The 72089-nt window shown below is 40.8% G+C and overlaps 1 protein-coding gene across 1 annotated transcript; it reads right to left on the bottom strand.

Moving 5' to 3' along the window:
- TXNRD3 (thioredoxin reductase 3) lies at nucleotides 29238-48783 on the bottom strand. The gene is made up of 16 exons (XM_021409819.1): nucleotides 48541-48783; nucleotides 42399-42459; nucleotides 40560-40669; nucleotides 39907-40020; nucleotides 38478-38550; nucleotides 37530-37649; nucleotides 36975-37117; nucleotides 35467-35582; nucleotides 35147-35372; nucleotides 34934-35026; nucleotides 34428-34504; nucleotides 33006-33162; nucleotides 32713-32820; nucleotides 31768-31863; nucleotides 30787-30921; nucleotides 29238-30528 (listed from the first exon to the last, which is right to left on the bottom strand). The coding sequence occupies exons 1-16, from the start codon at nucleotides 48661-48663 to the stop codon at nucleotides 30466-30468; spliced, it is 1815 nt and encodes a 604-aa protein (XP_021265494.1). The 5' UTR covers nucleotides 48664-48783; the 3' UTR covers nucleotides 29238-30465.

Raw genomic sequence — 72089 nt, 5'->3', positions numbered from 1 at the left:
AAAATGCGGTGTTTGCATTAAGTTTCCATGTCACATGGAAATTGAACATTTTTTTTTCTGTAAACACTATTGCTGAGAGATATAATAGTAGCCATGTACTTTTGCAGAAATAAAAGATGCTTTACAAAAGTGTAAAAATCTAATTAGCTGTTTCCCAAGGGATTCAGATTTCTCCTGTTGAATTTGACCCAAATTTATTTAGTACTTTAGGGAATACAGACCTAATATTGCAGTTCCTTGCTATTTTCATGCCAGGAGATGCAGATTCTAAGATTCATTTTGTTTTGATGAAAGGAAATTCTGCGTACGCAGAATTTTACAGGTATATTACATCAACTGATGTAACCTGTGTTATTCTCCTAGTTGACTGATGTTCAGCTCTGGACAGCTCTGCAGTAGCACAGAGAGAGAGAGAAAAAAAAAAAGTACAGCCTAGAAAGAAAAATAAGGAAAAAGACTGAAGCATACTATTATAGAGGTGAGAAGCACTAAGCCTGAAGCCACAGAACAGTTGAGGTTGGCAGGGACTTCTGGGTCAACTGCTCCAAGCCCTGCTCAGCAGGGATACCCAGAGCAGAGCCCAGACCACGTCCACATGGTTTCTGAAGATCTCCAAAGAGGAGATCCCACCACCTCTCTGGGCAGCCTGTGCCAGAGTGCTCCAGTAACCTCACAGTAAAAAAAAAAAATTTTGAAAAAAATAATAAAATAAAAAAATAAAAAAAAGTTTCCTGATATTCCGGAAGAACTTCTTGTGTATCAGCTTATGCCCATTGCCTTGTCCTGTCTAAAAATTTGGTAATTCATTGCGCAATTAAGCAATTTCCTTCCCATGCTCTTAATTCTGCTGGGTGACAATTTTCATTTCTCTGATTGCTTCATCATGACAAATGCTGCTTTTAGCTTCCATTGTGATAAAGCCATGTTTGGTGGAAAGAAACAATCTTACACTTCATTTGAAATATATAGGAAAAGTTGAAAATATTAATTAGCAAATCCTAATGTGAATCTTTTCTGTAAAATGGAAATACCGTAACTAGGAAAAACAACTCAGTAGGAGAATACGATGCATATTCTATGCAAAAAAGACCAAATTCTGAGATAAAATTACAGACATTTTGTGAGTATGGACAAAACAAACCTATAGAAACAACTAAACTTTTGGTGATCTCAGTCAGGTAAAAGCTACTGAAGTAACTAAGGATAGAAATTAAGTAATTAAGAAAGAAAATTCCAAACCTTAATTTGACACTTTACTTCCAATGATTCATTTAATAACACGTACATAATAATATCGAATATCTGATTTGGAAAAGCAACATCCCCGTCATACCATGACTCTCTCAGCAGTAAATCACTGCCCACCACTTTCAGTCTGTGGGGGCAGAGGACAATCATTCCCTTGTCTGTTGACAAGTACTGTGTTTTTGTTCTCACCTTTCTCCAGTGACTTCACTTAGTTTTCTTTAGCTCAGATAAAAACAATATTTACAGCTCCTGTCTCCAGGCCAAGCAATTGTTTGCAAGGCACCGAAGCCATTTGACCGCTGGTGTTGACAGGAAGCAAGACATTTCTGCACTGACCAGGGCTTTGTTTTAAGGTGCCTCAGTCCCTCTGACTGCCTAGAAAGATTGCCAGTGGCTATGCTTACAAGACTTGCTGTGTTAAGCTCACGGTAGCATTTGGCAGGAAGGCTCCTGGGCAGTTCTGAGCTTGTCCCACATTAGAGAGACCCAATCTACAACATTGCAATCAGCTCTAGAAGAGGCAGTCTCAGCTTCTCCCTGCATAATTCTCCCTAAGATCACAGTGTTTTCTGTGCTCTCAAAGTCAAGTGTTAAGATAAATTATATGAAAAAGAAACCCAGTCCTGCCTCAAAGTGCACTCATATTCCACATGAGCTTCAAGTACAGTCCTGGTGGATGCCACCATCTTATACCAGATATTGATCTGGTGGAGCAAGAAGGCGGCATGTCAACTTCTGGTCTGTATTAATATGCATCATAATTCTTGGCACAGTATCAGCTGACAATGCTCAGTGCTATGTTTTAAATCAATTACCTGAAGTGATAATCGTTTGTTATCAGTAAGGGGAATTTCGTAAATGAGACACTTGACAAATCAGTGCACAGACAAACGCAGACATTGAAGTAATTTGCATGAATTTACTAAAAAGAGGCTACTGGAATTACACTATTTTGATACACCAAACCAACATTACCAATTCTTGCAGCTCAGTATGGTGAATACATCTCTGTCCATTCTGATCATTAGACCTTTGCTTCTGGTGAGATGATCAGATATTATGAGGAAACTAGGCTCTAAAACCTTGATTGTTACCTTTTTTCCAGTTTTATCATGGTCAGTGAAACCAGAAGAGGAATTATGCTGTTATATCAGCTGAACAGCTTACCTCTGTTCCTGCATACTTGAAATTGGGTATTTAATAATGGACATTACCCCTCTGCTCACTTGTAAATGAGAGCTACTGAAGAAGCACTGAGCCCAGTTCTGCTTTCTCACCAGCTGCATCTCTTTTCTTTTCTGTGTTCATTGCTGGTTTCCACCTTTGTAAATCAGGTCAGGAACACTACCAGTAATGCTCACGTGAGCTGATGAAACACTTTGTGGCAATGACAGACAGATCCACAATAGTGCTTCTCAGCTTTAGTCAACTAAACTGACTACGGTTGGACTTGTTGATCGTTATGGGTCCCTTCCAACTCGGCATGAAACTTAGTCCACACAGAACTACAAGGAGGACACAGTGGAAAAATTTTGAACAGTGACTGGCAAGCCTAAACTCCTTCACACTCATCTTTCCTGTGAATTATAGACCAGTGATATAAAAAACCCAACTATAAAAACCCAAACAATAAGGACCTTTTACACAGACACTTCCCGTTACCTCACAATGACTTGCAGAAAATCTGGCTAATCAATGTAAGGCATTCATCCCAGGTTGCAATCATAACTCACCGCACTGGAAAACAAGAAGCAGAGTGATGTCTGTGTTTGCTAAGCCTGTGTACCAAAGGCAGATACTAGAGGAAGCCAAACATGTTTTTATGAGTTACAAAAGAGGACAATTATTTCTACCGGAGGGGATAGGAGCTTTTGGAATGTGCTTTTGGACATAGGAGTGCCTTTTGAGAACTATGGAATATATCTTCAAATGAAAACCATAAATTAAGTGTAATTACTATTTCTGGCAGCTTGCAAGAGAAAAATAAAGCATTTATCCTGTCACCTTGGCTCATATCTCAGCACGGTCTCAAGACTTCTGATTCGTGCTTCTGGTATGTCTGCACTGCTGCTGATACACACCTCCACCAACATTTCTAAAATGTACCTAATTTTCCTTCAAAAATTTGTGCCTAAATTGTTTGCCTGTCCTTTGGCTGTTTCATTTTTTTTGCCAGCTACCTCACCAAACCCACAGAGGCCACTCTGCAAAGAGTACAGTGCACCCACTTGCTCTCTGCCCAAACACCAGCTCTACAGCAATCATTTTCTCCCTTTTTCCCATTTTCAAAAGCAAATCCAGACCTTTATGTCTCTGCCCTACCTGTGTACTAGGTATCTTTCATTACTTTTATCCATATGCCATTTCAGGTTGGATATTAGGAAAAATTTCTCCACAGAAAGAGTGGTGAGGCACTGACATGGGCTGCCCAGAGAGTGGTGGAGTCACCATCCCTGGAGATGTTGAAGAACTGTAGAGGTGTGGCACTGAGGGATGTGGTTATGGGCATGGTGGGGGTGGGTTGGGGTTGGACTTTGTGATCTTAGAGGTCTTTTCCAACCTTAATGATTCTATGATTTTATTTATTTGCATCATTATATACCCCCATGCCCTTTGCCTTTAATTCCATCAGCCCTACAAATCCTGATCATTTCTGGAAAAGCCACAAATTACTCCCCCACAAATCTCAATGGTTATATATGCAACCTACATTTATCTCTTAATGCAAGACATTCCAGAGGCAAAGGACTTTTCTTTTGCACTTTGTTTGGAGTTTTATTACTTAAAATGCTGCCACTATCAGCCACTTGGCAACACAACTTTGCTGTAATTAGGAGGGACACAAGACAGCAGGGAATGGGGTTTAAACTCTCATTGATGAAGAAAAAGCAGTGAAATGTTTAGTTGAGCCTGTTTACAGAACCCAAATGAGCTTCTAGAACCCCCAGTTCCAGTATGGATCATCTGTACATGAGACATGTCACGTAAAGGATGGTTTTGCTTGGCAAACGACCTGAGAAGTAAACGTGCTTGTACTGAGGCATGACATTTTTCCCCCATTTTTTTTGTTTTGATTTTTTTTAAGTATGTGTTTTTGGAGTCCTCTGCATGAAAGGCTGTGACATATGTTACCAGTTTCTCCTTAGAAAAATAAATATAAAAACAAACACTCAAAAAGACATCAAAAGCTGACAACAAAACTACCAACCCAGTTTCCTTCAGTGTTTCTACAATGAAATCATTACGTAAGGCAGCATAGGATCAAAGTTAACATGCATTTAATCTAGTAAACACTTTTTCATGAGCAAATTTTCACAAAATGGCAAGCAGACTTACCCATGGCCACCAACCAGCTCATTCTAGCAGATGCTCAGTGGGAAACAGCAGTGAGGAGGAGGAAGGGCACTGCATTCAAAGCAGAAGTTCCTGCAGTGTCCTTGGTCAGCGGAAAAGCTTTCTGGGTTTTAATGTCTGAAAATAAACAAAGAAATAAATAAAACACAAAGGCTATGCCCAGAAGAAACATTTCATTTTAGAGCAATAGCTGTTGTTTCTCCGAAGGCAGTCAAGTTGCTCTGCACACTGAAATAGATTAAGACTACTCAGAGTAGAGAAGAAGAGATTCATTTAACATTCTTGGTTTTGACTCTATCTTAGATGAAACAGGCAGAAGAAAACCACCTTATGCTGATTTTATTTTCGTGGTCGCTGACAGAACTTCACGTGCATTACTTGGCATTTACCCCTCAGGGTTTTTACAGACCGGTTTCCTGCAGTAATTCCAGGAGAGGAGGATGCTCAAGATGCTCTGGAAACACAAACCAGGCACGTGCTCCCCAGCAAGCATAAGCAAACACACCTTGAATCCATATTTGAGACCTTAGATAGAAAAAGATTGTTTTCAGATCACCAGCAGATTCTGCCGATAACAGAACAATTTACTCTGTGTGTTGCTTTATGGTTCGACAACATAACACAGCATGTTATGGAAGTGTTAGTAACCATCTCTCCTTTGTGTAAGCCTACTTACGTTTGTTAGGCTGCTTGTTTCTGAGTACTTCCTACGAGCAAGAGAACTTGTAGGCAGGAGAACCCAGCAGGAAGCTTGAGACTCTTACCTGACCTGCTGTTAATGCTTTGAGAGAGCAGGCCAGAACCTAAGTCTTAAAACGAAGATAATTTTACCAGAATTTAGACAGCCAAATTTAAACATTTTAATCATTACGTTCATCTTTTCTATAAAGTTACATAGGGAGCTTTGTGTAGGACTTGCATCAATTTGTCTCCAACAGACATGATGAAAGAGTGCACGCAGCTCGAGATGACATCAGTAAATTGTTAATATGGACATCATTTCAATGATGAAAGAATGTATTCAGTTTCTTCTACCTCTAGAAGCACCACTTGAACAGTCGAGCTTTCAGCCCACGTGTTAATTACCTCTTCAGTACAAGCTGAAGCTATCTTCCTTTACATAAAGACTGTTTATATACTTCATAAAAAATAATCTCCTATAATATTTTTATCTGTCATTCCAGTGTTTTATGGGAAGCCTCTCTAACTGATTGCCTTCAGTTCATACATTATGAGCAAGCACATACGGAGAGTTGCCGTTATCTCCACAAGGACTGAAAATAGTCAACACCACAAAATATTTTGTAAAATAAGTATTGAAGATAATACTAAATATTATTCAAATATGCGGTAGTTAGGGACATGAGCCAGTGGGCAATATTGGTGGTAGGTGGACAGTTGGACTTGATGTTCTTACAAATCTTTTCCAACCTTAATGATTCCATGATAAATCAGACACTATTCATCACTGGAGCCTAATTCAGTAAAAAAGATAAAATACCTGAGCAATATTTAGAACTGGAAAGCACGGACTAAAGACACCACCTGTGGTTTATTTCCTATAAGTTGTATCTAGATGGATGGAAAAAAACTGCATTAACGTACAAGGAATTACCACTGCCAATATTGGTGAAGAAATAATGAAAAGATGATTGGCATAGATCGTTCAGAAGGCTTATTGCACAATCCTCAATATTACATTGAATGACATTCCAGAGCTGAGATGTACTAAGGTCAGGCTTGCAACGTGGAACGAAATACTGTGCTCCAGAGTATTGTAAATAAAAGTAGAATTCTCACCCCATGGGAAATTCCAACATGTTGACATTTTTCAGTGCAAACAAAAAAAATATACTGAGTTGGAATCACTGAAACTCTTATATGCAATAGTATAGGAATATCAAAATAATGTAAATATCATAAAAGTTAAAATGAAAGGAATAAAATGCCAATATAGAATATTTCAAGGAAGTCAGAAAGAAATAAGGTAAAATTATTCGTTTTGATATTTTCCCATCAAATTTAATCTAAATCAATGTATTCACTTAAGATGATTCATTACTGATGAAATTGCATTGTCTGAATATAAAATTGTATTTTTTTTTTCAGTTGGCTCTCATTATTAAAGATTGATCAGATTGTAAAAGTGTTGCGAAAAAATCCCTAAGAACTCAACTTTTGCAAATTGGTTATGCTGAAGGTCGTTTTGATTCAAGCTTCAAAACCCACAAGAACAAAAAGCAAATAGTCACCGTAATTGTCAATCACATCCAAAGAATGTACAGGCGGCTCGGGGTGACTTCATAATAGGCAGCCAGCCAAAGAGCAACCACGAGTGCCTCCATTTGCACACAGTTCTGTCTTCTGCAGCACCCATGGGGACACACTTCCCGTGCTTCAGTCCCTTCTTCTCTGTTGAAATACTGCACTGAGAACTTAGAGCCTCTTTTGCCCTTGTTTGTCAGTGCCAATTTATTGTCCTGTCAAGGAGAAAGGATGTTTGTGTGTCTAACTTTCTTCCCATTGATTTTCTGCTTCCCACTCTTTCAAACTGAGCTCCTGCAACTCCTTTCTATGGCCTTATGTATCCCCTTGCTTTTCCCTTTCCACTCTTATTGCGATCCCTTCGTTCTCTTCCCTTTTTTTATCTTCCCTTCCCATCCTCTTTAGGTCTTCTTACAAAACACGCTGCAGAGTTTGTGTTGTCACAGACCATAAACATTTTCTCCTCTCCACGGGAATAATTTCCTAACTCATTGACCTGTCTCTTATCCTACATTAAGTTTAAGCACTTCACAGCTCTTTGGGGGAAACAAAACAAAACATTTATATAAATGGTGCGACTTCAGTAGTATTCTGAAAATAAAGAATAATGAGCAGAAAACTTTTTCTGCAGGGAAGGCAATTTAATTCTATGCCAAGCTAATTAAGGGAACTCAAGAAGAGAAGCCTTCTGTTCAGATGGTGGTATTTTTCTTCTACAGCCCATACTACCTCTGTACATACACTGTACACCCGCTTACCAGGTGCAAAGGGAGATCAAACCTCAGTGTTTCAGTGTCTTTAGCTGATTAATTATAATGAAACTACCACTAATCCAGCAAAAATGACTGTAAAATCAGTTTGATGCACCATATTATCCTGGAATTGTTAATAAGGAAAATAAAGAGGACAAATGAAAGAAATTAGTGTAATGTACTTCCTTGTTAACAGACCTTAGATGCTAATGAGCATGGAGAAAGTCTGGCTTGGAAACCCAGCTGGCCCTGTTCACAGCTGGCCCTGTTCACACACACTGAACCTTCCTGCTTCTGATGTGCTGCTAAACTTCTTGCAGATGCTTAAGTGCCTTACAGCAAGTACTGCAAAGAGCAAAAATATGAGAAACAGCCCGCATCTCTGATTTTGCAAGCAATGAGAAGCACTTCAGAATCTGGCCCTTGGATGCCACGGCTCTAAGAATGGTTTTGTATAGTTTCTGTACCAGACTTAGTAACTGTAGCCTACTTCAGGCTCATACCAGAGTCTTTCTTCCTATACAGCCAGTACTTCTATCCAACCCGTCTGTTTCAAAAGTTCTCTCTCAAGGAAGTTTTCTCTTAAGTCTATCTAATTACTCCCAGGTGGCCCTGCCTTGTTCCACCCTAAATAATTCCTGTTGGTATTTATATACTATAATTGTGGATATTTATCACTCGCAGTTCTCTAGGCAGTCTTCTGACTCGGACAGCAGAATGTACCTGGTGTTTAGCATTTGCTTTGGTCTGTACATTTGCAAAGCACTAAACAACTTTTCATTACCTGCACTTGGCAGCTGCCCATAAAGCTCGAGCTTTTCAAGCCCTTGTGAGGATGGGAATGCTGTTAAAGCAGCAGTCCCAGGGGCCTGGACGCACATTAACTCCTGCTGCAGTGGGAGTGTTTCCGAGTATTTTCAGACAGCTAAGAGTCTGAGAAAGTCAGCGGTGTAATTCCAATTCCTTCATGGTTGGTACCTTGAGGTGCTGGAGGACAAACTGGAGCTGAGCACAGCGCGATACCGAATCCGAATGGAGAAAGTGATCTTAGAGAGCAGAGATCATAGAATCATTCGAGCTGGAAGAGACCCTTAAAGGCCACCTGGTCCAACTCCCCAGCAATGCACAGGGACACCCACAGCTCCACCAGGTGCTCAGAGCCCATCCAGCCTGACCTTGGCTGTCTCCAGGGATGGGGCACCACCTCCTCTCTGGGCAGCCGGTGCCAGTGCCTCACCACACTTATTATAAAAAGTAAGTCTCAGCTCAGGCTCCACTGCAGGACTACAAGGCTCCAACCAGAGTAAGCTCCAATCTGCCTAGAAGAGATCAAACAGGAAAATACACTGGTTACCATTACCTCAGGCAAATGCTGATGTTGCTTTTCTGCTTTACTTTCCTCCAAACAGTCATACAACTAGAAGCCTTTGCAGCATGGTTGAAAAATGAGAAACGTACAGAAAAACCTTCAGAAGAATCCTTCAGGTAATCAGTTGTAGGGAATGAGTTTGTCTTTCAGCTTAAGATTTTCTGTTTTGCAGAATTCATGTATTTTTTGTTGCTGTTGTTGAGTGAAATAGGTGAATGTTCTCAGGGAAAAGTCATTCTTTCCCCCTCATTAAAGATCACAGATTCTGTGCATTTCAGGAGACACAAGATAAATCACAGATGAAGGGAATTCCATTTAGGTGTTGCTTTCCCATGAAAATCACCACCCAGCGCACCCTTGCTGGCTGGAACCCAAGAGATTCAAGAAGGGGCAAGCAGTGGGAAACCCCCAGCAGAGACCTCAGGGCAGAGCTATTGGTGTAGCAGGGAGGAATGGACTCAGAAGACAAACAGCACACACAACGCTTAGAAATTAAGCCAGTAAACAAAGACAAAGCAATGTGCAAGAAAGCGCAGAAGGAAAACAGAGGGCTGGTAAATGCCCGAAACACAATTTGGCTTGATGTGTTTTTCTGGTTTCACACTGCTGCCTTCTCATGTCTTCAATGAATTGTTGTTACGTATTATTACTGTTAATAACAACATACAACTTTGCCACGGTCACACCAGAAAGAAAAATATGAAAGAAAGTCTTTTCACAAGAACAAATGTATTTAATAAATTAGCAATGATTAAGTTTAGCCTTAATTACAGATGATTTTTAGCCATCAAAGCACAGGTATGTTTCTCCTAATACAAGTAGCAACATTCATTTAAAGGAGTGCATGTTGCTAACAAAAGGATCTATGAAACAAGGAGGATGTTCACCCATTTATACTATTTTATACTTAATAGTCCTTTGCGAAAGGAGAGTTGATGAGGGCAGTGCCCAGAAACAGCACAAGGCCAAGATGCCCAGATATTCAGGGACATGGCTTAGTGGGTTTGGTCATGACGGGTTGATGGTTGGACTGGATGACCTTAGAGGTCTTTTGGAGGGGAACTCAGATTCAAGCACTCGGTCTGAGTGAGAAAGAGCAGAAACAAGAACTTGCATTTCACATTGCCTCAATGAAACCTTGAGTACCAAAATGTTCCTGAGCACAAAATAAATTAAAAAAATCCACCGTGGACTTCAGAACTTTTTCTGACACAGATTTCAACATAGCTGGTATGCTTCCAGGGAACACTGATGTTGTGACAAGTCTGAGTCTCTCACTGACTTCTAATTTAGTTGAAAAAGTTCATCTCGCTCTAGTTAAAATATTCTTAGTTCCACCTCAGTGTGTTAATTTTATGCTCTGTCACAAACTTCAGAACAACTTTTGGGCAGTCACTTCATTTTCTGCATACCTATTTTCTCAGTATGGCGCAGTAATTTTCCCTCTCCATAAACTTTTCAGGGAAACAGCGGGTCTGTAATTGTGACAATAAATCATATTTTCCTTCTCACATCTCAGGTTGCTACTACAACGAAGTTTGTGAGTACTCAGCACAGGAAAGGAACTATTTGCTGATAGCTGGAGCAATCAGCGCTGTTCAGTCTGCGTTCCTGGTTTGAACACTACGAAAGCAGTTTCGGATATGCCGTGATCCCGCAGATTGCACAACATGACTGACAGTAGCTTCAGGATCACGGCAGTCACACCCATTCCTCCAGAGCTTAGGGTAAGACAGCAAAGCAATAACCTTCCCAGCCCCTATCGTGAGCGTGTACTGACTTACGTGAACTTCAGCAGAGCACACAGCCACACATGTGAGAACAACACGCACGGCACAAATATCTGTTCGTCCACTGAATCATAAACTGCTGGTCTTCGATAGCTCCACAGTGCTGCAAACTATTGCATTATTCATTCAGAGCTACGATGCAACTTGCTTTATTGATTCTGGATTTAATACTGGCTCCAGCACAGGGAAGGGTCAGATAACAATTACTTAGGGCTCCGCAGAGACCCCACAAAGCTAAGTTAAATAACACAATGAGTCATTCAGTGCACTTGCCCCTTAATCTCTGCCTGTGGCCACTGCTCCTCTCACACAAGCTCTGGCAACAAAGAGGGATTATTACACCTCTGGGCACACGGGTGCTGCCTATGTGAAAGCATGTGCATAAGGAGGAAGAATGATTCTGTTGCTTTTGTTTTCCTATTGCTACACAGGTAGCTTCTTCATTTTCTCTGAGAAAGTACTTAAATCAATGGTGTGTCTGAAGATGAAATTCATAGGCAGAGGCTGTGCAGTACATTTTAAAATAAGCCATTACTAAAAAGAGATGATAAAAAATGAAATAGATCCGCCTCGTACTTGCAATCTACTTCTACCATCTTTTTAGTGAAAACAGATGATTTAATAACCATTTTGTATAAGCAGCAAGACAGCTCCTACAGAATTCAGCTTGTATTTGGTAATTCCTCACATCCCATCACCACGGTCCTTAAGCAGCTTCCAGACGCAGTACCAAACACCACTGCCCTCTGAAACACCCTTACGTACCCTTGGAGACTGCTTGCATTGCAGTTATTGCTGAGGGCAAAGGGTGAAGTGGAGAGAGAACCACCTTGATAAAAGTACTGCATGGGATTTGTTCAGCAGGATTTCAATAGCGCCCGATGCGAGCCGTGCCGGTCAGCCTCAGCAATGCATGGCAAACTGCAGGGATTACTTCCTATTATTAATAAAGCTATCAGTTAAAATAGTTACTGACAACTAAGCACAGATCTCACATATCATAACTAATAACACTTTGTAACGTATTTTACCTAAGAAGGCAGAACAAAGCTTCAAACACGCAGCTCCAAGCTGAGTCTCAGCTGCTTGGTGCCACCTCGCTCCTAAGGCAATATTACTATTAAAATGTTAGCCAAGAACTCCGTGCTCAGCAAGCATTTGGGTCAGCCACCTACATCTGCCTCATTGCTATAACTGAATTGAACTGATCTTGTATTACGGTTATCAGGTTTTTAAATGCAAATGAAAAAGCGATGTTACAAAGCCAGACAAGAGAAGAACTGAGTCAGACTTTCCAATTCCTAATGGTTAGTCTACACCTCATCTTACTGACCATCTTGGTCTAATAATTTTGTAAATATACCAGAAAGTGAGATAGCTATGCTTGGGAAGATTCAGAGAAATCCACTAAGTACAGTACTGATCAGTGAAGGTTTCTTTCCAGCAAGCTCCTGGTTCCATTCCCTGTTCTAAATCTCTGGAGAAGGGATTTGACAGGAATTCTGCCTCCCACGAGCCCATATCAGAACAAGAGAGTAGGTCTACCCATCCCTGTTTGCTTTGACAACAGCTTTAGGAAAAAATGTAGGTTTCTTTAAATCTGATGGTTAAAGAAAAGAAGTCGTGCATTCAATGGCTGCCTTTGGTTCCTTGGGAATGGAAGACACAGTATGAAGTGTCAGATCCTCCAAACGCCTACATCCGCCTGCTCTCCTCCTGCTCCTGAGCATGCCATGCCAACAGATAAGAACAACAGCTTTGTGAAGTGAAAACTGGGCTCTGAAAGACAGCCCTTGGCCTCTAGGTTTGATACCTTAAGCAGAGGAGGCATCATGCAGGGGTTCATGCGCAAGCAGAGAAGGTCACCCCGCGCTCCTCAGTCTTCCTGCCTGCTTCAAAGTGTTTGCATGCTAAGGTACCCAGTTACTGGTGACAAACACCAATGGAGTGCTAATCCAGCCTAATCCTTGGCCATGTGGATGAATGACATCTATCAACAGGTGGGCTGACGTGGCTAGTAGGAAATGGGAACACAAAGCTACAGCAGCACAGCTTCCTTTGTAACCAAGTCCCCGCTTTCCACAAAATAGCTGCTTCTATAACATAAGGCTCACGACATAGGGATGCTAAAGCTCTCAATTGATGATAATCTCAGCACTTCGTTCACAGTAAATAAACAGGTTTGGGTAGCAAGTACAAGGGCTTACAGAGAAAAGCTGGAAGCTGAGATTCTGCTACTCACTGAGTGCACCTGTAGAAGAAACACAGACCTAGAGCAGTGATGCAGTAAGCTTTTTTGTTGAAAAGAGATGAAATTTTAATGTAACAAAGAGAGAGCGGAACCAGTAGCCCATTGTGTGTGACTGCTGTAACAATTTGGTTTACCTTCTACGTCTTAAATGTAGCTCTTTTATATTTTTGCTTTCTGAGGTACAAGTGAGACGCTGGAATTGTCTGTATCGCTCGGTGATTCTCCAGAGACACATTAGAAAAGCCTTTGGTAATCAGCTCCACTGAAAAGCAAATGGAAGCATCTTGGAGTCACTATTATATTATACAGGAGCCACAGTTTAGTAAGACTGGAATTGCTTTATTAAACAGAAAAACATGGTCTATCTAGTAATTCTACCTGTTTTAAAATTCAGTCATTATCTGAAATAGTATTTCCTTTGTTAATTAGAAGAGAATATTTTAAGGAGTCTGGGGAGAATAAAGAATTGCATTTTCTGTTCTTCAGTTAACCTCAAACTATCCCATTTCCTTCGTGACTTGATTGTGGAGGATATGATAAACTTTATCTTGAAATAAAATGAAAATAAAACTAAGAAGTGTTCGCTCAAGTATTTGCACCAGGTAAGACTGCAGCCAGCCTGTGACTGCAGCTAATGCAAATACACTTCTGATCAGCGTGATTCCCTCACGTTATTTATTGCGATTTGGTGCATCTTGACACAACCATAAACAAATACAGAGGGACTCTGACCTGTTAGTGAGGCTTCTAAATCCCACAGCAACACATGTAAATAAACAAATACACAGCCAACCCTCTGCATATGCAAATCAACTATCAGGGTGCTACTGGGCGGATGGGGTACTTCCCAAGGCAAAGGACATACGCTTTCATGGAAAATACGTCCCTGCATACAGTGTGAGCTTTTTAAGTGCTGGATTTAAATTTGATGTGTATTCCAATGCAGCTAACAGCTGTTAAAATGGAAATGAATTATCCAACTCTTACTCTCAAGGAAACTTTTTTCAGTTCCTCCCATCTTCATAGAAGTTACAAGTGAGTATTTGTATCTTACTTAGCCTAGCTGAAGAAGCAGTGTTAGCAAGGCAGAAGCTTTTATCAACACAAAAGCCTATGTATGTTTATCAGTATTAGGAAGGGGAACAGCACAGGAAGGCCAATACATTAGGAAGGCCATGACAGCACAGTTTTCCTTACAGTGAAGTCACTGCTCTTAAAGAATAGCTTCTTCTACAACACGATGTTCATAACAAAGGGATGCTAATGCACTCAATTGATGCAACACTCAACACTTCATTCATAATAAGCAGGTTTGGGTAACAAGTACAAGGGCTTACACGAAAGGCAAACAGCAGCAGCACAGACCTAGCTACTCTGGTTTGCTTTTCAGGCATTCATTCACCTCCTTTAACTCTACATTTATAGTTACCTGTTCCAGGTAGGATAAAGTGGCTCTTGCCTCTTTGGTCTACGCCTCATAGGTAATTGCCAAAGAGCTGGGAAATTCCAGTTCTTCCTCAAGTTCTGCCACACGCTTACGTCTTCAAACGTCTCACTTCTTTCTTAGGAGAGGCTTTTCTAACCTCTTGATCATATCAAACACATAAAATCAATGGCAGAAGCAGGGACTGTTGAAGCACTGGAAGAGGAAAGCTGTGAATTTTCTGTCACCATCAGATGTCAAAACATGACTCACCATGCACCAAGCATGGCTGTTTTCAGGACAGTTGTGCCTACCTTAGTTGAAGTCAGCTAAATCTTATTCCCACATTCATATACATATGTTTACTCATCCCACACCATCACCTTGCCTGGTTTCAGCTAGCAATCAATCTTTCTAGTTTTCTTCTATGTTAAGAAATTAAGAAAAACACAGAATGGGACACATTATTTTCAATATTATTTCAGTGCTGCAATGCATGCTGCAAGCTTGCTCAACCATCACTCTCAAGCGGGTAGCAAAATACACTCTGCTCATTTTCAAATATTGGAAGCTTTCAAACCTTGATAGAAATGTTGCAGATGACAAATGAACAAACCTAGCTGGCCAATGGCCAAACCCAGCTCTGTTGGAATGCGTGCTTCCTACGAGCAGCAAGAGCTAGCTTTGTTGGCTGAGACCTTTCCAAGGCATTTCATTTCTTTGACAAGCCTAATACTCATCCAAAACTTCAGAGCTTAACCAAACCGCACCTGTGTTAGTCTCCTTTCTGGAAAAGGACGTTTCAGGGTTTTGCAATTCCCATTAAATCCACAAACATGTCATCGGCTCCTGGCGCTGCTACATTTATGCATTATGCAGCCTGGACCGCTGACAAACCCAGCACAGGGTCAAACTCTTCAAACACGTGGAGGCTGCAGCCAGAACAGCAGCGTGGCAAATTCTCCTTTATGGGGTACATTCAAAGGATTCTTTCACTGCACAGGAATAGAGCACAGAAGCAGTAAAAAAAAAATAATGAAGTAAGAACCAAAGCTAGCTAATATTAGTTATGACAGACTGCAGGTTAACATGCACCTGACATTTTTTCAAAGCAAAACACCTTCTCCTAGAAAGGAGTTCTTGGGTCATTTTTAAATTCTAATGATTTGCCTAGAACTCAAGATCAGTAAAAGAGGAAAAAAGAAAATCAATTATTTGCTACAGATGGCCACTGGAATCAGCAGCAGCTGTGATATGGATGGGGAGATTACAGCAGTACGCCATTTTCCCCATCTTGTTAGTTAGAGATTATACCGCATTAGATGATACTAAGAGGGTGGAGGGAACGAGGGCCCAGCTAAGACAGTGATGTATGGTGGAGTTGGATGAGCTAATTTTAGGCCATTTAAGCTCAGAAACTGGCAGCAATTTCTTCCTGAGAACTCAGTTAAAACTAATTTACCTTGAATCATGTGCTTCACTCATCCTGCAGATCACCAAAACGTAAAACTATCATGCACTTAGAGGATGAAAAAATACCATGCTAGTTCCTGCAGGTTACATAAAAATGCTTTTAGAAGCTGTAATGCCAAGAGGACATGACTTGCATTTTTAGACTTACGAACGCTCTTCCAAAGTAATTAAAAATGACATGCCCTATTAAATCACTTATAACAGACTATAACAAAGCATATGATGCAGAGTTTGCTTGAAGAAACCAATTATGCAGTACAGCTCTGTACAAGGCCAAAGCTTCAAAGCAATTTTCGGATTTCATGGATTACATATGCTTCAGAAAGGGATAATTTTTTTTTTTAAAGCACAAAGAAGATTCAGTGCAAATATGATACAATTCATTTTTTGTTGTTGCTCTCAATAAGAAGTCTACTACATATCTTATCTCTGGCACAAATATTCACAAATGAGAGGGGAGCACTTTGAAAGGGACAGGCCTTTCTTCGCACCCAACTTTTATGTAAGTAGTGATTAAATCATGGGTGGAATGCAGTTTTGGTGTTGCACACCTATTTCTGCCACAAATGTTACTGATAGAATTCAGGGTTAGGACAAACTTCAAGTCTTTGCAACACAGCTACTCTCGTATACTAGAAAGACCACAGGTTCTAACAGCATGTGCCATATGAAAAGTTAAAGGGTTTTTTTCCCCACTGTCTCTGCTAAGGAAAACATTTTGGATGTACATACACTTAATAACAGTAAGTCTTTCTTCTGAATTTTTTTTTAATAGGAAACTCTATATAGTAACATTGTCCTTAAGGAATCACATCCAGTTCCTTGAAATTCAACCAACTATTTAATCTCCACACTAATACTTGTAAAACGTCTGCACTGTGCCTACTGATGCCCCATCCAAGGATTCTAAGATGAACAAAAATGAAATATTTGGGTGGAAAAGGAGATGTGTGAGCCCTGGTAAGCCCGTGATGCATGCAAACAGATCTTTCTATTCTAAGATTTTGCTTTTTAAAATAAAAAAATCTAATCATATATTGTGAATAATTCACAAAAAAAGATAAAGAATACTTCCATCTCCAATTATTTTGCTGATAACACCAATAGAGAACAGACACATCGCAGGACAAAGAAGGAAGCGCTGTAACGACAAAAAGATTAGAAGGTGATGTTGGCTTTTAGCCAGGGGGGTTGTTAAACCTGTAAAGAAATTCCAAAATGCCTGAGACCATAGCAATTTATTTTTTCTTTAAATAATGAAAGATCTTGCCTTTTCCTGATAATAATTACAACAAAATCATACATTCTTGATATTCTTTCAGTGTTTAATGTTGGTTTTGACAGTAACAATCACATACTCATGCTATTAAGGGAGAGAAAGTCTGGGCTGCCCAAAGCACAAACCAGGAACACTTCCACTCAGACCTCTGAGAGGCACAAGTTTATGGGAGATGACAGGCAATTAAAAACACTGACACCTTATTATAAGGAGCTGAGATAATAATTGAAAAATACAAACATGTTTGAGTTGGGGCACACTGAGTTCAGTTGCTGAACAGCCAAACACCTTCATCAACTAAGCTTAGAAACCCGCTGTTTGTTCCAGAAAATCAATCCTGGACATTCTTTCATAAGAACGCTTTTAGAAGATCAAATGTTAATTTGTAAAGGTGAAGAATTTGACTTGCTTTGTAGCTGAAGATGTTCTAGCCCCATATTCACATTCAATTCATATTTGTAGAGAGTTAATAACAAACATCTTTTTGGTTTCAAGTATTTATAGACTCACAAGGAGCTTTATTTTCGAAAATGAAAAGATAAAATGGCTGAGGACCACCAACTCCAACAGCTGCTCCTCTACTCATACCATCTTGAAAAGACTGGAAGTTAATACTAGTGCTACAAGGCTAGTTCACCACTCAGTAAAAACTTTTGGATTACTGTGATTTTTAAAAATTTTATTTTCTAATATGCTGTGCAGGTTTTGATAAAGAGAAATGTCAGTTGATGGCTGTACTCCTACTGCATTACAATCAGCACATACACTACAGTGAAATACGTAAAGTGCATTATGAAAGTCTTATTGATCCCTTTTGCAATGGCAAGAGAACTTTCTTCTATCAGTGATTTATCCCATCTTCCCAAAGCCTAGCAAATGACTCAGAGCACACTGCTATGTGCTGAAACGACAACATGAAAAATAGCTGTGGTGCATAAAAATGTCTAAGAATTATCACTTGGCCTTTGAAATCAAATACCCTAATCATCTAGAGTCCAATCCATGATTCTCAGAATGCCATAAAGCTTTTAAACATTCATTCTATGCTTCAAAGAGTAACATCTCAGGAATTTCCAGGGCAAGTCTTTGAATGCCCTACATTAGTATATTCACATCTCAAAGATATAAAATTAACTTGGTTGCATTTTAATATATTTTAAACCTGGACATTTTTACATACCAAAAAAATAGCTTTGGATTGAGTATTATCTGCTTGATGTGTAAAGACTATTAGTGTAATACGGGGTGGATAAGGACAACTCCCCCATATCTGGCTGATCTGTAATCAGAACTAGATTACGGCTTTTAGGACTGACAGACAAAGCTGGAAAGTGTGCGAAACTACAAAGCATCCCCACTCCTTTATTGATTCTAAAACTCTCACAGATTTGGCATAGACAGCCCAAGGAAACAGTCACCTTAAGATGCAAGGTGTTCTCTTACCTTTAAGACGAATTTCTCTCGTAACGAGATCATAACCAGGTTGAACACAATAAGCACCAATACAAGCAACTATAATTTTGAATGAGCACGTCTTCATACTCCAATGTTATGCAACTTTTTCAACTTGGCACAGCACTTAGTAGAAGCTTGTCTCTGTGAGTAGATGACACCTTTGTCATTTAAATAATGTTTTTTAACTACGTCATATTCTACCAAGAGTTCAAAATAGCCTAACACTGCAAACAGATTGTTTCCTATTTGCGATGTTGCAGTAGCAATTCTATTTACTTGCTACAATGAAATTTTAGAGTTGTTTTCACCCCATGATCATACAGAGACAGTTACATGTGATTCCTAAACATATTCAGTGGATCAAATGCAGCTGGTCCAGATGAGCACACCAAGCAGAGTGGTGCAGAAAACAATTTCATCATGCTTCTCACACCCCCAGACTGGATAAGACAAGCAGACCTTCCCTTCATCTTGTGTTACCCTTACTTTTTTTTTCCTTCAACATGAGGACCTAAATGTGTTCCACCAAATTTTAAGGAACTTTTCTGTAAGAAACCTTAGATGTCTCATTTGACAAAATACACTGCTCTTCATTAGAGAAGTAAATCCACATTTGCCCTTCTTGCTCAGTTTATTGGCCTCTGCTTTGTCAGAGATGAAAATACAGAAAGGCTTTATCGTAAGATCAGAAACAGAACAGCAGCAAGACTAGTTAATTGCTTTGGTTCCCAAAACAATTATTAGTTCTTGCAACAAAATCAGCTGGAGGCTTTCATCAGAAAGGCTGCAGCTATTCTGTATCATTTTCCTGCTGCCTGATGTTGGGAGGATACAATCCAATCTACAGGATTCATAGGCTTCCCCACCACCTAGAAATTATTTTAACCTTCATAGTGCACAAGGCAGAAATGGAATCCCTGTCTACTCACTCACCTCAAACCAAGTAACAGTAAGAGACTCCAGTTCAGGCAAGTGATCTTGGTGTAAAATATCCATCCTGTTTTTCAACAGTTATGCATCTCACTGTTCATTTGGTGCTCACTGAAAACCATTTCCTTTTTTAACTAAACCAGAAGATTTGAAAGGTGATACTTTGTGAGTTTTGACATGCTTGTGTTCTGAGTATAGAAGATGATATAAGCTTTTTATAACGAGAGGAATGGTAAGTAAAATACAGCCTATCCTCTGCTTTAGAAAACTTGCCTCATTTTTCACAGGGATCCATTCAAAAAGCAGTAAAATATCTGAAGGTGAATTCGCCCCCCCCTTTTGTTTCAATTAAGGAGACTGAAGTTTTCCCATCATGGTATCTTCAGGGAGATAACAGATGTCTCAGATATGTTGAAGAAACCTTCACAGAAATGAAATGGAAAAACTGAACAAGTTTTATTCTCCATCGGGACTTTAATTCTTTACTCCATCAGGACTTTTCCTCATTTTTAGAAATGTTTTCACAAAGTCCTTTCTGCATCTGTTTGGGAGTACGGCATATGCTAATTTGTATGTATTACTGCTGGGGTAGCCACTGAAACAGACCCTTGTGAGATAAAGGTTTACTGATGCACTCTGGTTTTGTACATATGATTCACTTCGGTACATGCAGACATATGGTTTGACAAGGCATAATTTGGAAGCCGGGAAGATAGTAAACACCTGTTTTGCTTTGAGTAAAACTAAGATCTAAAAAACAATGCCCTGTTTATGATCTTAAAGTTAGACTTATTTATTAATGCTTTTTTTTGAGATATCCTGTGGCTTCATAAATCAGAACCATTGGTTATTTATTCAGCACAAATCCTATGAAGTTTTAAACACATGCTACGCACCGAACGAGAGCAGGATGTTCCTTCAGGATGTGCTCTGCAGTTCTCAGAGTTGAGCTGCAGACCTTTCAAACAGAATAATTCTGTCTGCACTGATTGCTGAACCTCTGAAGAGAAACACCTTGGGAAGAAAGACCCCTTTCAATGGCTACTTGATCTCATCTACGGAAACAAGAAAAAGAAGCAACAACTGAGGCTGAAGTAAGGCTCTGTGCATTAATCTGTATCTAGCCCACATTGGCATCCTGAATTCAGTGCAACACAGATTAGTGATAAAGAGCACTAGGCTATCATTTAGGTTTTTTCCCCCCGGTAGGTAAGAACTCCACAAATTAAAGATTATAATCTTCCATGTTGTAATATTTAATGAATACATTTAAAGTATCATTTCTCTAATAAAGGATGACTTTGGAAACCACAAGAATAAAAACACAATTTACTATAAGAATTATCTTGACATTTTAATATTTCACTTTGAAAGTCATTTAGTTTTAACTATACGTTGCTATTTTTAGGACTAGCTGGAAAAATGATTTTGGCCTTCAGAGCATTAACCATCTACTTACAGCACAGAAACAATTAAAAAGCAGCAAGGTGAGCACTCCATAGGTTAGCCCACCAAGTCACCTTCCCCAGAAGCTGTGGTGATGCACAAAAAATCCGTGATTCTGACTCCATTAATGCTGTGAAAAGAACCACAGTGCTGATCAGACATGAAGATGGTCGCTCTCTACTGCATCGTATGGCTCACTACCAGACACAAAGGGTTTTAGTGGACAACCGGACTTCAATCAGTTTTTTCCCTTATGGTCTACCTTCCCTACTTCTGCTTTCTTGAGCTACTAAACCTCAAAACCAACACATCAAACCCAAAAAACCAACGTAACATATTTATAAAGCAATGCACAAGTGTGAGCAACTAACCCGGTTTATTTATGTCAGGTTTAAAGATGACAGTGCTTTTTTTAATCTCATTTTGATGCATACAAAAATAACTAAAAATATGTTAGTGGTAACAAAATGTGCTGAAACCTGCTGTTTTTTTGCAGAACAGGAAAAATAACAACAAAGATAAGGAAAGCATGCTTGAACTACTCAAACTCATCTTTAGAGCTTCCTGAATTTGGAGCTACATTAAGTTCTCAAACCATCAGAAACAAAGCTTCCCATCCTAGTCTACTGAAACAAGGTAACACAAAAGCAATCCATGCTTGCTGACACATACCACTAGAATGAATTGCAAAGATAGGTAAATCCCCGATTACAAGTATCATTGTAATTTTCATATCTTGAAACACTGGGGTAATGCACAGAAGCTGCGGTACCTAATGCTCTGCACTACTGTTTTGTGGAAATAAGGGGACAACAGGAGAAGTGCCCATTTCTAACAGTTCAAAAACATTGACTACTTACTTACACCTGATATTAAAAAACAATTCAAGACCAAACTGCAAACCTAGGTGCCTGAGTATGCTCCCTCCCCCTTACTGCAACACCAATAAAAGAGCTATTTGTATTCAGTTTTTACATAATCAGGTGTCTCATTTCTTAAGTAGCTCCTCCCTCAGCTCCCTCTTTACTTAGGCCCTCAGATTTGCTTGTTATGGACATAGTGTTTTTCCATATAGAGAGTGCGCAAGAATTCAGGACTGTCTGGATGCTAAATCAAAACTTCTTAAAGCACTTCAGCACGTGGCCCATTTCCATTTTGCATGCGTCTTACTGAACCTTCCTTTAAATTGCCTACACGCAGTGATCTCTTTTCAGAGACTACAGCAAAAATCAGCAGCATGATGAATGAGAACCACATAGCTAAATCCCAAATCACAACTCTATAAATGAGCATGCAGCCTCCTCTATTTGCACAGCTAACCCTGTCTACACACTATTTCACATATTTTACTGTATTCTCCCTCAAATTGGATTTTTACTTCATTTATGCATTGCTATTAACCTCCTTCTTGAAGAAAGATTGCTGTTTTATTACCTTCTGCTATATGTCAGCTTTGCCTAGTAAACTTTTAACCAGAGTCCAAAGGCTAGAAAGTGAACAAAAACTGTTGTAGTTCAGCAATGAAAAGACTAATCACTTAATTTAGGGTTAAGACTTGCATAAAATCATAGAATACAAGAAAAATGTGCCAGTCAATAGCAGAGCAAATTTTTTTGAGCAGGATTATTATACAAAAAAGTGAAGTAGACATACCATTCTTTATTAGCTACACAAGCAAGTGCTACGAGACAAGTTGTCCTATTATATTTATCTCATTTTTATCTTGGATAGAAGTATATGCTAGCTGCATGAAAGAGCATCAGCATCTCCCTCATGTTCATCTGTATTCTTTCATACTGAGGGCAACAGAAGGAATCAGACAACTTTGGATCCCATCATTTGTTGCATCTAATTAGACCGCCTATCGAAGCCCTTTGAATTGGGCTTTCCATTCTTAAAAGCAGTCACAAAAACTATTTAGCATCCAAAACTTCACCAGAACACGAATGCTATCGTACTTTCTTGAAAATCCTGCTTCTTCTCTGCAAAGAAGTCATTACATTGTGCAAACAAATAGCTTGATTTAAATATTGTCTCCCCTGAAAAGGTCACATTTGTTCCTGTAAAACTGAATTAAGCAAAGCCAAAACATTTAACATTGATCTGATGCACTAGCAAAACTTCAAACACACCTCAGAAGATGATGTTCAGTTCAGAAGTTTATCTGCAAATATTTATGTAGAACAATTATTCTTTCAGTTCCTCTGTAGATAATGGACCCCCAAACAAGTAATTGTCCTTAGGGCTCCTCAATCACCTGTCGGAAGTACTACAATAGAATTATGCGGAAATAAAATACATTAGGCTCAGACCCCAGAACAGACGCAGAGATCAGAGACATCACATTTTGTCTTTTCTGAGGGAACTGAATCATGGGATCCATAAGAAGGTCAGAATACATAACCCAACTTCAGCTTGCATGCAGAGAGCAATTTGTTCCATGACAGGTTTAGCCAGTGTTCACATGCTAAAGTGATTGTTAAGTGCTATGTGTAAGAGATAATCATAATGAAATAGGTTAATGCATTGCTTGTTTCCTACAGCCTCAAACACACTGGATTTTTATCACACAACAAACACTCAGATACATTTGTAGCAGCCCAGAAAGAAAGTGGAAATCTATTATTGCCTCAAGTTATAAACCTTTTTTCTTTCTTTCATTAGTTTTACTTACAACTGAAGTATGGGGACACAGTTTTTGAAAGTTTCTTAAACCAATGTACTACCTCCAAATCTTTTTGCAAAAGAGGAAAAACCAGGACAAATGAGTATGTATAAAGTGAAGAAGTATCAGCTGGAGAAAAAGAAGTTTGTTCTTATCAGTTCCACATTTACTGGTTAATTGTTTTTAAGACAAAAGTCAGATCAGTTGCTAGTGAAGTTACTACAGGAACAAGAAGGAACACAGTCATGAAGAAAAGGGTTTGTAGCATAAGGCATGTGTTTTAAATTCTTAGTTTGTACAAACACGAAGAATATGGAAAGGTAAGTCCATGAATTTAGTTTCTTGCAGGGCCTCTAGAACGACCTAACGCAACTGCTGGTGATCAGCCAGAAAAAGACCTGCAAAAAGCTCCCTGCCAATGACATTGTTCTTAACACATCCCGTTTTATAACTTGAAAATGCTGTGCAAACAGTAATCAATCCTCTCAACGCTCTTGCAATATACGCTTATCCTCAGAGAGGTTAAGTAACTGACAGTCACATCACAGATGTAAGACAAAGCAGCTCTAACCTTTACTCTCACTGCCCCAAAACCAAAACCCAAGTAGAAGAAATCAATAGTTTAAAGATGTGCATTTCCTGTTGATTGACCTCTGGATCAGCCAGGTGAACTTCCTGAGAAGTCTGAACTAAACTGCATGCAATATCTCATCAGCAGAACTCTACGCTTCTTAATTTAGCAACTCAACTCCTTTACCAAAGAAGCTTGAAGGGAAGGGCGTGGTTCCATGATGCTTCATCCAATGTAGGAGGCAGTTGGCTTGTTTCCCAAAATTTCTTCTCCACTTCCCTGGCTCAGCAGAGACTTGGAATTTTACAGAGACATTGATCTGGCAATCAAGGAGCACTTCTAATCACCTTCCAGAAGAACAATACTTTTAAAACTCGTTCCACAGCCAAGAGGAGGGCAGGGATTATCAAAGATAAAAAAAATAAATGTTTCAAGAGCAATAGAAATACAGTAAGGAGATGACAGCTGTAACTGAAAACGTACAAAGTGACAGAGGAATGAAAAGAGAATTGGGGCAGTTTTGGAGGTGCTTGCTCCAGGGAAGGCATGGACATTTTGTGGATAGACACTACAAGGGTCTCACATTTTATACAGTAGAAAAATCTTTGTCAGGACAGACAGGTGAAAAGAAGTTCTGCCTACAGAAGAACAGAGTAACGCATAGCAAAAACTTTTGTTTCCCAGTCCACTTACTTGCTGACTTTACTACCTACAGCCAAAAGAGAGATGGGATGGATGGAGCAGATGCACTAACTGGCAACAAACTTGGTCAACTTAGCCTCAGCATAGGGTTTTACCACAGCTTGATGGAGGCTCTACCCATGACTTCCCCTCCTGCTTAAGATAGGGGAGAAGAGGAAGGATGAGAGGCCGGTGAAAAATCCCACAGAAAACCAAACTTTCCTTGCACCCCCCTCACCTATCCTCAATTTCTTTCTCTTCTGCCCAACCTTTACCAGCACAGACTCCTTCCTGCCAATGCATGACATGGGCACACGACTTCCACTCAGTTACCATCTGCAATAGTTCAGACTCCATCAGTGCCCTAAATCACCCTCCACCCCCAAGCTAAGCAAGTCCAAGTCAGAGCAAGTCAGAAGGAAGATTACATAAAGAAGCCTGTGCCAGGTATCCAGGAGTCACTTTTTTTTTTTTTAAAAGGCAAGAAGGTGGTGCAACATGCCAGCTTCTACCCACAACTCTCAGCCTTAGTTAAAAGCAAACAGCAACAACGCTAAGTACTACTTGAATGGAGTTTCTTACCAAAACCTTGGCCTCACAAACTGAGAACATAACTTTTACATTTCATTCACACATTAGCAGGCACACTACTCCAATCAGCAGAAACAAATGACTCATATCACATCTGGGAACTGTTAGTATGGTATAGTGGGGAAAAGAAAAACAACTTTGTCTCCTATTCCTTATTGAACATGACAACCTCCTACTTTCTCCCATTTCTGAAAAAAAATAACAATATTAATTCATTTTTATAAAGTTTGCACAGTAATAGCATTTTTATCTTTTTGGTGGACAAAGGCACAAAAATGCTAAACTGATTGCAAACCTGCTTTGTTAAAAATGAAATCTTCCCAAAGTTCATTCCACCTTTACCTTACCAAAGACATCTTTTTTTCTGTTTAAAAACTGAAGATAAACTTGTAAGCTTTTTCCCCAAAATTTTTACAGTCATGTTTAGACTGTAAGCAGAGTGGGAAGCTAAAGAAAAGCTATTTGAAAATTCTACAGCTCATAGAAAAATTATCCCTGCTAGAGTTGAATCTCTAGATAGAATCATTCTTTCCTTCCCTATCCAAATACCTCTGCTCCAGGCACATCTGCAGCTTTTTTTTGGTGATCTGATCTTTTCTCCTCTTGCAGAGGATCACAATGCACACACAAATACGGTTGTCATATTTGATGGTTCAAAAGGAAGCACAAGTAACCAACAGAGCAGTCACATAGGCTCTGTAAAATAAACAGTATTTTTCATCTTGCCTTCCAGTTAATAAGCAATTGGTGGTGCCTCCCAAACATCTTGTCATTATAACACTTCTGAGCACAGGATTGCTCCTGTTTTTCCATGCAAAGAAATTATCTTAAAAGATGGCTGCTATTTTTAGATGCAGCACTGGAAATTGAGCAAGTCGTCTCCGAACCGTGAGCTCATATACCTTAATGGAGGTGAAGATGTCTGGGATTAGACTCTATATTCAGTGTACTGCCAATTAAAAAAGGTCATTTAAGGAGTCCTTAAACTGCCTCTTCATTTACTTGAATTACAACCTTGAGAATAGATTATATAGTACCACATACCCACAAAAAAGTTGTTTGCTTCATTAGATGCACTGTTTATTTTTAATTAAAATACTTGACCTTTACTTCCTCTGCCATTCCTAACTCCTAAGGCTCATTCAGGAATTTTTCCCCTGCCAGTATTCCAGGGAGATTTGATAAGTGCAAGATTTAACACACAGGAACTCCAGTATGTGGCAAAAAAAAATGTTACGTTCCATGTTTCCATTTTTTTCCCCCTGTGATATTTGAGATACGTTGAATAAATGCAAACATGAAGTATTTGTCCAAAGGTACTCCAAAAGGGAGTGATGAGAATCTGAAGCCTTAAATAGTAGTTGGGGAAAAAAAATACTTCTTTCCTTACTCTGGCTTTTCAAGGCTTATTGCAAAATATTCAGCTCCCTCTTTTGTCTCTGAGAACTTGCCCTCACAATTTTTGCACAGGCCAACTAGCTGCTTGTGTTACTTAAGACCAATTACAGGGCTTAAAATATAATTAAAATTCATGCTGTGTGGAAAGCCATCCACCAACTTGATGATTAAGTGTTTTCCATGTTTTCATAACTATAATCATAACCACTCCTAGCCCTGGAAAGGATAAATGTCACGAATAAGTTAAAAAGCACATTGCTCTGCTGTTTGTTCACTGTTTCAAGAGCTAGAGTCCAGATACAGAATACCATAATTATCAGTGACCCAGACAAACCATTACTTCAGCTAAGAGCAGATGCATTAAGCAATTGAATACTCTCAACTGCAGTCTATAAAACGTTATCAGTGTTTTAAGGACACAGAACACCCCTTTAGAATTTGGTGAACATTTATGACAACAGAAATGTAAACACCATTTTGCCCCTGATATCACTGTCTAAATGCCTCCACTAGTGAAACTTGCAAACCATTTGGAGCAAATGAGTTTCAGAACAATGCATCTGCTTCCTCATTAGCTAGAGGGAAGACAGTTTCAAAGCACTGTAAACCCATTTAGAACTGCAACTGCTAAGTATCCATCAAGGCAGATTTGAATACTGAATACAAACATAGGCAGACATTCATTTAAACGCTACCTGTAACATCAAAGGCTCTCCCGTAGTTTTCAGTGGCTACTGTTGTCACTAAAGCAAACACATACAAAGTGCTAGTGCTTGCTACCTGCAGTTACTTGGCCTACTGAGAACCATTTAATCAGCTTGTGTAAACTGATGTCAGATTCTCACAATTATTTTACCGAGCTAACAACCCGGCTGTTACACTTCATTGCACTAGAATGTACATAATTCCCCTTAAGCCTCTTGTCAGAGGGCAGACCAGCAGAAACTATAGAAATTGCAACATAATGAAAGAGGTGTAAGTTGTCTCACAGGCTGTTCAGAACCATACCAGGGAATTCTCTTCACACTTGGCCATTAATACCAGGCCCACAATTTATTTATGTTTTTAAGTAATGCATTCACAAGGCACAAGAGGTTTGAATAGTGCCAGACAAAGGAGTGTTTTGAGAACGTAATGTAACAAAGCTCTAACACTTGAGAAAACTGACACTTGAGCATCTAGGATGGAGTTCCTTTCCAGGAGTAGAATACTTGAAGAGATACTTTAGAAAAGACCAAAGCAGGAAGCTGTTCTACTTATTTAACTCAGCTACAACCAAACCAAAACAATAGGGAAAACAACCTCTACATTCAAGACTGTTTAGTTTGGTTAGATTTTTACTTCTCAGATTCTTCTCTTCTAACATCTGCCATCAAGCATAACATTTTGGCTTTTAACCATGTACTCTTGTCACAGCACCTTTGACTTTACATGCCAGCCTACTGAAACATGAGCACGTTCACAGTGTACAAGTTTGCATCACTTAAAATACTGCTTCTGCTGTTAGATAAACATTTGTATAATATAACAGGAGATTTTTAAGCTTAAAAGACTAACTGTCCAGAGGTCTCAATGCGTGTAAAGTATCATTTAGAAAGAGCTGACAGTGCAGGCAAGTTTGACAGAAGGAACATCCACAATTAGTATAATGCTACAGATCTGCAAGTGGTAATTATCAATCAATTAATCTGAACCTGTTAATCAAATCCAAGCATGAAAGCAAACTCAATTAGTGCTTGCTTACCTAATAATAAATCCAGGCAGACACTATTCTTTGGCTTAAGATTTGCTTCCTTTTCCAATCTCCTCTATAATATGGCTACACAAGTCAAACTTCATCATTGCAAGTCAGTTCTGCAGCACAGCAACAGTGGAAGTTCAGCAAATGTCCCCAGTGCCCAGTGAAAGTACTTTGGAGAACTGCTAGACATCCACAGCAGAACTCCAGAGCCTTAAAGTTACTAAACACTAAAATACCCGCAAGATTTGGTGGTAAAAGACTAACCAGATTCCAGCAATAGTCTTTGAACTACGCCTTAGTTAGATACTCATGTATATATGTAAGACATTCTAGATTATACAGAACTGAAATAAAGTTGTCCTCTCCATTTAAACAGCAAAATCTGCATACAGAAATAGAAGCATGCTAGATTTCTGAAGCAAGCCCCCAGACCTCAAAGACAGTTTGCTTCTCCATATAAGAGATTACAGCATGCACAAGACTATGGAAGCATTGGCACTGCATATGAAACAATATAATTGAAGCACAATAAGATTTCTTACATATACATTCATGTAAATCACAAGGTCAGACAACAAAATGCTGTGTTATTTATTGAACTTCAAATGCCATATTACATCAGATTAAATAGTTAAAAACTATTTAATATAATACAGTGTTCAAAACAGTCTTTCAAAAACATCTCTTTGAACAAAACTAAAAGCCAAATTCAAGCATAATTCCCCCACAGTGGAAGGCTAGGGGTGGAAGAAAGCCTCAGAGTAACAACTGTACACAACACTACACAAAGTATGACAGCATACCAAGTCACTGTTCTCTGCTGCAACACATGCTCCAAAGAGACATTCTATGCAATACATGTTACCATCATGGGCAGGCACCTAGTGTATTAACAGGGCAAATTATTCCACGATTCTTCTCTTCTGAACTCCACATGAAAGTACAGACATAACATTTCTGAGTTCTGTGATGTTTTACACTAGAGCTGAAGCTAGATTTGAGACTATTAGCACTAATTACAGTCATAAACAGCAACAGCAAATCAACAAGGTCTTGCACTTATGCTCTTCAACCCTGACATACAGAATTCCTACAATCCAATTTCTCATCTTAAGGACACAATGTCACCTGAGGTCAAACAACTATGAATGTGACAGCAGCAATGTCTTAGAAGCTTTGAAGTTCTAGAGTGGTAGAAGGAAGATACTAGTATTTTAACTGCTCTATTCATCCACTGCACCTGATTTGTGCCCATTTTGCCTCAACTAGACATACAATTAAATAAAACAAAATGCACCAATGAAATTAGACAACTGTAAACTGCTGGCAAGATTCATTCAGTTATACATTTGTCTTCTACTTCCGGCATTTAGACAAGACTCTGGAGCTTAGAAGTGTCAGCTTTAATTTGTGCAACTTGAGGATTTCCTTCAGGAGAAGTTCAGTCAGATGACTGAACGAAGATATCTCCCAACCTTGCATGGCAGACATCAGTTATAGCTCACCTCACAGTAAGGTTCTGAGCCAGAACGTCAAAAAAGCACGTTAGTGCTGATTCCAAGCAAAGTCAGGATTTACTGTTCAAGATTTCCCTGCTGTATTACTGTTTCCATTTGCAACACTATTTACTGAGGAAGCCTTACTAAAGCACCACTCCCCACTGCACTACTTATAGTGGTACTGATGCAAACGTCTGTTTTATCCCACAACAGTTTGATGTATAAGGACATCCACAGAACTAAGCGTGCACACTATGGAAACAAGTAAGACAGCAAGTTTAACCTCAGCAGCCCCGTTGAGAGATGTCTTGTCCTGAAGATTTTGTAATATCCATTGTAGTGAACACCTGCAAGATACCAAAACAATTGCTTATTTACTACTGCTCTTCTTGTGAAATAACAGTACTAGAGTTCTTTAAATTGTTACAGTGGACAGAGTTGCAGCACACAGTTAACTTTTCCTATCACATCTCAATATCTTGTAGTTGGAAGTTAAGCGAATACTAAACAACTCTAAGTATAAAAAGCACTTCAGTATTTATTTCTTGCATCTAAGTAACCACCTCCACAAGTAGGTTTTCAAGTAAAGCTCGTTTGCCCCTTACCTCTGCACATGTCGGATGGATACCAATTGTTTCATCAAGGAGTTCTTTGGTGAGACCACATTTTATTGCAGCTGCAAAACCTTGGGTAACTTCACCAGCATTAGGACCAAGAACATGAAATCCTACCACACGGTTCTTTGAGGTGACAAGAAAACAAGAATTAGTAAGGTAGGTAAAATTTAACACAGCTCCAGCGCATAAGCTCCCACTACAATTAAATTTATACGCTATGCAAGCAGGTCAACAGCATAGTCTTGGGGAAAAAACCCACAAGCCACTCCAAAAAAGATAGTTCTATGGCTTACATCAGGCCATTATATCAGAACAAAACAAGCTTTAAGATGAGTTGAGTTTTATAATTCTTGAACAGCACTAACTCAAAAGATACTAAAACATTCCTTCTCTCCAAAATCATTTTAAACTGTCTTCCTTCATATCAGACAGTTTTTCAAACTGATACTAGACAGCACTGGCATTTATTTTTTTGGAAGAAAACCCACCAATCGCTAGAAATTCACATTTCTCATCACTGAGGTTGTAGGATGAAAACGTTTTACAGGTTTCTGCTCAACACACCAACACTTGAACACTGCAAAAAGCACACGGCAAAAGAAAAAAACGCCTCAAAGAAGTCCAGAAGCCTAAAACAAGACTGTAAATAGTATAGTAATTCAAAGCTTGGAAGAAAAACTCCGGAGAATTTCTTCAACAAATCCATCCTTGATTAGAAATTCAGGATGAAGTTTCATAATCCATAAGCTATCATTTGCTGAAACAGTTGTTACAAAAAAAACACCACACAATACACACCAAACAATCTGATCTTTCCAAAGTGATTAAAACTATTAAAACTACACTTACATTAACAGAACAGATAGAGTTGGCCTAAGTCAGGCCAGATAAAATACTGGGCTTTCAGCTGGTCCAAACAAATTTTCATGAATACACTGGACATTCTAACTTGCTACTTATGCTACTTACGCTGTCAAGTTTATTGCAGATAATCTTTGCATAACAAGTATTGTTATCTCTGCCTGGTACTGTCCATTCAAGTGGCCAGAACAAACTGTGATAAACCTGAGGATGACAAAACAGGAACGTATCTGTCTGATGGATTCAACTGGAAAATTTCTTATTTTTAATCTGTATTTGCAAATAGGTGATCTGACATTTAACCCACTACATTTTCATAACTTGTTAAACAATATTGTGTTTTATTCTCTCCCTCCACCACCCCCACTCCCACCCAGTCCACTTTCCAAAAGTTATTAGAGGAACACTTCACTAAAAACACACGCTCCAATTTAAATACTCAATTTAATACAGCTACAGCTTATGATTGTAATTGCAGCAAGAAAGGCCTTTAAGTTAGTATGAATTTAATATCTGGTTGCTATATGTTTAACTCTACTGTGCAAAACAATTGAAGCAGATGCTGAATACCACAAAGTGTATTTGAAGGCTGTAAGGAGTAAAACACAAAGCATGCAAACAGCTCTAACAGATCCGTCTTCTTCAGAGAACCATACAAAAGCCTGAAATTATGATAAAACAAATTATGGCTGATATTCCCATAGTCCTAAGAAAAAGATCAGGAAGATTCAGGTACAGAGAACACACAGAAAATGGGCAGTCCCGAGAGTCTGGTATACTTCAGCAGTAACAGTATTTACTTTGCTACAATAAAAAAAGCTACCCACAGCTTTGCAACCTGATTTTGGCCTCCTGAAATCAAACACTTCCCAGCAGCATGCAAATAGCTATGTACAACTCCAGTGTTATCAAATCCAGTTGTGGATTCCTGCAAGTCCAGTAATTTAGTCATCTTATGAAAACACTTTCATGATCAAAGGCCTGTTGAGGTAACCTTTACAAACCCACCAAAAACGTCAAGCTACAAGTTAATTAAATATTGAGTGCTCTCACCTCCAAGTTTTGCTCTCCATATTCTTGTATGGCTTTCTCTTCAGCTAGCCCGCAGCTGCCATACTCCAAAGGAGTAAACACTGTTGTTGGTACGTTGATATAGTCACACTGAAAAAAGAGAATATATATTTTGACTGTGCAAGTACTATCCAGTAAATCATAGGAAAAATTATATGAGCATTTCCTTCTGATTACCAAATGCTCACAATCCCCACAGTCACATGGAGAAATCATGTTACTGCAATTCTGAGGCAAAAAGTATCGAAATTAAAATTGTGTTCTTACAGATTTACCTTTGTGGAACTACCACCATAGAGCCTGCGGGCTAGGAGTTTCCCTGCCTGAATGGCAACAGGAGTAAGTTCAAGCTTTCCATCCAAGATATCCCCAATAGCATAAACATAAGGCACATTGGTTTGTTCTTCATCATTTACAGGTACTTTCCCATTCCTTTAAACGAAACAGAAAACAGAACAGAGATCAATATCACAACCTTCCTCAGAGCCCACCAAAAACTAAAGGGGAGATGTTCTGCCACAAATTTGTTAATAAAATGTACTTATTTTAAGTACTGAGCATATATCTTTTTCACTTCAGTTGCAAGCAAAGCACCAGTTACCTTTGTCTTTAATACATAGTTGAAGTCAGTTTTCAATGCAAATCTGATGACAATGAAGTCGGTCAGAGATCTTTGGACATTTGATCATTAGTTGAATGCTATACAGCTTGCAATTTACATTTTTCCCTATGGGGAAAAAGCCGCATCACTCACATGTTTAAAATCACAGAATCACGATGGAAGGGACCTCAAGAGAGGTCCAATCCCCCTGCTAAAGCAGGTTCCCTACAATAGGTTGCACAGGTAGGCATCCACCCAGGTCTTGAATATCTCCACTGAAGGAGACTCCACAACCTCTCTGGGCAACCTGTTCCAGTGTTCCACCATCCTTACTGTAAAGAAGTTCTTCCACATGTTAGTACAGAACTTCCTATGTTCAAGTTTTAGGCCATTACTCCTTGTCCTATCACTACGCACCACCAAGAAGAGCCCGAATAAGCTTGTTTAATAAATTTCTAGCTGCTGCAAGCTGATTCTAATTCTTCTATCTCCTGATCTACATAATCCTGCCTCTTCCTTTGTACCAGGTTTTGCGCTGACACTAGGGAGAAAACAAAATCTGTAAGGAAGCAAGAAGTTTACTGCTTCTTTAAATCCCCAGACTGACTTGCCAAATGACATCCAGGACTACAGCATTACTTGAAGACTTAAAAGCCTACTACAAAAAATGATAAAAAAAATCACGTAACAGGTATGCTGAGATTCTTATAGAACTACAGTTCAAGGTCACATAGGTAGAACAGCCATTAAGAAATGCTGAAACAAGAACACCAAAACCTTTAAAAATAAAGGTGTTTTTTTTTTTTACAGGCCACCCCTCATAAATTAACAGAGTACTAGACTGTGGTTTCTGAACAAATTAAGTAAATATTGAGGTATTTCAGGAGTACAGTGGCCAACAAGTAGGTACTAGAATAGTTCTTTTATGGAAATGACGTCTGAGAAATTGTACACAAACCCAGGAAAGATAACATGTCGAAGACTCACATAATTGCCTGGTTTAAAAAATGAGGATTAAAAAAGTTTCAGTATCATTAGATATTATTTTAAAAAGTTAAAATAAATCAGTGGCTTAGAGGAGCTGAGCAATACTTACTTCTCATTGATTTTGACACCAATTGTCTGTAAGCCAATATTTCTGGTACATGCATCCCGACCAATGGCTATCAAAACCTAAAAAAAATTACATGCCGTAACTTTACACAAGTGTAATGCTGATTAGGTTTTACTTTTCTCTGAAACAGCTTTAAAGTGTACATAATTTAAGTGACTTCTCAAAAAAATTTTAGGAAGAGGAGTCACCAGCTCAATCTCTCTCATGTGCAACCTATTTCTGAAATGCAATATCAGCTACAGAACAAAATAGAACAACACTGCACACAAAAACTAAATGCCACTCATTAATGTTTCACCTCTTCTCCTGACAAGGTGCAACTGCAGATGATTATTAAATTCCCACTTTTTTTTCCCCTGCCTGGAAGTTACTTGAATTATTTGCCAAGAAAGACTTCCCTTTCCTCTATCCTGAACAGCTTTTAAAGTGTTTTAATACATTTTCATGGCACTGCAATATTCAGTTATTTCAAATCTAGAAATGCTTACAGTGTTATATTCTCCTTCAAAAATTTCTGGACCCTCAGTAGACTTTGCTGTCACTTTTAGTCTTCCCGGTGTGCCATCCTCCAGCTTTTCTACCTGCATAAACATTTGCAAGGTTAAAATGATCTTAAGCAGTAGAGCTCCTAGAAAGCATATGCATTTCACCCATGTTAAGGTAATTTTGTGCAAAGAGAAGGTAGCTAAGAAAGCACTTGCCTGAGTAGGTACAAACTTTCTTATGAATGTTACACCGTGTGTTTCCATGTGGGCACCTATTCTTTCTGCCATCTCCTGGTCAAAGCCTCGAAGGAGAATGGAACGCACCATTACTGTGACATCTAGACCTAAACCAGCAAGAAATCCTGCGCACTCCAGTGCCACATAGGAAGCACCCACAACTAGTGTTTTGCCAGGGCAGTAAGGCAGGGAGAAGAGGTCATCACTAAAAAGAAAAGAAGTTACAAGGCTCTTTTAATACACGTCTTTGCAAGCATTAGAGCAGAGAAAATTCAGTCCATTATGCTTTTTAATCTCACCTCGTAATACAGTATTCTTTATCTCCAGGAATACCCAGATATCTAGGCCTTTCTCCTGTTGCCAGCACAAAAGTCTTTGCTGTGTGATAGGTTACTTGTCCTTTTCTATTAGTTGCCTGTTTACATAGACACAAAAGTCTTTACCATAGGAACAGGTTTTACAATGAAGTAAAAAACAAAAACACAGTTTCCACCTAAACACCACAGATATGTTTAAGAACTAAGCGCAAGTAGTTTCAAACATTTAGGCAGGCCATACAGATCACTGATGAACTACATGTTTAAAACACAGACTATTAATCTGTTCTTTTAGGTTTGAGCACCTAAAATCATTTACTACTTGAGTTCTGCTCATATGTACAATTTAATCTACATGAGTAGTTGATAATTTTAAGTTATAAAAACCCACAACAAATGAAGGGTGCTCTTCCACCCCTTGCTCCCAAGGAAAGATCAACCAGTTACAGAATAGCATCAATCACTTCTTATGCTAATTTAGAAAAATACAAATGAAAAAAAATCTACTTAAATGCTTTAGGAGGGCCTAATACCATATTTTAAATGAATTAAACGTAATTTAATTGTTTTCTTGATCTCTAAAGGCCCTTGGGGAATTCTGTCCTGCCAGTGCGTCTCTTCTTAAATTCAATCTTCATTCTTGTTCTTTATTTACCAACACAGAAAGTGAAGCTTCCTCCCCAGCAAATCACATAGTTCAGGTTGGAAGGGATCTCAGAAGATCGAGTACAACCTATTACTGAAAGTTTCTGTTCTACTTTATTTGTAGGAAAAGTAGACTATTAAGCAGACAACCTGCATATGCAGACACTAGAACAGTTGGTAGACGAGGCAAGTAAAGCATACCATCTCCTCAGCACTAATCTCTTGGTTTGAAAGACAGACATTTCTGTCTTCAGAAGCTCATATTGAAAGCAGACAATGGCAGCCACTGATCCAGTGTTCTTCAAAATGCAATTCTTTTAAGTTAACCTAGCTACACTACCATCGCTCACAGAAGGATTGCCAGCACATACTCTGTTGCAAGATAATTTAAATCTTATGCTGACACAGCATAAGGTTCTATCTAGCACTATTATGCAAGTACTTAAACCAAATTTCATTTCTGCAGTCTGTCCTTTAGTATGAAGAGCTTCCAAGCAGCCTACTATTACAACTAAATGTTTTCTGTTTTTTTTTTTTTTGGCTCTGACAGCTGAACTCAAGCAAAGCTAGCCACTGAGACTACCTCACCATATACATGCAAGATTTCACTTTAACCGATATCTGCTTTGCTCCTATGCAAATTACTAGGTTGGCAAACACTGTGACACGTAATAATGCAAAACATTGATTTGAATTGGTAACCTATTTCAGGAATGACTTCTTTTAGGCTGACTGAAATAGGCAATATCAGAACGAAGGCTTTTCCATGATGGAATTTAAAAGGCAGCTCGAGAGCACAGGTTTTTCCTCCCAACCAAATAAAACCTTTTAAACATACCACATACCTTAATTTTGTGTGGTTCAACAAATTCTCCATAGGAATTTAGGTATGTCACAGATTTCTCTCTTAAGGACAATCGATAGCCCCAGTTTAAAGAGCCAATGTAGTTTTGAACTGCTTCTACCATGATCTCCCAGTTGTGTTTAACTGAAACAAGCCATTAATTTCATATTTTAGAAACCACAACAATGAACCATTAAAGAAAAGCTCAAATATTATTCATTGTACATCTTGTTAAGCAGCCATCATTGTCATTAGTAATGATGATAGCTATTAATAGACTTAAGTTACTGTGACATATTTACCTGACTTTAACTATCTGAAATAAGCCCATTCAAGAATCTCATCCATTCATTTGAGATAATACAGGGAACAAAGCACAATTAGCTTCTAATCTTAAAGGTTTTTATGTATGACTCAAGGAGGAAGAATCATTCTGACTCACTTCGTAAATAGAAGCAAAGTTCAACAGTTACCTAAGTGTGAAGTACAAGAACTGTCATAACTATCTCAGAGTCATCTCTACACAGTCTTGTCTGTCCTCTATGTTCTTACCAACCTTGTTCTTCATACTGCCAGCCATACGTCCTCGCATCTTTGAGTGCCTGCCCCAGAAGTGCTGCTTGATGCATTAGCTTCTTGGGAATACAACCTACATTGACACACGTACCGCCAAGTCCTAAGATGGAAAGAACCATGTTACTGCTTGCATGAACAAAATATTTATGCTTTACTACATGCTTTGTATAGTCACCCCTATATCAGTTCATGATGTTGCAACAAAAGTCACATGAAATTTCTGCTGTTAGAGACATTTTAAAATACAATGAATACACCAAGGTTGCAAATTTGTATTCAGTTTAAGAAGTCATTTGACTCATCCAGCCAAGAAGGGTTTAGCATGATGCCTTAAACATACATCCAGGATAGCTACTTACAGGGTGCTTTCTAAGTTAGTTGGATCAGCAAGAAAGCATGGCAAAAAGCCCTGAGTTCAGTATTATCTATTCTGTGGAATCTGAAATACAAATATGCTTTAAAGCTATGAAAGCACATTCACACTTTGACTCAGTCTGACCACTGAAATTCCTTACTCATTTTCAATTGCCAGTAGCATTAATAAGGTCAGACAGTAGCTGCTTAATTATAAAAAGGTGATGCATGCACAACCATACGGTCACGCTGTTACAGACGTAACCTAGATCAGTCATTCATGAAATAAAACTAGATGAACTAGAACGCATTAAAAAAAACAGGCAAAAGATTGTGAGTATGCACACATACGTTTGGCCACAGTTTGAAACTGAATTATAACATTTAACAAAGAACAGAGAGAAAGCAATATACAAAGCAGAAATAATCATCCAGAAAAGCAGGCATGTCAGGAAAGCAACTCCTTTGTTATATGTTCCAGAACTACAGGAATTCTGCCATAATTTCCAAGAATATAAATCCATAGTATCTTACAAATCAATACATATCACTGGTACTCAAACACTATATTTACCCCAGGAGGTCCCAAGGGGTGTTGGCACAACATAATCTAACACCATCACTTTCTTTCCCAAGGTAGCAGCTTCCTGTAAAAATAAAAAAAAGGGAGAGAATCCAGCATCAGTGAACTTTTCCTTGACCAAGAAATCTGTCTGCTCATTTGCATTCGTTATATACTTAGCACAAATACAAGGCTCTTTTGCTAGTCAGTCTCATTATCATACGTAGCTCTTCAACTTCCTCCACTATCAAACATTCATGTGACATTCATATGAGAACAATGAGAAAACTCAGGCTTGTTCAGCCTGAAGAAAAGAAGGTTATGGAGGTACATAACAGCAACCTTCCTGTGCCTAAGAGTCATGGTACTGCAGCCTTGCTTGCTGCACCAGCAAGTGGTGGTAGGACAAAAGACGAAGTCCATAAGTTGGAATACAAATATGAAGAACAAACTTAATTCCATGGAGACATACACACTGGTGCCTCAAGATTTGAAGATTTTTAAGACCCAAATAGATAAGGCCCTGCATAACCTCATCTCGCCCTGCTTGAAGCCAGAGCTTTGATTAGATATCTACCTAAGGTCCATTTCAAACTGAATAATCCTATAACGCAATAGCCAAGAAATGAGCAGGCACTTGAGTGCATCTACTCAATATTAGTTTGTTTTTTTTTTAAGGGCTTTGAAGCACCTAACTGAACTCTTTCACTGTGAACAAGTTGGTAGTTACCACCAAGTTTACAGTTCATGTCCCAGAAGGCAATGAGGAAAGATCTGTAGCATTCTGAAAATACCTCTTTAAGACTAACCAACTGAAGCACTTGTGGGGTGAAGTGGAGGGAGATTGCCCAAACCATAAACTGATGGTTAAGATGGTGAGCTGAGAAGTGGGAAGCATGGGTTCAAATCCCTCACATAGAAAACTGAACCCACATCTCAGGTCTAGCGGCACACTGAATAACAGCTAACTGTGAAAGAGGTGCACAATCTATTACTATTACTGAAAACATAGCTAGAAGGAACAATAAAGTGTGAGCCAGTTCCTTGAGATAACACCTGAAAACACTTCGTTTTAGATTACTGGTAGTCCTGGATCCTATATATACAGAAGTACTTCAAGAACAGCCTGCAAGTTCTCCAGATTACTGTTTGGAAACATTCAAGTGCCTGTACACTGCACATAAAGAGGAGATACTTAAGAAGTTCCACTCTCAGCTAGGAACCTAAAACCTATTATTAGATCAGGACCTGAGTAGTCATTGTCTAGGAATTGGTCCATACAGACCGTCATCCTTTGAATGAGCAAACTATTAGACCGCTACTGATTCATGAACAAGTCTAACACTACTAATCATTGTAATATATATTGTTTTATTCTACTGTGATTAATACAGAAACTTATTTTTGATCAAGTTTCATATACCACTTGTTCATGTCATACCTTGGAACAAGCGAGTCCACCTGAGCCGCCACCAATAATAATGAGATCATAATCATAGGTTTCTGCATCTTTGACATCCCCAAGAAGTTTTTGCAGTGTTCCATTCTCATAAGCCTGTAAAAATCAAGTTACCACACGTTTCTAAGCAAAGAATGAATTACAGTGCCTTTTCTGACCTAGATCACTCAAATTACTTCCCCTTCAATATTCTAACAGAAAACACAAGCTGTTCCTGAATTGCTACATCTGTATGGCCAAGGACTCCTCCAAGCAATTTGATCTAGCTGAGTCTGCTCTGAAATGGGGATCTCCCAAAATTTTGCAATTGTTAAGTTTATGATCCTGGAAAAGATTCAAACGTGTTCACGTTTTATTTGCGTAATAGACCTCAGGCCACAGAACATGCAAGTTAAAAATTACTGATGGTCTATTTCCTCAGTCCTACAGCTTGAGCTGAGTGCTGCACAAACTTTCTAAGAAAGAGTCTGTCTGCTGACAAATTCAAGAAAACACACACTTGCATATTTGTTACAGAAATGTAAAGGCTAGGTTAATTCGCCAACAAGCTAGGCAGCAGAAGCACAAGAAAAGTGGCTTGACCTAACATCGCTCCCCACTCTTGTCTACTCCTAGTTATTTTTAAAGAATGTTACCTTGTAAGTTGAGTCACAGCCACCTATATGTTTTCCATTGACAAACACATTAGGCACTGTCCTCTGATTAGTTAGCTCTGCTAATACTTGCTGAATACTGGGTCCATCATCTAAAAATCAATGAAAAAGGTACATTAAACAACTATTTTCAAGAAGGGACCTTTTAAGACAAGCTGACATTTTAAAGGTGTAGACCGTAATATACTACAGGCCTGTCAAGAAAACAGTTCTTCTACAGGCATCACATTTCTACATAAGTTGGACACAGACAATACTTCACAAAAAGGCTGGCTAAAATATGGAGAATAAATAGGTACTTCGAGTTAAAATCCTTCAGGGTGGAGTGGCTGAAGTAAACAAGTTCAGCCCCACATTTTCTGGATTCTTTCCAGAATCCCATCCCAACAGTATCACACTTGGTACCACACTTAAAAAAATAATACATTTCACTCTCTCTATATATTTTACACATACATACTATCTTCTGTATTAGTCTAAATATTACTAAAACCTCATAGTAATAGATACAAAGAAAAATACAATTAAGCAATGTATTTATATAATGTATACCTATGTCAGCATATTATATATTCCCTGATTTGATACCACAAGAGACCACATAGATAGCTCCTTTTTTTCAGTAGAATTGTTGCGTTTTGGAGTTCTGTTCTGCTCAAGTGCACACAGTTTTGCTCAGCAGCTTCATACTATGAGAATTTGGGGATCAAAAGAATAATCATGGTCATGAAGCTACCTTCATGCTATTTCTATCTGCCACACTGTTTTGAATCTTCCTGTTTTTAAGACCGTCATCTCTTGACCTAACATCTGAATCACCAGCACCAATACACAGGCTCAGTTTGGAGCTCTCAACAGTTGTACAGTAGCAAATGTGGGAAGATCTTACAGTAATCACTGATCAAAAAAATCATTTTACTTTAAGACAGTATTTATTTACCGATTATAACAACTGTGAGAGAAACATTCTAAATGACAAATAACTTCAAGAAACCAAAAGAATACTGAGAGCTGTACTGTGTATATCTTGGGCTATGACTAGTTTATAGTATCTCAACTTTCATTAATAAAAAGTAAGTCAGAAGAGGTACTTTGGATTACTAACATTTTCCCCCTCAAGCACTGCTTAAACACGCTTTAAAAAAAGGATTAGAAACTACGTTTTCTTCCTATGCACAGGAAAAATAAAATATAAAATCAAACGATGATACATAATCAACAACTTACTAATGGTGTGCAGAACTTAAAGAGAATTCTTTTAGAAACTTTGTTCTTAAAACCACACGCATTATATACACATGTATAACACACTACATGACTAGTGAAAGTAAAGCAGCTTAGGCTTTAGAAAAAAAGCTCAAACTGGCAACAGACAAGACTGTGGAATTCACATTCTTTCCAATGACTCAGCAACTTCCCCTACGAAGGTCAATGTCATACCACATCAAACGTTAACAATTCATCTAAAAGCCATAAAAGAGGTAAGAGAGAGAACTACCAAAGACTCTTTTTCCTGAAAGACAGGACTCCCAAAGGAGAAATCAGATCTCACATCCTCCGTACATACAATCAGTTGATGATGCGTACAGAAAGAGGCAGTCTTCAGTGATACTAAAAACGTACCCTCCCACTAAAATCCATACTGTAGCCTAACTACTTCAACTCTCCATACACTTAAAGTCAAGACTCAACGATCCTCATGAGTCCTTTCTGTGATTCCCTAAGTCTTACAGTTAGTTCAAAACAGCTTAAAGTCATGCACATTCACCCAGTTTTAGTTACATTAAGCAACACCTGATATGTTTTCTTTCTGCTACTTACCAGTTACATCAAGTTCCAAAGCATAGTACTGTACACCTAGCGAGCTGAAGAGTTCTTTTACCTATAACAGAAAAGAACACAGTGTTTTTGTACACAGGCAGACTGCCAAGGCAAAGCTTTCACAAGATCCAATACACAGTTCAGGGTAAACCTTATTGTTGATATGCCAACTTTTAATTCTCAATTAAACAAACGTACAAGGACTTAAGTCTCAATTATAATTCTCTGAGGGTGTAGCTATTGCTGTCTCTCATAAAGTTTGGCACCACTTCTACATCTTGCACAGTCCTCATTTAAAGTCAGGCTATTTAACAGCATTCAGATGAAGTATCCCCCATCAGAGCAATCTTCTATTACAAGTTTAACAGATCTTAAGAGACCATTTCTTTATACAATTGGCTTAGCAGCAGACCTCAACATCCCTTAAACAGGCAAAAGCAATGACAATAATTGCAATGTAGAAAAATATAATACAGAAAAATAATGCAGCAGTCAGATTTCCTAAGTACTAAGGAAAGAAAGAAGAACAGGGATTAGAAGATAGCTTGCAAAACCAAACACTGTTGAGCAAATGCTCAAAAAGCGTTATAAAAAGCTACAAGAAGAGTAATCTCTAAGAATACACAGCACTAGGGCAGCTCAAGCCTATCAGCCCCGCATTCAGTCATTCAGTATTCGTCGCTGTATTTCAGAAAAGATTTAGAACAAGTGGATAACAATTACTCTAAGCAGTCAATGAGCTGAGTTTAACTTAAAGAAAAGACGTGGAAAAACAGCTGTGTTTAAATAATTAACTGACAGCTGTAAGGAAGAAAAGTGGTGGTGGAAGCAAAGCAATAACTGATGGGACTGAACTGCTTCAAGAGATTATTATTAGACCGCAGGAAAAGGTTTTCCTGACAGCAAGACTCTGAAACATGCTGCCTAAGTGGAAGACAATCTGGATCAGTGAGTGACTTCAAAGTGCATGTCAAATGTGTTTGAACTATCGTGTCTCATTCTCTGAGGCTTGGGACAAAACTGGATTTTTTTTTCCTGACTCTGGGTTTCTGGTTTAACATCTGCCTCAGCCTCCAGGATCAGACAGGAGCAGTTCTAACTTACTTGCCTTTTTCTTTTCACATCTAAATCGTTAACATCTTAACAGTTTCAGGTATCCAGGAGCCAGCACGGAAACAATCAACCACCTCTGGATGTGAGCCTTCAAAAGGAAAAAGTCACCCTACATGACAACTTGAGTTATTTTTTTCTCTCTGGGTTCTGGATGCTCTTCTAATACTAGTTCAGAATGGACAGAGTGCTATTACCAGATTCAAATCAAATAGCCTTTTAGAAATGAGATTTTTTATGGCGACATTTATTTGTAAACCTGGCAAAATTGAAATTGTAAACTGTTCTTGCAGTTGGACAAGGACATACCTCATAACACAGGTAATATTACAGCTGGCAGTATTTGCTCCCAAAATATATCTTGGCAGACTTACCTGTGCTAACAGATGCTGTAAGGCATCAGGTAAAATATCTGCTTTTAATCATAACTGTCTTGATGTAAGAACAGCTCTAGCAAGAGGCTAGGGCTAAACTTCTGCATGCTCCTTTGACAGCCAGGATTCTGAACAGCAGCTTAGTGTGCCTTGTTGTTAATTCGAGAAGAAAACCCAATACTTTAACAACCAGCTTTCTGATGAACCTCATATCTATTGACAACACTTCACTAAGAGTAAGTTGAAACATACCTAGTAAGCTTAAAAATGTTAAACGTGATAAAACAAGTTTTTCATGTCACTGTGATCCATGCTTTACTGTGCCAAGGGGCCAAGTATTTCACTGCGCTCTGCTTCCTAATAGTTTCAACTTTACTAAGACAAATATAAAGCTTTTGCATTATGTATTAATAACATGAAGAGTTTCTTCATGTCACACAGAAACAGTAACATACTAAAATAACCCTGCTTGTATAGATAACAGCATTAATTTTACACCTACAAAATAAATGGGGTGGACTTTTTCAGAGGTTACAAACAGTGCCAAAGATGAAGTTTGAACACCTTGGGCAAAGCTCTGTCCAACTTTGTTCTGAATACCTACAAGGACAGACAACACAGCCTCTCTGGGTTGCTATTCTCATGTTTGAGCATCCTCGGTGAAGGACTTCCATTTCATCTCATTAGAATATCCCTCGTTTTAAAATGTACACATTATCCTTTGTTCTTTCACTCTAAAACTGAGAAGAGTATGGCTGTTTTCCCTGCCAGGTACCAAGCGGGCAAGTAAGATGCAACAAAATCTCTCCTTATCCTTCTCTTAAGGCTGAACAAACCAATCTCCTCCTAAGGCATCCCGTGCCTCAGACTTCTAAAACCATCTACACAACCCTAAACGCTTTTGTTCTAAACTCGTTATTACCCTAAGGCTTGCTTGCTTACTGGAGTGACTACAGCTATGGGCTGAGCGAGTGGGAAACAGCAGCGGAACTGCTTCAGCTCTGCAATTGCTTTTATGAAGCCCAAGCTGAATGCCATGAACTATCTGAAAAAGCAAAGCTCAGAAAGACTGCTGCTGTGAAGTGGCACACTACAACTCTGAAGGGAAGTCACAAAATTTGCTACATGGCTGCTGTTTTAGTTTGCAGCAGAGCAGCAGGGCGCAACAGGCAAGTTTTCATCAGTGGCTTCAAAAAAATACATATTAAAAAATGCAGCTCAAACACTGGAACAGCAGACAGCAGCAGGGAGGACAAGACAGAGAACATTTTTAGAACAAGAAAGGATTACACTCAAGAAAAGACAAATTTAAAGCAATGCCTTTAGGTGATGTTTATTCTCTACTGAAGATACAAAGTAGAGAAAAAGAACCAGGCAAATACCAGGATCGTAATTAGAAGCAGTTATTATAGATTATTTGAATAGATTACACATGTGTTAGTGGTGATGAAGCAGAAACAAGAGTGACAACTATGTGGTCAAAGTTATGAAACCTTCAATAAAGGCAAGACAGACTAGATCTTGTTTCAAGAAAGAATAAGAGGAAGAACAGAAAGGTAACAGCAATCATGAGCAATCTAGAGAAAGTAAACAGGAAATGGTTTCTGATAAATACTAAGAATTCTCCAGACCAAGCAGCACAACTGAAGTTACTAAACACAAAGCTTTTCAAAAGAAAAACTCTAGAAAAATTTTTTACATAGCACTAAACATAGAAACAGATTGCACAAAGCTTAGAAATTGGTCTAGCACTTGAGAGAACTCGTCCTGGAGATGCTTTTTATCACCAGGTCTAAGACTCATAGATAGTGAAGTTAAGTAACACGGCACGTTGTATGTCTGCCATTTCATCTATCAGCCAGTATGTAATAGCTACAGCCAAACTGACCCAATGCTCCTGTGGATATAGACCATTATTAGTAATAGCATAACACAACTGGAATAACAGACAGTTTTTATACAACTACAGTTGCTGCTCTTTAAATAATTTCAAATGTATCACAGTGTTCAGACCCAGCAATTTCTCATGCTAAAAAAACCCACCTTTTTTCTTTATGCATCTTATTTACCATTAGTCATTTCAGAGTGGTAAAAAGTTAAAGAACAGTCAAATTCAGTTATGATGAGGAAGTCATTCTAACATCACACCCCACCGCTGCCTGACTTAAGCAATTGAACAATAAATCACACATGCAGAAAGAACTGCACAATTGCCTAGTCACACTGCTAGCTAATCCAAACAAACACAGCTACCTAATTAATTCATTTAGAGATTTATTTGCAGTTAAGGAAAGCATAATCTTAAAGTTTCAGCATGGCTACATCCATTTTAAACAAATAATTATAGAATGGCTTGGGTTGGAAAGGACCTTACAGACCATCTACTCCCAACCCCCCCAGCCATAGGCAGGGTTGCCAACAACTAGATCAAGCTGCCCCATTCAGCCCGGCCTTTAAGGCCTGCAGGAATGGGGTGTTTGAAACAAAGAATTCTTCCCACACATCTTTTAGAACATGAATGTACTGTGAACTAGCAATAAACATCATCAGTTTTTCAATTAATCATACCAGAAGCACATTGCTAACAGCCATCCATGGTAAGACACATTGCATAGTATTAATATCTCTGTCTTTCAGAAGTTGAAACTATGTGATTATAGGCTAAATACCCAAGCCGTAACAACTCTTCCAAATTATATCCACTTCATTAATTGTACAGACTAGATTAGAACGCTGCATTATCCCTTGTTCTCTTGTTCCTTCCACTATTTTCTAAGTCTTCACAGGGAGGATATGATAATACTCATACTGTTGCAGATATTACTTTCTTTTACCAAATGATGTCTCATGTGGCTTCCCCCTCCACAAGCTTTCTTCTAATCATCCCTCTGCAATACAAACAATTTCTACTGGCTTTCTTCATCATATTATCTTTCTCTCCTGTTCCAAAAATGAACACAAACCAAGGAAACCCACAATCAGCTCTCTTCTGCTTCACATCTCGCCCCAAATTTACCGCCTGTTTCTTAACATTCATATAAGGTCTTCTAACTCTCCTGCCTAGGAAGGGCCACGAGAGAGGCCTCCCCCTACTCCAGGTACTTGTTCTCTGCTTTATGGCAATAAAGAGAGTATTTCCCAGATTTGACTGTTTCCTAGAAGCAATTGATGCTGTCTGATGGAGAAATTCTGAACAAATGCAGGCAAGAACATTAATCTGGAATTACTGGATGCAATGCCAAAAGGAGACGAATGAGTAGGCTGCAAGCTTTGAGAAGTTAATACACCATTTTATGACCACAAAACACACTGGACTGAGGACTATGCATGCCAACAGTTGGCGGGTCAGGATCACTGAAAGCACATAGAACAATACAAGACGGGACAACTTTAAGTATTTCTCAAGGGACAGCACTGAAGTCATCAACAAGCAGTTCCCCTCAAAAGACACTATTTCTGCCAGATGGACTGCACTTGAGCAAGATGACAGCCTACCACTAGTGCATTTCCTCAACCTTCCATTGATAAGATAAACAAATTTTATCAGGAGATAGCTGCTTACTATGCGAACTTCCTGCCAAAACATTCTTGGAGAGAAGGAATTGATTAGTTTGTCCTGTAGCTTTATACGCAGACGCTTCCCTTCCCAAAACCATAACCAAGCTGCAAGTTGAGACAGAATATACTCAATAAGTTTCTTACAGCGGGCTCGCAGCACCTCCTCCCTCACAAGAACTGCTGTGACTAAGTCCAAACTACACATGAGAGTGCACCTTCTGAGTCCTTTTCCTGGTTGTCAGCTCCACTAAATACTATTAGAACTCAATCCCACAGCTCCTGTCACGTTTTTTCCCTCACTATGTCCACATCAGGCACGGTACTATTAGGTTAACACATTTCATAACATACTGTTTGCAAACATTCTGATTCAGAATGCCTACGAACACCTAGATTCTTGGAGCCTGGATAAATCAAGCCTGATGGTATTGTAAGATTTTAAGGAAGATCCTGCTTTTCTTTAACAGCTTTTACTCACCAGTTACAGCTAGACTATGTGATTCACACATAACAGGGCTAGAAATATTTCTGCTCCCTCCAGTCATCACAACTCATCACTAGTAACTTTTTTTTCCCTGGTAAAACATACATTAAAGCTAGAGTTCAGAACTTTTTCTGTTGCAATACAGTCAGCTTTCTCCCTCCAAATTCAAAACCAGCAGAAAGCTCAGCCTATCCTCTGAGCACGCAGCTTCGCTCAATTTGGGCTCAAACCCTCAACGCAGCCAGCACATCGACCTCCAGCTAACAGATCCCAGAGCAGCCCGGCAGAGGAAAAAGCACCACGCAGCGTTTCCCAAGCACTCATCCGCCTTGGAAAAGGAAAAAACCGCCGAGGACCCAGCTCGGAACTCGCCTCACTCCAACACAACGGGTTCCCAATGGGCAGGAAGGACACGGCCCCACAGATCGCGGCCCAGCCCCTCACAAGGCGCAGGGCCTCACAGGGCTAGCTCTCGTCCCCCTTCCACGTGCACTGCCCAGGCCGGAACCTCCCCGCCTCGCCCGGGGGCCGCGCCAGAGGCCTGCTGCGGCGCGGGAGGAGGGAAGCGGTTGCGTAGGGCCCAGGAGAGAAGCGAGGCACCGCGGTGCCTCCTCACCCGATTGCAGTAGGGGCAGTAGCTCTTGCTGAAGATCATAACGCGATGCGTGGCGATGAGGGTCCGCACGCGGAGCTTCAGGCCGTCCCAGTCCGGGAGCTGGGTCTGTCCGGGCGGCGGCATGGCGCGGCGTGGCGTGGCCGTGCTGAGGCGAGCGGCGCCGAGGTGAAACCGCCCGCGCGCGCCCCGCTCAGCCAACAGCCGCGGCGCGTGCCCGACGCCCTATCTGACCCCCAGCGCGGCCACGCCCCTTCCGGAGCAGGGAAGGTGACGGGGTGGACTGAACCATTCAAACGGGGGGGACGCAAAAAGCCAAAGAACGCTTTCCGCGTTTTATTTCAACGCAATAACTATAAAAAACATCGAATAATCTATATTAATATGAAATTAGAGGATATAGGAGTTATAATTTACCAAAGAGTGATATAGAGGGGGGGTAAACTTACGCTTTTTAAGACACACAACCCCGCTGGTAGTAGGAATGGAATAAGCCCGAAGGAGGGCGACTAGAGGGCGCATGCGCGGGCGGTGGCGGTCTGCCGCGGTGGCGGGAGGTGTTTGTGGGTATTACTGGTGGATGTCCGTCTCCCGAGAATCATGGTTATTCTCAGGACCGAAAGCTGGAGGGAATGTCCTGGCCTGAATGCTGGAAAAAAGCCTGAGATCTGGTGGGAAAGAACTGAATCCACTGGCTTAATTCCTTTTTGATCACATACATCAGTGGTGTTTGCTGCCCAGTGAGCTTAAAAACTGGTGCATTACATTTATTTTAATGTTGACCATGAAAGAGTTCTAGACTGTTTCTACGCCCCCACAGAGAAAAATAAATCCAAGTTTTGCAGCCTCTTACTTCAGCATCAGCATGTAAGGAAAGGGTTCCAAGCTGCAGCCGCTGAGTTTTGACATGACACACAGAGTCTGGAACTATCCACTGTATTTGTTTCGTAGTTCAACCAGTACTGCTTGTTTAGTTCCCAGCTGATTCCTGGCTAATTGTTCTCCCTCCTCTTCAGATTCTTTTTAGCTGAGGAGAAAGATCGTTACCTTTAGTATTCTTGAAGTAATATCACAAGCTCAAGATTTTGTGCAAGTGTCTGAAGGTTAGTGGGCTTTCATCTTGAACTTGGGATCCATCACCACTAGAAGGGTCACAGAACAGAAAAAAATATTCAAAATGCTCAGTTTTTCACCACAGGCTGACCATTGTTCAGCTAGTCCCTGAGCAATGGCAGCCCCCATAGCCAGCTCCCCTCAAGTTTTATTTTTCTGCGTGGTACCGTAAGGTGTGGAATTTCTCTTTGGACAGTTTGAGTCAGCTGTCCTGGGTCTGTCCTCTCCCAGCTCCTTGTGCACACCCAGCCTCCTTGCTGGCAGGCAACATGAGAAATTCTTGACTTGGTGTAAGCACTGCTCAGCAACAACTAAAGCTTGAAGTGTTACAAATGCTATTTTCATCAAAAATCCAAAACACAGCACCATACCAGCTCTTATTAATAAAATTAACTCTAACCCAGACAAAATCAGGATATTTCTCCTCAAAGCTGGAGTGGAGGAGTGAGCAGGAAGGTCTGGCCTTTCCCTGCTGGTAGTTTCTGTTGGCAGTTGAAAGAAAAAGAAAGGAATGATACCCAGAGAAAGAAGGATGAAGTCTTCACAGTAATGGAGAGTAAAGAATCACCACACTGGTATCCCGTCCATGCAACTCAGTGGCTTTTGGTAGTTCTGATTACTGTTAGCAGCTTAGGCCCTAAACCGAACTTTTGTGCTCTGCTTTGTTTCTTAGAATACCAGATAAAATTCAGCCCTCAAGATTTTACCCTTCAGATGGATCCCTCTACATGTAAGGAGTTGACTAGAGCTCTGGCATGTAATCTTTGGACACACATTAAACTCACTAGCAGACAATGTTGAAATGTTTGAAGCAATGGGAAGGTAAACATTTCTAAATGAAGTGGTTAGGCAGAGGAGATTCTGAGGAAGGGGAATGTGGCTTGTGGAAAGAACCAGGAAATTGTTTTACATGGGAGCATGAACGATTCTATTCAACAAGAACTGTGGATCTCTGCTGACCTGTCATCAACTACAGAAAGAGCCTAAAAGGTAAGAGTAAACTTCCCCACCTTCCACATGAAAGGCCTTGGTCTACCTTCTCTAGTATAAATAAATAGAGTAAAAAGAACTGGTTTCTCTAAGACAGTACTCTCTTATGGAATTACTCATCTTAGTCTGAGGATTAGTAAAAGCTAAGCCATGTAAAATAGTCCTTAATGATGTAGCATAATGTGCCATGGTAAGACAGTGAGGCAAAATACACATAGGAGAGATTTAAGAAGGGAAGGGAAGAGAAGAGACGTAATTTCCACAACTCTTGCACAGGACTAGACAGCTCTTGGCATCCTAAGGGTTTGATCTCATATTTAGAAGTGTAAAGCTACATGCCATTCTTGAAAACATGGAGTAAGAGTCTCCGCCATAAAAAGGCTCCAAAGGACAAACTGATGAAGACAGCAGATGTTGAAAGCATTTCTAAATGAACTTGTTTGCAAGTAGAGATTTAGAAAAGAAATCAATGGCTGGTAGGAAAGAACCAGGGAACTATTTGAAACATAACAATGTGATAGGCTTTACCCATCCTGTAGTCTGAAATCAAATTCATGTGTCACCTGGGCTTGCTCCTGTTCCTCGGGGACATTCAGATAGTTAGGAGACTTTATGCTGCTGAAGGGAGTGAAGAATAGACAGAGAGCTTCCAGTCACATCCCTTTGTTCTCCAATTCAGTCCTCATGTCTCAGCACAGAAAAGGGAAGATCATGGCCTCTTTCCAGCTTCATATTCCACTGAGAATCTGTCCATGAGATGATATTTACTGAGGTCGCTGCCTCTCTAATATATCCAGAATGCTCCAACAGAACTAAGGAAGAATAAAAACTGTGCCTTAAAATCAAGAAGGTGACAAAAGCCCTAAACCATGGCCTAATATTTTCTCACATTATGCCAGTGCCTTCCCTGACCTCCTGGGAATTTACCCTCTGCACTAGGAGAAGAATAAGTGTACCATATTTTAGAACCACATTTCCTGGTTTGCACAAGGAGCTCCAAATCTGCCCCGAGCTTCAAGCATTACTAAAGAAATCAGTCTTAAGCCAGGAGACAGCCAAAATCCTTGGCCGTGAGCGTGGTTCCACCCTTTGTCAACATTAACAATGGAGACACTGAGCCATGCTGGAGGCTGAAAACATGATTTGATAGCCAGTCATTTGGGTGAGATGCAGATAGCCTGCAGCTCAGGATTTATGAATTAGTGTTGATGGCAAATGATGTCAAAAGCCTTCTGGTGTATTCATGGATTTTGGCACCATTAAGTGCATTACCGTCAGCCTGCTGGAGAGCTGGTGGTGCACAAAATACAGGCTGTGTAATAACCCTGTTCTTCAAGTCTGAGGTGGGAGAGCCTTTGGATCAGAAGGGACTTCTGCCAGGGAGGGAGAGGGAATGGTTGTTCTTCCTTCATGAAAGAAAGAGGAAAATAAGCTCTTCAGCCGAGAAGCAGCACCCTCCAGGACGGGCTGGGCATAGCAGTAACTTCTGTGAGCAGCGGCAGTACTAAAATACAGAGAGTTACGCACAGCAGGGGGCAATCACGTCTTCATTGTTGTAGAGATTCAACATCCCACCCTGGAGACAGTGGTGGAGCATTGAAATGAGGCCTGGATATTAACTGCTATTGGCAGGTCAATGGGGGGAGCTCAAGACACACCAGGAATTTTTTTTTTCTTCAAGATCTTGAGCAGGCAGTGAGAAGCCTTTGTGCTCCTTTTCAAGGGGTGTCTGAAACAAGGCAGTTAAAATGAAATAATTGAGGTGGAAATGTTGGGACCTGCAGCCGTTAATGATGTACGCGTATTTTTTTCCACACAGTGCTCATGCTTGTGAAGTTGTAATAGACACAGTGGGTTCTGTAAGTTTGCTTTCCTCATTTTTCAAACTATCTGCTGGTTTGTGCCTGCAAATGAGAGGTGGCTGTGCTCCTGCTCTTCTGCAGATGTTATGTTGGTGGTCCTGTGTTTCAAAATTTGGCCCTGCTGAATGTATCGCATCTAATCTTATCTATCATGCTATCAGCTTAAAATATATGATGAGTATTCCTTGAACAACAATTAACTGTTCATTAATAATGATAATAATTAACATCATTATTATAATGTACTAAGGTAAGCATGAGGCCTTCTGAATCATCATAATTAGATTGCCAGCAGTTTGGCTCGGGGAATGTCTCCTCCCATAGGTGTAGGGCACAAGGGCACAGTTTATGAAGAGTTACATATTTTATAATAAACAGCTGTAGGGCAAGTGCCAGGTCTTCTTCCTCAGGTAGCTGCAGCAAGAGGGGAAGCTACGAGGCTGTCAGGTTCCAAGGATTTATGCAGACCAGGCTCTTCCTTTACCCAGCTGAAGCTTTAATGAAGTCAGAGAGACTCAGTCTGAATCTAAACCTGCACAATAATGGCTTCCACCATTCAATTGTGCTAAATGCTGCAAGCCAAAAGATTTTCTAGAGCTAACAGAAAGTGTTGGTGCTCAGCTGCTTTACAGAATGAGCCCTTTATTTGCCTGCTTTAATGAACAGCATGGTGTCCATCTCCTGTGCACCGAAGTCACCTTTCTGTGCTAAGTTTCTTACATGGTCTTCTTAAAAGAAAAAGGAAAAGAAAAGAAATGAAGAGAGAAGGGATAGAAAAGTCTTTAATCTTTTAGAAATATGGAAACTTGGCTGTATTTCTAAGCAGAACCAGTTCCTTTAAGAAGTTGCATTCTACATATTTCCCAGGAGACTATTTTAATGAAAGTGGTTTTTTTTTTTTTTTTTTTTTTTTTTTTAATTCTAGCCAGCCTTAGCAAGACAGCTCTTTCGCACTTGCAATGCAAAGATCTTGGCCTGGGGTCCACTCTGCTCTGCATTCCTCCAGTGCAATTTCTGGGATCTAGAGCTGCTCACTGTTACTGTGCCATTCTGCACTTGAGAGAGAGATGGTCAGAAACATCAGAGGTTAATATTTCAGAATAGAGAATATTCAGATATTTCCTGCAGCCTCTTTAGCTAGACCAATTTATTTTATCCTGCAGCTGCACAGGAATGCTCAGCAGGGAGGTCAGATAATAAATTCAAAAGCACAGATTTCTACATTGCCTTTTGTCATAGATTTATTATCAAGTGTGTCTCTTAAAGCCTATTTACATGGTTTTTTCCTTTAGGTAATTAAATACTGTGCTGAAGAGAGTAAGGATTCTTCCAGTTATTCACCCTTGGGGCAGTTGTATCAGAGAGAGATCTCTTTCTGGATCCAGATTCCCACCCAGTTTGTAGTTGCTCTCTAGTTGTTTTTTTCTTCCAATGTGTGGACGAGCTGGCTGGACATCTTGGATTCCTTAGTGTAAAGAGCTCTGCCCTTCGTGGCTTTTGGTTCACACATATAGTGCTGTCTGCTGATCAGAAGGTTGTTGTTGGTTGCCTTGTTGTTGATTACTGTTGACAGCCATCCTTTTAGGACTTCCACTGCTTCCGTGGAATCACAGAATCGTTTGAGTTGGAACTGACCCTTAAAGCCCATCTGGTCCAACCCCCCTGCAATGAACAGGGACACCTACAGCTTCATTGGGTGCTCAGAGCCCGTCCAGCCTGACCTTGGATGTCTCCAGGGGTGTGGCAACCACCACCATTCTGGGCAGCCTGTGCCAGTGCCACACCAGCCTAATTGTAGAAAGACTTTTTCCTTATATGCAATCAATTAGATGGTTCTAATGCTAATGAGGACAATCTGGTGGCTGAATTTTGATCCATTCAAGGTTTCACATTTGCTAAGGGCAGTTCTTTCAGTAAAAACAGGCCTGCCCAAGAGGCTCCTAATGTTTTCTGCTCCTGGGTGGTGATCTCAAACAGCGATCTTTCTTGTGGTTATTTGATGCTTCCAGGCCTGTCTGGGGCCCAGAAAGGTGCAGGCAGCACAAGAGAAGGTACTGTGGAAAGGAAAAGAGGTAGTAGAACCTGCATTTGCCAAAGATTTAGAGACTGATGAAGCTCAAATTTCAGAGAAGGATGAGATAAATCTGATTGCAGAAGTAGTTTTCATGGCTCTGCCAGATAACAGCAAAACCTAGACACAAACCCAGACTATTGTCTGCATTTTAAGACAGCTTTCTCAAATTTTGTTTTGCTTAAAACAGAGATGGGAAGGGAAAGTCAACCTTCCTTTTAGCTTTTGTTGCAAACAATGGCTTGGAAACATGGGTTTGATCTTCTCAAAGATCAGGCTGACTATGCAAAGAATTCTTAATGGCATGGTTTTAGAGCCAATCTGATGATTTTTATATGCTTCGGTGGCAAGACTCAACACTCAGCTCATTAGAGTCTATGATCTGATTGACTCTTGATCCCATTTGTGGGTTGTCCCTATTTTTCTAGCAGCTTAACACACAAACCAGAACAAAACATTCCCAAACTCTGGTGTGTGGCCAGATCTGAATATTATCTTTTGAAGTATCTAAAATCGTTTTGTGCTTCAGCTGTCAGCAGGGTGCTACTTTAAAATCCTAATGCCAGTACACTCATTGGACTCTCTGTATTCAGAGGAGCCTTACTTTGCTGAGACAATATTCACAGTTTGTCTAGCTAATTTTAAATTATTGACTTTATGATTGGTGAATCTGGGGAGGAAAGCCTTAGTGCTGTTCAGTGAAGGTCTAAAATCCAAATCAGAGCAAATGCGTTTATTGATTTTAATTAACTGAACCCAAAGTGATAGTAGCTCAAAGTAAGAATTGCTGAAGTGCTGCTGTTGGCCTTGGAGTTTCCCTAGGCTGCCTTGTGTTTGTCCTTCTCTCCTACAGTAATCCACAAATCCCTGTCCTCTTGAATGTCAACAGCTAGCACTGCAGTCAATGTGAAGAGTAAGGCAGCAGAAATTGTTTTGTCCAAGCCCATTGCTCTCCCTGTGCAGTGCCTGCTTGCCAGCTCCGGGTGCAGCATGGAATGCAGCATCAGGATGGTGTGGGTACCAATGCTTTTGGTCTTGCCAGTCTTCACAGAATCTTAGAATGGCTTGGGTTGGAAGGTCACCCAGTTCCAACTCCCTGCCACAGGCAGGGTTGCCAACCACTTAATTAGGCACTGAATCAGGCTGCCCAGGGTCCCATCCAACTGGCCTTGAACAGCTCCAGGAATGGGGCACCCACAGCTTCTCTGGACAGCCTGTGCCAGTGCCTCACCGCCCTCTCAGTGAAAAAATCTTGGATATCCTTGGCTCTATTTATGTAGTTCTTATAAGTGTTTTGTCACAGGAGGCTGTGGTGGGTTGGCTAAGGGCAGTGGTAAGGATGAAGCAAGTAGGCACAGTAGTAACCAGTTATTTAACTTAAAGAATTGCTTTTGAAGCTCTGCTTGGAGTGAAGGGACATCCAGGCAATGGCATGGAGCTGTGAGTGCTTCTGTACTCACTACTTGATTTTTCAATAGCTTTTGCTCTCCATCATACTGGATCCATTTTGTTATTTTGACTTCTCACTGGCTAGAGTGTTTTATGTAGTACCTTGGATGTTACTGAGCCATTGGTAAGTGCTAACAAACCATCTGCTTATCTCAATTTGAGCCAGAGGATAGGCTGAAAAGCACAGCAGGGCTTTTTTCCCCCCTTTTAATACGTCAGAGAAAAATGCAGCAGAGGGCAGTGTGTTGTTAGGTTTCAGGGGAACATTTCCTGAACTAATCCCGGTGATTGGGAGTAGCCTCCGTCCGAATGCCTGCACAACTAAATAACAGAATATTAAAAGCAATTCCTCTGAACGTGAGGGCTTTAGGGCTTAGAAAGCAGTCTTTTCTGTGCTGTAAGGACCTGACTGTTTTGTTTTTTGGAATGCCTGGGAAGTGCCAACATCGGGATTTTTTCTATTACGTACGGTATCAGAAAGACAGCCTCATTAAAGAAGCAGTGTAGAACACAGATGACATCAAGTAGGCAGGCTACCTGTAATAATGTCGTGTTTTGTCATTTATAATAGACAGTTCTTCCAAACCTCTGGGATTCCCATGGCACTCAGCAAATTAAATATTTGAGATTTGTTAAAGGGAAGCTTGTTCAAGGAGACTGGGCAGCTGTGAACTGGGACACAGATGCTGTCATAGGAAGAGGTGGAGTGCTAATATTTCATCTGAGGAAAGTCCCCGCTTATGTAAAGCATGCTATGGGACATGTCTTAAGCTTCTCTTCAATAAACACAACCTAGTTTAGGACATGACTTGAGGAGTCTGGACGCAGTAAATAACACACAGTGCTTTCACAGCACTGTGCTCTGCAGCATGGCTCAACACACAGCAAGCTGTGTGCAAATCCCATGCCTTCAACTGGTGGCAGGACAGTGGATCTGCTGCTACTGGAAACAGCATCTGTGGCTTTAGGAGGCCTTGTTTGTTCAGACTGTGGGCTGACAGTGCAAAGCTGGGTTACTGGGGAAGAAAAAGATAGCCTAAGAGGAGGATGGATTGCTTTGGGTTGTTGATGAACTGCCAACATGACACGTAAGAAACCCTGGCAAATGCAGCTTGATTCCTGGGGAGCAAGGAATTGGTCTGACCTGTTTGGGTCACAGGCAGGACGTCCCAATTCAGTGCAGCTTTACGCCCTTTCCCATGGGTTATTAAGAGACTTGAGAAGTGAAGAAGCAGCCATAAACGCCATTAAAATCTCCAAAAATTAGAGGAAGAATAAAACGAACAATTGGAAAGTCTCTCCCCCTCACATAAATGATGTTCTTATCCTCATAACGGTGACAGGAGGTGGTCAGATGGCATTATTTAGCTGAATGGCCTGTGTCTCCATATGTGTTCAGATAAAGTTCAAAATGACCTTTAAAAAAATCCATTTTTAAAGATTCTTTTTGCTTCAGAAAGGTCCGACTTTAGTAGCTTAAATTTAATTTTGTTCTTAAGGGAACTGGCTGCGGAGGAGTAAAGGCAGCGCTGGAGATGCTCACAGTAAACTAATAGCAGGTAAAATGTCATTTAAAAAAAGTGAGTAGAAAGCACGTGTCATTGCAAAGAGGAAATTAATGAATTCTCTCACCCCAATTCCTTGTCTCAGGTTTCATTTCTGATGTCTCTTCTTCTGACTGCCACTGCCTCTGCTTATGTTGGCACAAACTTATTAGCTGGCTCGTTGGTTAGGCTGAGCCCAAGGTCACCAGGACAGGCAGGCTGTAGTGGTCAGCTGCACTCGCTTACAGGCACAGTCATGGTAATGCAAACTTCTCAGCTCTGGAAGCACACAGGCCATTCCCACTGCTCCCCAGTAAGCACAGACTCTGCTGTTTTCCTGTAAATCGCCAGCAAGAGAAGGATAAATTGACTGCAAGCACGTGCAGCTGTACCCCATAAGGAACAACAGTGACATTTAAACATTGACAGGCATATTGTAGGAGGCCAGGGACTTCATCACTTCTTTAAAAGCGGTAGTTGCTCTCCTTGGTTCCCACACAAAGGAGATTGGCCTTCAGGTTTGAAGTGACACAAGACCTAGGAGAGACTGCAGGGAACTCATGTCAGGAACAACCAACAGAAGAAAAAGGACACCTAAGCCAGCGGTGTGAGCGACTACTCTGGTTGGCAAATAAATGCTGTATTTATCATTACTGTCCATGGAAAAATGTTTTATTTTCATCTCATGCTTCCTCTTGCTGTCTGGAGGATCCTGGCTGGTTGCTGGGGACAACTCAACAACTTCATTCTCTGAATTTGGGATTTATCATAAGATGGATCTATAGGATGCTGTCACTCCAAAGCTTCTTTTACCACAGCACACTCTGACCATTTCTAATGTCAGCCACAGATTGGTTGCTGTGCCCCATGGGACACTTCCATTTTCTTTCACTTGGAGCACCCAGCTGCCCAGTGAAGTGAACTGAAATTAGCTGTGCTGGCAGCTTTGCTTTGGCTCCTCCTTTGGTTAAGCTGCCAACCAGCTAGTTCACATCACTTCATTTTCCCTGGAGATCCCAGCCTTTTCCTGGGCTTGTTGGGAAGAGTACAAGATAGAGGTGGGGATGGACAGCCAAGACTACCCATGTGTAAAGACAAAAAGGACAGGCCAATGTGGCAGAACCACACAGGGTTGGCTGGGTCTGCTAGGGCCTGGAGATGGAGGCACAAACATCTCGCTGTGCAGAGGTGACCCCAGAGATGAAGTTTTGCACACAGCCCCTCTCTGCCATGACCTCACTGCAGGATGTTGCGTGATGGCAACACTGTGCTGGCCAGGGAGCAGCCTGGCCCTCTTCTCTCAGCCCTGCTGAGTCCCAGAGATAACAACCAAAAGGAGATCCAATTAGCAGCTCGATTGACTCACCAGAAACAGCAACTGGATGCTGAATTTGTTGTGACTGCTATGGATGGATGCAAATCTATCCAAAGGCTGCTATTGGAAATTAGCGTATCTTGCTTTTTTATTGCTTAGGAATAATCTCTCTGCTGCTAGGCTTCTGATGGATGGTGGCAGCACCCCGTGCCCTTTTGGCAATGCAACGACTCATCCACAGGGGTCCTGTAATTCTTAGCTTTCTTTCTCTTCCTGCCACCAAACACAGTAGATCTTCCTGTAAATGTGGTTTTTGATGGAGCCAGTTCTCTGCTGAGCCATTATTATGGCAAACAAGATATCAAATATAATCCCACCAGCCTCTCTCTGCAGGAGGAACTTGGACCTCCACATTGCTGCCTTTCTGGGAACATCTGCAAGCTCAACTTTTAGCACTCTTTAGTTGAGAGTCTGGGCTGCCAGAATGACCACAGGCAGATAGTCAAGGATAACATATTTCACAGCTGCATAATCCTGCATTAGCCTAAGGGTTCAGAGTTGGTTTGTACTGTTTTTGATGTAGGGCTTATTTTAGGTTTTATAAAGAGATGTTACTTGCTTAACTAACACTGCAGAAGCTTACAAGCTGTTGTGCAGAGGACCTGTTTGCTTTAGGCTCTCTGCATACAAACCCATCCTATTCCTAGGGCTGCCTTAACAACATGCACCTGGGTGGACACATGCTGGCCTGTGGCCAGACATGCACTCCAGAACACACAAGTGGTTACTATACTGAAAACTGTCATATGAAGGCAGATCCATACCTTGAAATGGCAAATCCATGTATATGTGCAGACAAATGCTAGTACGTGCAGAGACTGTCCTCAAGTACATATGAAGAGTCATGTGCCTATATGAAAATGTACAGGTACAGCAGCCAGTGAATACACTTGAATTAAGAGGCATATTTTTACAGTATTTCTTCATGTAATGCCTGTGCATATATTATTCCTTCTATCTTGACTTCTTTGAAGCTCTCTCTCAGCTGATAGATTCAAATTAGTCCAGAATTCCTCAGTTAGTGATGAAATCTAAGGAATAAACACAAAGTTCTAACATAAGACAATGTGGTAGGAGTCCATTTTGAGCCATTTTCCTCTCCCTTCTCCCCCAAACCCTTCTAGTTGAGTGATAAAAGATGTTTCTCCTTTTTTTTTCCTCCACCATCTTTCCTGATAACCTTTAATAAGTAATCAGGTGTGATCAATGCCAGCTACTACTCTCCTGCTCCTCTGCTTCCCATTCTTGTGCAGAGCGATTCTGTAAAAATGACCTCCTGGGGCTTCTGCATTGATTCCTTCTCAGGTGATCTGGAACTTCAGCCGTTTTCCTTCTCGCATTGTTCCTGGCACAGCCTCGGAGCAGAATGGGCTCTGCTGGTGTGCAGTTTGGGTCTAAAGTCTGAGACAGCCTCTGTGAGGACATAGAGCTGGGCAGACCTGGCCTGGGATCAGGCAGGGAACAGAGAGGGAGAATCGAAGGGATACTTCCTTGTTCTCTCTTTCTTTCCTTTTATCCTTTTCCTTTCCTTTCCACAAGTAGAAAGTTTTCCTACTGTCAGAGGAAGGGATATGCAACAAAGTGTTAGGAGGGTAATGCTCTTCACCTGTCCTCAATGAGCTCAGGAGTTTCACCAGGGCAAGGTGAGAGATAGCACATGGATGTCCGTATGAGGTCCTACCAGATACCCATCTAGCCTGAGAAAAGGTAAGGTAGACAGTGGCCTTTTCTCCTACTACTATCTGGCAGCTGACAAGGCACAGCCCTGGGCCTGGCATATTTGCTAGTACTGGGCGTTGTTGCAAGCAAGCTGAGATTGCTGCTCTGCTGTGAAGCTGGAACAAACCAAGAACATCTTAGCAGTGCTATGGAGACCAGATCAGAAGTTGACACTGTGATCCTCCCTGTACTACAAACACAGCATGCAAAGAGTATGCAGATCTCTCCAGCAGGGAACTCTGGAGGAATCAGCCTCACTGCACCATCCCCACTCTTTTCCCCATTTAGAGAAATGAGAGTTGGGGCTACGCTCATGGTGCTACGCTCATGGTGCTGATGTTGGCTCTCATTCTTTCCACCTGAGACAGATGGAAGAAAGAAGGGTTTGGGTGTGGTGAATAAATCACCAAACTCTGACACAAGCTACAACTCTTCCCTGGCAAGTCAAAGAGAATGGGTGAAAGCCCTAGCATCAGGGCTCTACAGGATATATAGAATCACAAGATATGTAAGGATAACAGAAGGTTAGAGCCCCAAGTACCGGAATGCCCATGCTTTTAGCACGTCTGTGTTTTCATTTCAGATTAACTGCTATGGCACCCTCTGATACAGAATTCACCCTGCAGCCTATCTGTAGCTGTAACCAGCAGAGGCTGCTCCTCATCTCTCCCTCTCCTTTGCCTGTCACTGCAGTAGGATGGGGACAGGGAAACCCTCCGACCCCAGCGTATTGCCTTCCCTGCACCTGGAAGGATAATATCTGCTTCCTCCCTCAAGCAATTATGAGTGATAGCTATTTTGCTATTCAAGGACCGTGATTTCAACACTCGAGGGGTTAATGCACCGGGGAGGCAGCTGATGCTTTCATGCCTCTGTGCTGTATCAAACAGCTCAGTTTCCAGGAAGATGAATATCCGTAACCAAGTAGCACAGCAGAGCCCAAAGCCTGTTCAAAAGAATTCTTTTTGATGATCTGGTTTTATTACTTTCAATGAACTGGAGTCTCCAAGGTACCAGTGAATAAGGGATGCTGTAAAGCGGCATCTTGTATACACGTTTCAAGCTGCGTCTGCTGGTGCTAAAAAGGATGAAAGAGAAACTGCTTAGCAATGACCCAAGGGCCTAAACCTAGCTCAAGCGTTCCACGGGGCATTTGCTGAGACAAAAAGAAGATCTTAACCATTTGCACTGGGACATGACAACCAGGACGCAGCCTACATCATTCGCTTTCCCCTCTGGGAAAAGTAATCCATTTCCAGGACAGAGCATGAGACATGTGCTATGTGTTTCATAAAAGCTCTTTGTCAATTGCAAAAAAAAAAAAAAAGAAAAGTCAAATCAGGAGCAGGTAGTTGTGAATGATGGGTCTCTGTGCAAACTGGAGAATCCAGATGATTTAATAATATGCTTTGTGACACATTACGCTGGCAAGAAACCCTGTACAGAAATACAGTGTGCATGTAAATCATAGAATCAGAGAATGGATTACATTGGAAGGGACCTTAAAGATCATCTAGTTGCAACCCTCTGCTATCAGCAGGACTGCCAGACACTAAATCAGGCACTGGATGAGGCTGCCCAGGATCCCATCCAACCTGGCCTTGAAAGTGATCCTGGGCAGCCTGATCCGGAGGTTGGCAACCCAGCTCATGGCAAGAGGGTTGGAACTAGATGATCTTCAAGGTCCCCTCCCACATAAGCCATTCACCTTTCTTGTTTTGTCTCTACATATTATGTGGATTTGTGTGTAACAGACAGATGGGACTGTAAGAACATGCACCCACCTTGGAATGTGATCATCACCCCACTAGACAAGTGAAGGAGGCAAAAGAGAGTGAAACCAGAGGAACAGCCAGATATGTTATCTTTTGTAGGCACTAGACCACTCTGCCACTTCTGTAACAGCGCTAAAGAGATTTTATAGCTATAGACTAGAATCATAGAATCATTAAGTTTGGAAAAGACTTCTAAGGTCCTCTAGTCCACCTGTCCACCTACCACGAACTCAGCTTCTAAATGGACAGAGGCAGAAACGCAGCTTGTTTGGAAGTCCTCTTATCACTGAAGGACGCCAGCCAGTGCCCTTTCCTCTCAGCTCTGTGCACACCATTATAACAATATTAGCCCATGCACTGCCTCTCAGTGCATTTGCTTTGGAATTCAAATCATGTGTATGTTTTATAAAAGGCTCTCCAGTGTGAGCCTCAGAAATACATATGCACTCTCCAACTGTGTGGGTTTTCTCTTTCCTGCCTGGTGCACAAATTACTCATTGTAACATGATAAATGAATGGGACTGTGTAACCCTCTTTATAGTTTACAGTTTTTATAGTGCTTTGCCACCATATGTTATAAATTCATGAAGCAGTTGTAGCGTGTAACAGGTTTTTCTGTTTATTTAGTTATTTGCTAATTCTTACAACTGTATATACATATATGGGTATGTGTGTAAATACATATAGATATTTGCCTGGTGGACTGAAGCCTGGAGGAAAAGATCAGCTGCATCTGGAGAGCACTTAGGCAGAAAACAAGAAGGGTAAAAATATTCCTTTAATGTCTGGTGAGAAGTGAGGAGATTGAATAGAAAGTGACTTCACAGGGTGAATTCACATTTCATGGTCTGCAACGTTTTGGGGCAATTTCTGCTAAAACCAACCATGTTGTACAGCCAAGGCAATACAGAATATAAAGTTACATTATGAAAAGCCTGAGGAAGTCTTCCTGTGATCCTGCAGCTTGCAGACTTGGGCAACAGAAGCCGTAAGCCAAGGATAGAGGAAAAACACAGCTTTGGTAAACTTCTGGGATTTCTGATAAGCATCGTCACTGCTCCTCCTGAGGAATGGAAATGGTGGGGAAGCAGCTATAAGGAGTGGCTGATGGGGACAATGACTGGATCCACAGCTGGAGATAGGAAGACACCTTCTGCTTCAGCCTCAGTGCAGTGGGCTCTACCTACAGCACCCACAGAGCTCACTGAAGTTCTCTGCAGTGCAATTGCAGGAGGAGCAAACCCAGCTGGCCTTTGGAGGACATGTTGGGAAGGGGTTATCTGTGAAATGGGGTTTCTTCTTCCCCATTATTCCGCTCCTCTTCTCTCTTGTGACTTCTCCACAAGTACTGTTTGGTTAGGCCTATCTGTTTGATTCATCAATTGTGAATAGGGAATTATATTCGCCGAGTACCCAGACAGGTTGATTTAATTTCCCCATGTTTCCTGGTGGGAAATCAAGCTGGTGTTTTAGTGGAAATCCCTAGGCATTAAGCCTACTTGCAATCAACGCCTGACAAAAGGAATACATATAAATCTCTCTATATCTATATCTGTGTAAGCATGCTTTTTTTTTTCTTATATACAAGTACGGCTGCATGCATAGTGGTATCTGTGTGTGATCATGTGTATTTATGCCTGTGCATGGCCGGTTTCATTATCTTAGCAATTCCATCAGCATTCCCATGTGTCTCACTGTTTAGCAGAATTGGACAGGATGTGTTTACACTTTATTTAAGAAACACTGTAAAAACAAGAGGAACTTAATCATCACTAACCAGGGTAGCTGCAAATTAAATATCTGAGCTCTTGAAAGCTCATTCATCATAAATATGCTATGTATCTCTCTAAGAGGGGGACCTAAAGAATCTTTGCTTGTTCTACTAAAGAGGAAGTGCTAGGAGGAAGTATGTAGTGTAAGTCAACTGTAATAACCTCTACAGCGATGGTGCTGGTAATTCTAATATGCATAATTCCTGGGTTTTTTATGTCTTATTTTACTTATAGCATAGTCTTTCCTATTCAAAAAACAACTTTAAGACGGGAAACACTCTTTGAATCTGTAAGTGAAACAGAAGAAGAAAGAAGGGAATCGGGGAGAATATAGAGGAAGGGGTCAGACAGGATGGAGGATAGAGGCTGTCGTTAAATCACAACAATAATTTGCATTATCCTTTCTCTAGCCTTACCAGATCAACCACAAGACCCTTTTGTCTGGTAGCAATTATAATACAGCTGATGATTCAGAGAAAGAAGACTAGCTTAATTAGTAGTTTCATTAGGCCAATTCTCTAATAGCTCAGGCTGAAGGAAAATTCTTTGCTCTCCTAGAAGAGTAAATTATGATAAGTGTTTTCCCAGCAGACTGTTTCTTTATTTACCTACTGATGTTATGTTTGTGTGTAGATTCTGGAAGAAAGCTAAATCTAAACCGTGGATCCGAAATGACTGCATGTTGGCACATGGAAGTGTTATGCCAAAGCCTGGAGTACAAATTTGGCTTCACCATTGCCATGACAGGCTGAATAATCCTCTTCATAGGTCTTATAAGAATCATACTCTATCTAATGAGTGTCATTTCCAGCTCTTGATTTACATCAGACATGCCAGGTACTCAGCCCTCCTGGAAGTCAGACCTCTTCATTAGTCTCCTAAGCGAGGCTTTAGAGAGCTTCCTTCAGCCTTCTGCTTCTGAAATGAAGAAATGCAGATTATCTTATTTGCATGCATTTGGATTTCGTTGTAAAAATGTTCACAGTAAGCTAAAGACATGCAAGCTGTGCATATTAGCTTCACCAAGAGCATGCAGGCTGTTAACTAACACCTCGCTCCTGCAGATGAGTAGAGGGGAGAAAGAGACTGACTTTTAGACACTTAGAGATAAAGGAGAGAAAAAATGAATCAGCTGTCTCATTCTTTTCTCTGTGAATCGATTGAGGAACATTAAACAATTTATTGAATCATTACCAATCCAACGAAGCATTTACCGGCACAGCTCGAAGAGATCCTTGGAACAAGAACAGAGATTCCTCAGCTCTGATAGGACTTAAATGGGGCTGGGGCTTCAAGGCAAGATCTGAATCTTGCTGTCTTGTGAGGAGTGGGCACGGTTGTGTTGGGTTAACTGTTGGACTAGATGATCTTAGCAGTCTTTACCAACCTTAATGATTCTGTGATTGGCCCACCTTTCTTCCTTACAAGGAAAATGAGTGCTTGCAGTGCTGTGGGATTTCTCAACTGCCTCCTGCTTGGGCCATAATCTGATGGTGAGACCCAGGAGGGACGTAGTTGTGTGATCAGTGAGATATGCGTTTTATTAAAATGATGTCAGTGTGTTGGTGTTGCAGAGGCTGGTCTGGAACCAGATGCACTAGTGGTTGTGTTGCATCTCTGAGCTGTGCTAAGGAATTTCACTGGGCAGATGTTTTACACAGGTATCAACCGGGATTATTTACACCCTGGCTTCATGGGACCATCCCATCACTCTGATTGCTTCTGGCCCCATTTACTGCCTGAACAAAAGCAGGACTTAGTTCTCACCCACCTAACACAAAGACATTCACATCCCCTGTCTTTCGGCAGCCCTCCTAAAAATTCACCTGACGATGATCCTCCTCCTTTCTTTGTTCCTCATTTTACTTCATCCAGATCAGGACTTTAAGGTAAAGTTGTGGAAGCAAGAACAAAATGGAAATGGACATTTACAGATGTTAGATCTAGATGCACTAATTGTAATTAACCTAACCTACGGTCCCGTTTGAGCCAGAGTATTTCACTCAGTAATTCCTGAAGTATTCCTTTGATTGCTTTGATGTTATTTGACTTCTTCTCTGGCAAGCCATGGTCTCCTGTACGATTCAATCTCACAATTACCTGAGCTCCCACTGTTAAGTATGGAATAGTCCTAGCTCCCATGGAGTCTGTTGAAATCAGCTCTGGGCAAGATCAAGCCATGACTCTATGCTCCTTCCTCCCCTCCTCCTCCCCTGCACATCCAGTTTTGTTGCTTGTTACAAGTGAAGTCCTGCCCTGAAGAGTCACTGAGCACCGAATTCATGCTGTTGTCTGCCCCACTCCCAAACCACCCAGGTGAGCCTGTGTTCAGAGAGCACATGCTGTATTGTAAAATGTCTTTTGCCAAGGATTCCGAATGCCATCATCAGATGAAATGAAGCTGACGTATGTAGTACATGCAAATTCAGCCAGAGACCCACATCTCTGTTTGCCGTGTAAATCCGCACTCTGACATCTGCAGGCACATGCCCTTGGCTCAGGATCTTAAGTACATCACAGAAAGTGGCTGCCAGGCATTGACTTCTGCATCTCATTTACAAGGAAAACTTGCACCACAGTGTCATAACCTTTTCATTGCCTTTGCTCTAAGCAAAAAAAGTGGATTGTTTTAGACAACTCAGGGCATGTTCCCAGGACTGCAACTGAGAAACTGAGACAGAACCGGCCATCAGCAGAACTACAGTGCTCATAAACCCTCCCCAATGGCAAAACAAAATGGTGTTGTTTCAGCTCACATGTTTGTGTAGTGAGCAAAAAGAACCAGGTTGGGCTAGAAGAGTGATATGCAACTTGGGAAATCCTGGCTTCCCACTGAGGCTGCTCAAATGATTCAGTGTATGGCTATGGGCATTTGTATCTCAATGATCAAATTAGTACACTACCCATGTGCTTTGGGTCTGGCAGGGCATGGCCATCAGGCTCATTTATTGTGCTCTTCCCATTTTGGGCAGAGGAACATTGCTAGGGTCCAGCCACATCCATCCCTGTGTCTATATGAAGGATTCTCTGGAAATATTCAAGATCCACCTGGACTCTTTCCTGTGTAACCTACTCTAGGAAACTTGCTTTATCAGGGAGTTGGGCTAGTTGATCTCCAAAGGTCCCTTCCAACCCATCCAATCAATTCTGATTCTCAAGGTTCCTGCCTCCCTATCTTTGTCAGGGTGGAGTAGCTCCTGTCAATACAAAGATTAGGAAGGCAAACACAGCCTCCTGCTTTACCAGGCAGCATTGGTGGCAGGAGGGCTCAGAACTTCCTCCTCCCCTGGGGAAGTCCGTGCTATTTATCTCATCCTGAATTTCTATCTGTAATATGTGCAGCTTCTTGTTTCAAATGATTAGTGATCTGATGACTGGCATTAACAGTGATTAACAGGAACTCTGCAGAGGAAGAAGCACTGACTGCGTATACATGATCTGAACTGGGCCAGTCAGTAAGTCGACTCAGGAGAGATTTATTTTGTATTACTCCCAGCCCTAGAAGAATGATGCTAAACTCCATCTCTGCTTTATGAAGCCTCTTATGGCACCCCACTGCTAGATTCAACAAACCATTTTGCATATATTTACTGTCTTCCTAGCCCATAAAAGCTGGCTTTCCTTTATTAACTACAGTTTACTGTCACTCTCAGCAGAAGCAAGTAATAATGGAAATGAAACTGTATACATTTTGAAGACCTCAGTATACTTCCAGATGTTGGTCACATTGGTAGTGCCATGTCAATCTGTAATTGCATGTATTGTGATTACAAAATGGCTAACAAATAAGTGTCATCCAGATGTTATCACTTCCTCCGCTACTGCAATGCACAAATCCTTTGGAGGCTCCTATGCTTGATTCTCATAACACCTCTGCGACAAGAAGTTCTGAGCACCCAATGCTGGTCCTCTCCTCTCTGCAGAAGCTCTCAATGCCTGGAGGAGAAGGTGGGAACAGGCCCTAGGAGTCTGGCTAGAGTGGAGGAGAAGAAGTGAGCACCAGAGCAGGCTTGTCATGCCAATGCCAATATGTATGCCTATGCCTACACCAACACCAATGCCAATGCCGCAACCATTTCTGAGGCTACTGAGTTTGTTCTGCCCAGAGACCATCCTGGTGTGGTGTTGCAGAGCTTCCTTTGGTGCCAATAGCTCTAATGCACATTTGAAAGAAGGTTGGTACCTCAGAGGACAAAATCAAAGTGGATCTTTGCACTGCATCTACTGTACCATGTGTGTGGTCACTCTGGTGATGAGTTCTGACAGCATAATCTTATTAAAGTTCATTCCTGACAAACAATATAGATATGGCATGGGGGGAAAATCACATACTGTTAGCAGTGACAAGGTAACCTTTATCAGGGCACAGTCCTATTAATTGCTGCAAAATTCCTGCTTTATAGAGGTTCATTGGATGCACAGTTGTGACTCCCTCCACTTGCTTTTGTTGCAGGATAACTCTGACATTGTAATTAACTCGCTCTCCTTTCCCTCCCTGGAGGCCATTTTCTCTGTCAGCCCACAAAACATCAAGCAGCAATGTTTAGGAGCAGCTTGTAGGCTACCCAAACCTATCTGGCTCTGGATACCAAAATTTGGGCCCGTTTCCCCTCCTTCTGTGCTCTTGGCCTCAAGAAGCAAAATGGCTTTTCTGATTTAGGGTCTGATTTCTGTGCTGAGTATAGAATGATTCAATCACTACCATTTGTTTCTGTGGTAGCTTCATTTGTAGAAATGCATCCTGGATGATTCATAGGCAATTGCTCTTGGTAGGTACCAGGATGTTTGCACTGAATGGTTTTTTAGTAATGTATTCAATAGAAATTAAGCTGAAAGTTAGCAGCTCATTTTCCAGATGCCATCCATGCAACTGTCAGACAGGAACAACTTCCAGTGCCTGCTTGCCTGAGCCAGAATTGAACTGGAGATTTGCAAGTAAAAAAAGCTTTGGCTTTCATTTTCAGCCACCACCCCCGATTTTTTTTGGCCTTCAGCATCATTGAAAGTGCTGAGAATCTACTCTCTCAAAATTGGGTCACTTCAACTTGTCTCAGGTGGGACGCCCATATGTAGAGGCACTGAAAAATACCAGTGGATTGAGAAAAAATTAATTTTTGCTTCCAGCTACCAAACTCTGAACTTGCATGCCTCCTACTTTTATTTATACGGTGAAATTTATTGGCTCTAAGGGAAAGCCTGTCATCCTAAGCCCCATACAGGCATATGGTGAGGAAAACCATCTATGCCCTGAATAGCACACACTGCAAAGTGAACTCAGAGATGAAAGCCAAAGCCTTCCAAACCAACCACCTGCATTTAGGAGCCCCGCTCCCACTGCCCAGGTTGTGGAATAAGTCCCACTGGCAGCCAACAGCATTCAAGACATATTGAAAGTTTGATGATTTTCGCAGGTCACATGGAGCAGAGGTAGGAGCTGTGTCCAGTGCCCACAGGTCCTTGGCCAACACCTCAACCACACGGTCATCCTGCTCCACAGCCCTCCCCATCTGCACTAACTCACAGTGTGGAGCTTCAACAGAATATCTTCTTTTATTGCTATTATTTTCCTGCTGAGGAGAAGATAATATTAATTACTCTGTATTCTGGAAAGCAATAAATAAATAAATAGATGGAGATCCAGAGGAAAAAAAAATGATCCGTAAATTAGGAACTGATGATTTACAAGACGCCACCTGAGGAAAATTCTCCCTCTGTTTTATGCTTGGCTATTTCAGTCCTGGCTTCTCAGGCTGACAGAATGAATCCTAATATGCAGATGAGGCTGTGATAATGATTTTGTACTGCCTGCATTATAGAAGCGTGTTTTTGATGCAGGCGTATTTAAAACGTCTTAGCAGGGCTCTGATTTCCCTGCATAATTTGATGAACAATAAGTAAGACACAGGTATGCCGTGCAAGCAGCAAAATGTTAAAAGGTTATAGAACTGTATTACATCCAGTCATGTGAAAGAACAAATTAGCAGTCCTGTTCTTCCAAAGACACACAGGCTGCAGAGGGAAGATCAAGTTGATCTCACTAGGAGAATTAAAAAACATAAAGGATTTGCTTCCTTTATGGACTTGCCAGCTCTTACCAGTGGGCTGCAGGGACTCAGCTGTTCTTTTAGCTGAATTTGAGTTTACTTTTTATTTATTTAAATACATGGGTAAAGTATATCTATGCATGCCATGGCATTTCCCGTGCTTGAGACATAAGTGAAAGTCTTGGCACCAAAATCAGCCACTTTGGAATATTTTCCCATTAGTTCACCCTGCCAGTAAAGTGGGGAGCATGACTCCTCGGCATACAATTCCTTCTGACATCCAATCAAAACATCTGACCTAACGTTTTATTACTGACACTCAAATTACAGGGCATCTCCTAAGTAGCTAACCATTCCTTTTTTCTTTTCCCCCCTTCTCTCCTCTACTTCTTTTCCCTTCTCCTCCCCGTCCCCTTTCTTCCCTTAATGCAATGTGTGATTGTTCCTTGTCAGGCTGGAGCACGTTTCCGTCCCGCTAAGTGTCAGCGTGCTGCTATCAGCTTGCAGCAAATTGTGCTTTCCCCGAGCAGTGGCTGATGGAATGAATGGCAGCCTGCAGATAGCCCTGTCCTTCACAATGCAGAGAGGCCGAGAGTTCCCACAACTGCTTCTCTCCATGAGCGCATCATCGTAGCAGGTCAAGGGAGCTGGAGAGCTGGAGGGAAAAGAGAAGAAAATTTAAGATAATGGTCAGGAAATGTTGGCAGTGTCCTGATGGAAGCAAGCTGTAAGGGCATTAAAAAGCTCTTGCTCAGAAAAAAATAAATCTCTCTTTCTTGGAGTATTTGTGTCAGCTGAACCTAATGTGGTTTTGCAAGACTGAGGTTCAAGACTTTTAGATGTGGTTGAAGCTGCAGCTCCATCTCCTTCTACCATCACGGGCAGAAAGGTGATGTTCAGTGCCTCTCACATCTTTAGGAACTTGTCACTGAGTTTCTGCCTGTTTCTGTCCTACAGTGCTCTGTGCAGAGAGCTTCTCCTCAAAGGTTTGTCGGGGCTCCAGGTGGTTTAGGAGCTCAAAGACGAGTTCTGCCATAGAGTCATAGAATCGTGGAATTGTCTGAGTTGGAAGAGACCCTTAAAGGCCATCCGGTCCAACTCCCCTGCAGTGCACAGGAACACCTACAGCTCCATCAGGTGCTCAGAGCTCATCCAGCCTGACCTTGGCTGTCTCCATGGATGGGGCACCACTACCTCTCTGGGCAACCTGTGCCAGTGCCTCACTGCCCTTCTTGTAAAAAAATTCTTCCTTATATCCAGTCTAAATCCTTCCTTCTTTAAGTGGGAAAAAAAATTTCCCTTGTCCTCTCACAACAGACTCTGCTAAAGAGTCTGTACCCTTTTTCTTACAGTCCTCCCTCTAGATACTGACAGGGCGCTCTCAGGTCTCCACAGTGCCTTCTCTTCTCCAGGCTGCACAGCCCCAGCTCCCTCAGCCTGTCCTCACAGGGAAGTGTTTCATCCCGTGGAGCATTTTTGTGACTCATCACCATTAGGAACCTGGGAGTAAACATAGCTATACATCTTGGTTTTCCAGCTGTTTTAGTGTTACATTTCCCAGATAATGTGTGCTAAACTGTCCTTCATCCTCATCTGCCACTGAGATCTGTGCCATGGCAGCTGTGGCCACCTGCATTTTGCAGTTTTCACTGTGCTGCTCAGGCCTAGGGCTCTGCCCAGCTCTTCCCCATCCAAAAGCATCAGCTCCCATCACATTTATCTCATGCAAGTCCATGGAGCTTTGGACTGACATTCAACCAAGCAGCACTCTGCAGCAGGGTGTTACGTCCACCCTTCTCATTACACCATTGACAACTGCAGGTAAAAAAGAAGTACAA

This window comes from Numida meleagris, chromosome 11 (assembly GCF_002078875.1).
Source record: "Numida meleagris isolate 19003 breed g44 Domestic line chromosome 11, NumMel1.0, whole genome shotgun sequence".
Taxonomy (NCBI): Eukaryota; Metazoa; Chordata; class Aves; order Galliformes; family Numididae; genus Numida; species Numida meleagris.
The sequence above is the reverse complement of the archived record's forward strand: the minus strand, read 5'-3'. Positions and strand labels throughout refer to the sequence as shown.

Bases quoted from the DNA above. Each gene is read 5' to 3' on its own strand.
- TXNRD3 (XM_021409819.1), bottom strand. From the start codon at position 48,663: ATGCCGCCGCCCGGACAGACCCAGCTCCCGGACTGGGACGGCCTGAAG. The intron at 40,021-40,559 runs GTAACATTCTTT...TGATTTTTACAG, and splicing joins GCTGTGACTCAACTTACAAG to GCTTATGAGAATGGAACACT. The intron at 31,864-32,712 runs GTGAGAGCACTC...TGTCATCCTCAG, and splicing joins ATGGAGAGCAAAACTTGGAG to GTTTATCACAGTTTGTTCTG.